The 72,089-nt window shown below is 43.5% G+C and overlaps 1 protein-coding gene and 1 pseudogene across 1 annotated transcript; both read left to right on the forward strand.

Moving 5' to 3' along the window:
* Nucleotides 1-22,986: 22,986 nt before the first annotated feature.
* Nucleotides 22,987-27,495, forward strand: LOC121169496 (annotated as a pseudogene).
* Nucleotides 27,496-49,725: 22,230 nt separating this feature from the next.
* Nucleotides 49,726-50,786, forward strand: LOC121169027 (RNA polymerase II subunit A C-terminal domain phosphatase SSU72-like). Its single transcript, XM_040999453.1, has one exon. It carries the CDS (start codon nucleotides 49,836-49,838, stop codon nucleotides 50,409-50,411), a length of 576 nt encoding a protein of 191 aa, XP_040855387.1. The 5' UTR covers nucleotides 49,726-49,835; the 3' UTR covers nucleotides 50,412-50,786.
* The last annotated feature ends 21,303 nt before the right edge of the window (nucleotides 50,787-72,089 follow it).

Raw genomic sequence — 72,089 nt, forward strand, 5'->3', positions numbered from 1 at the left:
TTCAAAACATGTGTGAAAAATTGAATTAAATGATTAAGATTATTAATCAGGATAAACTCTCTCCACTTGAAGACACCTTTGTGATATTAGCCATTTTGATCCATCCCTAGAGAACTGAAGGCCCAGTGAACTTAACATGCCAGTTCAGTCTTTCTGACATTGTTAACTGAAGAAAAATGGGTTGCTTTTAAAGATTTTTTTAAAGATAAGTACATAAAGTAAGAACAAGTAAAACCAACACCATAAGCTGGATTCCTATTGATTTCCATCAAAACTCTAATAAAATTGCCCTTGTCATGGTGGTAGTTTCAAAAAAATAAAAAACAAAAAAACAACAAGAAAAAAAAAAAAACACCTGGTGAAGTTTTACTGCATGTCTTCCTACTAATTCCTTAGCTAACATCATCAAAAACTCTTTCTTTATCAGCAGATATTATCTTCTTTGATCCTCCAGAAAGTGAAGCAGCAAAATGTCTAACATTCTAAAAAAGAAACTGCTGTCATGACTTGCTTGTAACCCGTGTGCTTCTGCTTTGACCATTTCCCCTTCTTGGTAACCATTGCTTTGTGCGTAGTCTTCAGAATTACACAAGCAACGCTGTGTTTCATCTTCAGTGAAAGACTTTAGGATCCTGGCCAAAGTTTAAAATTTCCGTTGAAATCTCTCCTCTCATCTGCAGCTAATTCAATTGAGTGCAACACTTTTGGCACCCATTAAGCAGAAAAGTGGTTCAACTTTCATTTCTTGGTTACAAATGTAAGCTGAACTGGGTGAAATGTCTATGGTGTTGGTTAATACTTCTGTTGTAAATTGCTGATAGTCTACAATCAAAGCAGGAATAAGATGAATTTTTTTCCTCAAAAATCAGTGTGAGTGATCTGCGACTCAAACTTCATCTTCACCATTAACCTCCCTTTTAAAACGACTTACGCATTTACAAACTGCTGCATTCATTGGACTATTATTACTACAAAGTTTTCATACAGTCTTAATGGTTTCACCATTCCTTCACCCAAATTTCATCCTTGGGAGAAATTCCAGGCTCCGGGATAGATACTGCCTCTCATTTCTGCTTCCCTGTGCTTTGCTTCCAGCCGCTCTGCACGGCCAGAATCCCCAGGCTTCACCAAGAAGACTACATACAGATGCTTCTGGAATTATGACAGGAATACATCCCAGTAAACCCACTGTAAGTTTACACTATCATAAAATGAAAATGCATTAAATACTCTTCACCTAACAAACATGCCAGCTCAGCATCTCAGCACACTCTGTAAATTGAGTCTGTGTCCGCTTGTGATTCATGTGGCACTGTACTAGGAGCTGTGGCTCCTGCCACTGCCCACCCTCATGCGAGAGGACTGTATTACATTTCACTAGGCCCAGAAAACAATCCAAATTGAAAATTTAAGCACAATTTCTACAGAATGCACGTCATGTTCACACCATCATAAAGTTGAAAAATCTAAAGTCAAACCATCCATCACACATCAGAGACCATCTGTACTTGAAATTTGCTAAGAGAACAGATTTTCAATTTTCTCATCAAAAAAAGAAGAAAAACTGGCTACATATTATGAAAGTCCATTTACACAACAGCCTAGAAAAAGAAAAATATATGGATAGACTAGATGCCAGCAGCATTAGAATTAGAAAACATTTAACTATGAATAAGCTCTGCAAAGGAACCTAGGGGTAAGTTGCAGGGAACTGTTCTGTAGTTGGTTGTGGTGGTAGCAGGATAATTCTATTTTCCACAGAACTTTACACAAAAAAGGACAAATTTTACTGTATATGAATTTTAATTTAATTTTAAGTATATTGTTTTAAAACCCAGACTTAAGGAATGTACCAACCACCTACAAAATGGCAACCTATTTTTGAATCCTGATTTCAACAAATTACAAAAAGTTGGGCATTGTGGTGCAGCAGGCTGGGTCACCACGCTTGATTATCACACTCCATATCAGAGTGGTAGTCTGAGTCCTGTCCACTCTGCTTCTGATCCAGCTTCTTGCTAATGTGCCTGGAAGGCAGCAGGTAAGAATCCAAGCACTTCGGTTCCTACTCCCCATATAGGAGATCAGAGTTCAGGATCTGGTTTGTGGCTCCTGTTTTTTTCTTGGCTTAGCCCTGAATGCTGCAGATATTCGTGGAGTGAACCTGCAGGAGGAAGACATATGTACTTTCTGTCTCAGCCTCTCTGTCAACTAGATATTTCAACTAGATATTTACATATAAATTTATATGTATAAGCATATATACATAAAATAAGCCAACAATGTGCAAATAAGCCCAATAAAACTGTTATCATATGACAGATATGGTTGAGGTTTAAAAATAGGTTTCCTGGGCCTGGCAGCGTGGCCTAGTGGCTAAAGTCCTCGCCTTGAATGCACCAGGATCCCATGTGGGTGCTGGTTCTAATCCCGGCAGCTCCACTTCCCATCCAGCTCCTTGCTTGTGGCCTGGGAAAGCAGTCGAGGACGGCCCAAAGCTTTGGGACCCTGCACCGGTATGGGATACCCGGAAGAAGTTCCTGGATCCTGGCTTCGGATCGGCATAGCCTAGGCTGTTGCAGTCACTTGGGGAGTGAATCATCAGACGGAAGATCTTCCTCTCTGTCTCTCCTCCTCTCTGTATATCTGACTTTCCAATAAATAAATAAATCTTTAAAAATAAATAAAAATAGGTTTTCTTTTCTATATCTTTTAAACCATATTTAATATTTGTTTATTTGAAAGATAAATAGCTTCCATACAGATTGGGTTTGCTCCCCAAAGGCCAATGCCACACAAATTTCCCTCAGGTATTCTCAGTTTTAGTTCCCAGTCTCATGTTTCATTCTTCAATCAATTTTCTATTACCTTTGTATTTGCTGTGGGGTAAGAGGCTATTGTTTGGGCCTGGAGCAATGGCTCAGTGGCTAAATCCTCACTTTGCATGCACTGGGATCCCATATTGGCACTGTTTTATGTCCTGGCTGCTTCACTCCCTATCCAGTTCCCTACTTGTGGCCTGGGAAAGCAGCAGAAGATGGCCCAAAGCCTTGGGACCCTGTACGTGGGAGATCCAGAAGAAGCTCCTGGCTTCAGCTCAGCTCAGCTCCAACCATTGTGGCCACTTAGGGAGTGAACCAGTGGACAGAAGATCTTCCTCTTTTTCTCTCTGTAAATCTGCCTATCCAATAAAAACAAATCTTAAAAAAGAAAAAAAAAGCTTACCCTTCCCCCCAGATACAGGAGAAAGAAAAAGAAAATTTGGAAACAAAGGTCTCACCCACTTTCCCCTAACCCTCAATCCTTCCCACCATGATCAACTTTCTAAGTATCATCAAAAATAAAAATATTTTTTTAAAAAAGAAAAAAGAGCCTAATGTTTCATTGTTTTATATGTGAATAGCCAACCACTGCAACACCATTCACTGAAGCAACTGTTCCTCCCCCATTGTATGTTCATGACATTAGTAAAAACCCAACTTGACATAAACACATGGATTTATTTCCAGATACTGTATTCTCTTCTGTTGGTCTGCACATCTACATTCACTATCAGTACCATGTGGTATGTGTTACTAGATTTCTATGTCCTCAAATCAGGTGCCATGATGCTTTGAACTGTGTTCTTTTGGCTCAATATTGCTTTAGAAATTCAGAATCTTCTGTGGTTCTACATAGATTTCAGAAATTTCTTCCTCTTTCTGTGAAAAACGTCATCAGGATCATCACAAGGATTGCATTGTTTCTATAGAATTCTTTGGATAGTATCAACATCTTGACAATATTAACTCTTCCAATCCATAGATTGGAAGATGCAAGATATCTTTTCATTTCTGAATGTCTACTTCAGTCTCATACATTAATTTTTATAATAATTCTAACAAACATTAGTTAATAGCTTTTCTAATGCTGAAGCACCAAAGCTATTTATAAATACAACCTACTTAATGCTCTTAACAATGAAACCAATTTAGTGGGAAGTGTTTTTTTCAGATTTCATCCATATAGATGCATAAATAAGATTGGGATATTGTTTCTTCTATTTTGCTTTGTCAGATTTTCCTAAAAGGATTATGTTAACGTTATAGACATAGATTAAGAATATTTTAAACTTGTATTGAAGCCTGAAAACTGCTTATTTATGACATAAGTTACCTATTCAAGAAGTTTGGGAGGATTAGCTGAAACCTAAAACAATCTTTCAGTTCTTACAAACATTCATAATTTCAATTTCATTGCTTTTCAGTTTCTTCAGTGTTACTGTATTATTGAATTTTACCTAGAGTTAATGAGACAATATTGGTTTCCATGCATCCTTATGAAGTTGTCATTTCCTTCAAATTTTCAAATTGTTAGATCTTCTTTAAAATTTCATACTTACTAGTGCTAGCATAGTGGTGTAACACACTAATCCTCCACCCGTGGCACCCCCATCCCATAATGGCACCAGTTCATATTGCAGCTGCTTATAACATGGGAAGGCAAAAGAGGATGGCTTACAACCTTCATATATAAGAGAACCAAAGGAAACTCATATGAGAGAACCATATAGGAGAACCAGACGAAACTCCTGATTCCTCATTTCAGACTGGTTCATCTCGGGCTATTGTGGCCATTGATTGGGGTAGTGAACCAGCAGACTGAAGATCCTCTCTCTGTGTTTTTCTCTCTCTTTGTAAATCTTTTTTAAAAAAATTCTCATACTATCCACATTTATTTCCCAGTGCCAATTCCTAATCTTAATGGCTTTATTTTTTATTATTTTTCTATCTCCAGGCTTTGTGTTTTCAAACTGATTTACAAATTTGTCTTTTGAAGGTCCATTTACATTACAGTTACCAGGATCATTGTTCAAACTACATGAGCTAAGTGCTTTATTCAATCAAATTCTTTTTCTGATTGAATCATTCATAACTAAGAATGTGTTTATGGGTTTAGCCTCATTTTTCCTAGAAACTTTTTATGCTGACTCCAGATTATTTTTACCAGATTATTTTTATCCATCCTCTGATTTACATTTCAAATGCCTACAACTGGCAAAGTTGGACTGGGCTAATTCCAAGAAATGACAGCTAAATCCAGATCTTCCACATGAATGGCAGGAATCCATGTACTTGAACCATCACCACTGCCTCCCAGGATGTGCATTAGAGAATCTGGGGACATGTGTGCAAGTCATGTATCTATCCAATACAGGCACACAATCAAGAATGCAGGCATTTTAACCACCACAAACAAAAAGCTAACATTAACACTTCCTGATTTCAAATTAGATACAAAACTGCAATATTCTAAACAGTATGTTACTAGCCTAGAAACAGACACACTGATCATTAGGACAAAACAAAGAGTCAAAAAATAAAACTAGGCAGATATAGCCTATGAATCTTTATCATGGCACCAAGAATACACAATAGGGACAGGAAAGTCACTTCAATAAAGGATGCTAAGAAAATCAGATATCTATATGCAAGAGAATAAGAGTAAGCCTCATTTTAACCCAGACATGAAAATTAGTTCACAATAGGTAAAACACTTACATGTAAAGCCTGAAACTGTAAATCTCCTAGGAGAAAAAGATAAGAAAAAAAGCTATTTGACATTGTTCTTGTCTATGATTTTTTATATAAACCCAAAAGCATAGATTGCAAAAACAAAAATAAACTACTGAGACATTGAAATGAAAATAGCTAGTGCACAGCAAAGAAAACAATAAAACAAAAAGATAGTCTACAGATTGGCAGAAAATATTTGAAACATATTATTTATAAAGGATTGATATCAAAAGCATAAGAATTCACACAGCTCTCTAGTAATCATAATCCAACAAGAAATTGGCAAGGACATGAATAGGCATTGTTTCCAGAGAAGAGACAGGTAGCCAACAGGTATATGAAAACTTGGTCAACATATTAATCATTAAGGAAATTTAAATCACAGCAACAACGAGCTATCGTTTCACAACTGTTAGTAACTATTGTCAAAAAGACAAAGAAGAAAGAATGTCAGTAAGAATGTTGTACACCATTGATGGAGATTTAAAACAGTACAGAAAGTATGAACTGCATAGAATTTCTTCAAAATAGTAAAGATATAGCTATCATACAATCTACAGTCTCACTACTGAGAAGTTATCTAAAGGGAATTAAATCAGGAGCTAAGAGATTCTGTACTAAAGGAGATTCTCCACTGTAGCATTATAAAATCATAGAATGTCTAATGTAGCATTATTCACTAATGAAATGAAAGTAATATATTAGTATACAGAAAAGAGCTAAATATCTGTAAACACACAAATGAATAAAGAAATGTAATATGTGTATTGTGAAATAGAAGCTGCTACCTAGGACACTGACATTCCATTTTAGATTGTCTATTCCGTTCCAGGCTATTCTGCTTCTAATCTGGGTCCCTGTTAACGCACCTAGGAAAGCAACAGAAGATGGCCAAGTACTTAGGCCTCTACAACCCACGTGGGAGACCAGACCTGGCTTAGCCTCTACTAGCCATTTAGGAAGTGAACCAATGAATGGAAGATTCAATCTCCCTTCTCTCCCTCTCTCTCTGTGATTCCGACTAATAAATAAATCTTTAAAAAAAAATGCCAATCCTGCCATTTGCAACACAGATGAACATGAAGGACATTACACTAACTGAAGTAATTCAGATACACAAAGATAAGTACTGCATGATTTACCTTTATAAATGGACTCTAAACACATAAACACTCACAGAAGCAGCGAAAGAAAACAGTTTCCAGAGCTGGGGCTGGGGGTGGGAGAAATGAGGGATTTGGGGAAAATAGTACTAATTTTCAGTCATAAAATCAATTAAATGCTAATAATCTAATGTGTAACATCAAGACTAGTTAATAGTAGGGTTTTGTAATACAGTTAGTAGTATTTTACATATATATAAAGAGAAAGGTAAGTATGCCAGGTGATGAACGTGTTAATTAGCTTGAGTATGATAACCTTTCCTTAATATATACATATATCAAATCTCTCAAATATAAATTATGCTGTATACCTTAAATATATACATTTTTATTTGTCAATTATATCTCCATGAAGCTGAGAAAATAATTTCCTAGATCGATATCAGATACAATTAAAAGAAAATGAGTAATATGCCCAATTTATATATCTTATATATAAAAATATCAGCTATGTGTGTACATATGAGCTTATAACACTAAAGATTATCTATGGAGCAACAAAAAACTATTTAGAAGGATCCTGACAAAACTGATCAACATAGTCAAATGTAGGAAAGGAAGATGGCATCAGATATGAGGGCTCTGCCAAAACAACATAGAAATCATTTACATTTAATGTTTGAATCTTGTATTACTTATGTGACTAAAAGGCAAATTTTTTTATTAAAACAATAATACACTGGCCAATAAATATTTTTATAACTTTTTTCATCAACACAATAATGCATTTCCTTATAAAATTAATCTGCTTTAATTAATTAACTAATTAATGATGAATGTCTGCAACAGCAAAGAATGCACAGGCATTTCAATAACTTGCTAAGGGAATAGAAATTCAAAGCAATATTTCTCTATATCACTCAAAAAAGTCATACAATTGACCTGTCAATTACTCTAAGTAAAAGAGTATAAATGTGTACAAAGGTTTATGGACCTAAATATTCATTGCAGTATTATTTATAAAAATCTAATTTACAAACTACCAAATGTCTAAGATGGTAGATTTTAAATAAATTACAGAACATTCATAAGACGGAGCCATACACAACCATTACCAAAAAAAAATGTTTCTAAAGAGTGTAGAAGGACATATAAAAACATTCACGATGAGAAATGAGTTATGAGATATGATGGATATTACAATTTTATTTTAGAGAAAAAGACTAGAATATCAACACTAGTTGTCTTTACAATTATACATCACTTTTATTCTATTTGCTCTCTTTTCCAAATTCTCTACAATGACATGGAATAACTCCTCAATGAGGATCAAACATGTTAGTGCTAAAAATCAAGCTCACCTTGGTTTCTTGTTACCATAACAATAAAAAGCCTTGAAAACGTATATATTCTTTGATCCAACAATTTAACAAAAAAAAAGCGTGTCAATGAAAATTTAAGGTCTATTTATCTAATCAAAGATGACTTAAAATGAGTAGTACACAAGATTGATTGGTATAGCATAATACATAACAGGAAAACAAAGTCTGACAATCCAGCTGTAATTAAATTGTGCTTTATTCTCTTGATACATAACAAGAAATCCTTTCCAGCCTTGATATAGGAAATGTTTAATTACAGAAAACAATCTTTTCATACTAAGTGAAAAACTATCTTGTGATCAATATACAGAGAACAAAACCATCATTGTAAACAACACAGTTCACATTTCATAAAGTCAGGCAGCTGACAACTTAGAAATGTAAAATGCTGGGCCCAGTACAGTAGCCTAGTGGCTAAAAGTCCTTACCTTGCATGCCTCAGAATTCCATATGGGCACAGGTTCATGTCCCAGATGCTCCACTTCCCATCCAGCTCCCTGCTTGTGGCCTGGGGAAGTTGTCCAGGTTGTCCTAAAGCTGTGGGACTTCGCACCCACATGGAAACCCAGAAGAAGCTCCTGGCTCCTGGTTTCAGATGGGCTCAGCTTCGGCCATTGCAGCCACTTGGGGAACGAACCAGCGTACAAAAAGATCTTTCTCTCCATATCTGCTTCTCTCTGTATATCTGCCTTTCCAATTAAAATAAATAAATAAAATTTTTAAAAAGAAATGTAGAATGTTTGCTAATTGAAATCATAATAGATTGAGAACAACAGAAAAATTCCATCTTACTTTGAGATCTGCCTGGCATAAACAAAGACCACAGTGCCTGTTGTCTCTTAAGGCTGTTATAACAAAATACCTAAAATGAGGTGATTTACAAAGGTCAGAAATGTATCTCTTCTAGAGCTGCAGTCTAGAAAATGAAGAACTAGATGATGGAACAGGCATGTTCAGCATTTGCTGAGGGCCGGGTCTCTGCTTCCAAACTGGTGGCTCCATCCTTGTGTCTGCATGTGGGGAACACACAAAGATGAGCCCACTTCCTGACGCCCTTTTATAAGGGCCCCAATCACATCCCTGAAGGGGCTGACAGGACGACTTAATCACTTCCTCTAGTCCTCATCTCCTAATACTGTGACATTCAGTTTCAACAACATTAAATGAAATACATTTAGACCCTAACATCTGTCAAATCAGATTCTCCTTCATTCTTTCCCCCATCCCACCCCCATCTCTATGTGTTATTCCTTAGAATCAACTGCAGTTGGAAAGTTCTTATCTATTCTTTCAAAGGAAAAACATTTAATACAGAGGGAGCCATTCATCAGAGCATAAGGATTTCATACCAAACTGGAAAAGACTCAGGGTCAGCATTTAGTCTAGTGGTTAACATCTAATACAGGATGCTCACATCCCATATTGGGTGCCTAGGTTTCAGCATCAGCTCTCCTCCCAGCTTCAGCTTCCTGCTAATGTGCACCCTGGGAGGCAGCAGTAAAGGTTCAAGGAGTTGGTTTCCCCCCAGCTAAGAGAATGACCTAGATTGAATTCCAAGCTCCCAGCTGCAGTGGCTCATCCCTGGCCACTGCAGGCATTTGGGAGTGAACCAGTGAATGGAAGTTCTCTACTGTCTTTCTCCTTCTCCCCCTTATACTTTCTAAAAACAAAACCAGATTGAAAAATAAAATTCATTCTTTCAGCAAATAACTAACAAAGGAAATATCGAATTAAATTCAGCAACAGAAAGTAGAGTAAAAAAGTAGTAGTAGGGTAAAAAAGACAGCACAGCAAGAAAAGAGCTGGATATTTGCATTTAGATCAATGATGGATGGAGATAAAGATGAAATTCATGCAGAGGCTGACCTGTTTAAATTCCAAATTTCAACAGGATGAGGACTGTCAGAAACCTGATGAGGCTGGCACCTTGTCATCTAAGGATGGTTTTCCAAGGAATGTTGTTGAATTTCTGGATTTTCCTCATGCTTCAGTGGCAGGCAGGATCGGTAACTCCATGAGATGATGCATGTAATGGTAATTATAGTATGTAAAGGGCCTCAGATGTCATCTACTGGAACTGTAGAACCTCAGAGTACTTGTAAACAAAGCTGAAGATGAAATCCTGAAGCATAACAAGACACATGAGAGAAAATGGTGTCACAAAGGACAAAAAACTTCCATAGTGGTCAACCTTGTCAAAACTACAGAAGTAGGTTTTAGATTAAAAATAGTTCATTGGAATAAGGACAACAAAACTACTTTGCAATGTATAATAAAAGCTCACATCTGTAAAATTTAAGCAATTGCATTCATAAATCTACTGAAATGGTACAACACATTTAAAATCAGAAAAACATGCTACATGTTGTTTTATGGTTATCCTATCTTCTTTTAACCAAAAATCTATCCAAAAAATAAATATGAATTGTCAACTCTTTTTAGAGGCTTGAAACTATTTGTATTTTTAAGCCTCATTTTTTTCTGAAGGTCAAACAAATAAAAATCAGGCACTGACAAGGTTGAATTGTCCCATCTTGTAAGCAAACCTCTGCCTGGAATTTTACTTTGGCAAGCTAGAAGGTCTTTTCTTTCTTTCTTTCTTTCTCTCTTTCTTTGCAAGCCTTAGTCCCCTTTCTAGAGAAGAGAGGGTCACCCTGGGTATGTTCCTCCCATGGTCATTTATTTTCTCTCAAGCCAACTACATACTTTGCTGTCAGAGAGCTCCGTATTTCCTTCCAAAAGAATTATAAACACATTTTAGGGGTAATGCAGATGTTGCTTCGTGTGAATGCAGATGTTACATTAAATCAATGTGCTTGTAATAATTACAACTTTAATCTTTTACTCCTATAGTCTGAATTATAATCACAAAGGGTTACTTTATTCCTTTATCATATTATTTCTACTTGTGCTGTTAACTTTACTATATCTCACCAGATGCTAAGATTTGGACTGATAGATCTTTTTATAATAAAAGGAGGACAACTCTTTAATCTCTGGCTAACAGACTTTAATGTCTGCCTTACAAAGATATTATATGTGGTATTATGTTATTAAACATATAAATTAGCCCTTACTCCTCATACTCTTATGTCTATTCTCCCCAAAAAGATCAAGCTCCAGTCCTTCAATGACTTAATGTTTTTGCATGACATCAAATGTCAATCTTGATCTAACCATGCAGCCTTTATCTTCTTCATTCATTTCATCCCAGCCTCTACTGCACTGGCATCTTATGCCCCTCTACAATTAAGCTGCTTAACTAAACATCTGAAAACGTCATTTTCTCTCACTCCTCCAACTTTACACAGTTTTCTCTACCACAATGTTCTTTGCTCAGGCTTTCAAACTGAGTAACTCTGTTTTTATTAAATGTAAATAAAGGAATCATTTTCCCAGAAATCTCAAAATCTCAATATCCTTCTGTCCATCTCAGCTTGAGTTATGGGATTTACCTTACACCTCCATGGCCCCATGTACTCACATTGCATGCATCATCCCCTATGAGAATAATTTATCCAGAGCTATTAAAATAGACTTTACAGAACTTTTTCAATGTACTGATGGGTTTTGACACATGTGTATGTGTGTGGGTGATCGCCTTCCCAGTCAAGATGTGAAATATTGCCATTACTGAAGAAAATTCTCTCATGCTCATATCCTTTTGTAGCCAGTCTCACTCACACAGACACTATTCTTATTTCTACAAATACAAATTAGTGTTGTTTATTCTAGAACTTTATATAAATGAAATCATAGCATATGTGCCTTCTTGGGGTTGATTTCCTTCACTAAACATGGTGCTTTTAATACATCATGTCATTGCATGCATTTGTAGTTCATTCCTTATTTTTGCGGATGGGGAATTACACCATATGGATACACCATATTTTGATTGTTCATTTACTTGTTCAAGGAAATTTCAGCTGCTTCCAGTTTGGGCCTATTATGGGAAAAAATTCCATCAATATTTGCATATAAACCTTTGTGTGCATACATTTTTTAATTTAACTCAAGTAAATAACTAGGACTAGAATTGGGTTTTTTTGTTTGTTTTTTGCTTTTTTTGTTTGTTTGTTTGTTTTTGTTTTTGTAAGAGGCTTCCAGAGTGGTCATTCTGATGTGTCATTTCAAGCCATCTCCTGGAATTTCTGCATCCCATATCAGAATGCCACCTTTGTGTTAACAGACACTCAGGGAGGCAGCAGGTAGAATTTAAGTTCATGCCACCCACATGAGAGACTTGGATGGAGTTCCAGGATACTGACTTTGGCCTGTTCCAGCCGAACTGAGGCAGTCATTTGGGAAGTTAACCAATGAATGAAACATGCTATCTATCCATCTATCTTTCTGCCACTCAACTTTTCAAATAAATCATTCCACCTAAAAAACAAAATTACATTTCCAACATTTTACAAAATGATTGAGCCATTGTAAATTTTCACAAACAGTGTATGAATGTTCTAACTGCTCTAAATTCCAAGTAACACTCACTAGAATCAGAATTTTAATTTTTGCTATCCTAGTGGGACTAGAAACAGTGCCCCATAGGTTGTTGGCATCACAAGCAGCATATTAGCCCACTATACCACAATGCCAGCCCCGATTTTCAACTTTAGTTTTTCCAAGAGCCATGTTTTCTTTTATAATTGTCCACAGTCATAATCTATCTCAACTCAAATGTAGACACTCAAACCACTGTACCCTGGGACTAAATTATCTTTCTAGTGTCAAGTTTACCTAGAAGAGGGAAGACCTGTAGATACAATTCTATAATACCCCAATTTAGAGTAGCTTTTGGTCTGAAAAATTGCACGAACAAGCTGTAGTAAAGTCATAATAAAAATGGGTCCCATTGCAATACAATGTTAAGGGGGAGTGAGTTTTAAACACAGAACTGATGATAAAGACCAAACTGCACTTATTCACTACGTGATTTTTTATGTTACTTACTTCCTTTGGGTGTCAGATCTCTCCTCTTTAATGAATATAAATAATTAGGTGATACATATAAACAGTTTGGCATAATGCCCAACTCTTTAGTAACTGAGTATTGGCCAACTGCTGAATATTAGTAGTAATAACAGCAGCAGTCACACAATAGTAATAGAATCTGGACTGGAGCATGGATCAGGACCATGGACCACCTATACCAGAATGCTTTGGCACTGAAAATTCTAATCCCAAAGTCTGAGCTCTGGCCTCACAAATCAGAACTTTAAGAAATGGAATTCAGAAGCAATCTCCACAGGTGGTAAGTCTTCAGTTTGCAAGTAACTGTGACATTACTTTAAGGACCATAGTCCTTGAATTTCTAACATCATCAAGCTGAACCCGCCAAACACATGACTGTTGGCTTAAGGATGGCAAGTTTAAAGTTGCTATTCCCAGAGAGATTCATAAGCATGGAGGGAATTAATACATACTTGGTTTTCTCCACCTGCTATCGAGTAAAACTTTAAGAAGTAATGAAGTAGGGCTGAGGTTAGGCAGAAAGGCAGGACAAAAAAAATCACTTTTCTGGTTTTGCGGCATGCAAAGGAAGACAATGCTTCATTTCTTCAATAGACACTTGTATACCACCGAGCATATGTCAAGCGTTGAGCCCAGGAAGTGAGCAAACAAATGCTTTCCCTCTTCACTCTGTCTAGTGTTGTTCTAACTGATGAAGACAGGCATTGAATAGACAAACATGTAATTATCAAGGTGCATTAACTTTATTTCATTTACCCAAGAATTAGCACTATTTTTTCCTAATATCAGCTCTAGCATTAACTCACTAAGCAAACCATTTCTGCCTTCCATATGGAGAATGGGCCAGTCTTGCCCTTGGTACCAAAAGACTTCCCTCATAACATCAGTTGTATCTTATGTCTCTGATTTATATATTTGTCAATTTCCCCTTCACACAGAGGAGCATATCTCTCAATCTGTAATAAACCAGTATCAACTGAAGACCTTCTATATAGCATGGACTATGCAAGGCACTGAATATGAACAGAACACTGAAGAACAAAATCTACCTCTTTTTTTTAATTACTTCTAACTTTATGACAGTTGTTCTATTTTTTTTTTTAATTGGAAAGGCAGATATACAGAGAGGAAGATCTTCCATCTGATGATTCATTCCCCAAGTGAGCGCAACGGCCGATGCTATGCCGGTCCGAAGCCAGGAGCCTCTTCCGGGTCTTCCACACGGATGCAGGGTCTCAAAGCTTTGGGCCGTCCTTGACTGCTTTCCCGGGCCACAGGCAGCGAGCTGGAAAGGAAGCGGGGCTGCCGGGATTAGAACCGGCGCCCATATGGGATCCCGGGGCGTGCAAGGTGAGGACCTTAACCACTTGCGCCACTGCGCCGGGGCCAAAATCTACCTCTTTGTAACTTGTAGTGATAAGTGTAGTAAGTGGGTCACGTAATTACATGAACAAAGACGTGACTATCAAATGTGATGAATTCTAGAAAGAAAATGAAACAGACCATAAGAAACATCGAAGACTGACATAATTCAGCGTGGGTGATCAAATGATTTCTCTGAAGAAGCATTGCTTGAGCTGAGATTTAAAAAATGAGCTGGAACTGGCTAAGAAAAGAGAGAAGAGCATCATAGGCGGAGGATGCAGAAGGTGTAGCAGGAATATCAGGCAACTCTTCACTGTGTAGCCTTCTGTAAGCACAAAGCAATGTTTAGCTACAGGTAACTGTATCATACATCTGCTACAGATTGAACATTGTATTCACCTCCCCAAATACATATTTTGAAATCCCCACCCTCAATGAGAAGGGTTAAAAGATGGAGCCTTTACAAGATGAGGGCAGGCCCTCATCAATGGGATTAGTGTCCTTACATAAGATCCACTAGAGAGCTCTCTTGCTCCTTCTACCATATGAAGACATAGTTAGAAGGTATCATCTACAAATCTGGAAGTGGGATCTTATCAAACATTGAACATTGCTTTGATCTTGAGCTTCTCAGCCTCCAGAACTACAAGAAATAAATTTCTGTTATTTATAAATCTCCCAGTTAGTGCTACTCCTTTATAGCAGCACAGACTAACACAATATCCTAATGTAAGTTTCTTCAAACTGAGATGATAATAGACATATGGGTATCTGCTAACTTTGGGAAGACACTCCAATCCAGAAGACCTTAACTGTTCCAACTAGAAATGGAAACCTGTCCCATATGAACATCTCAATAGAGTTCTACTTGATAGTGCTTAAACTGAAACCACCCAACTACAAATTGATTTTATTTCCTCTTAATTGTTGGGCTGACAAACTTTTTAAAAAGATTTTGTTATATGAAAGGCAGAATGAGAGAGAAAGAGAATGAATATGACTCTTCCATCCACTGGTTCACTCCCCAAAAGGCCTCAATGGTCAGAGCTGGCTCAGGCTAATGCCAGGAGACCAGAATTTCTGCCAGGTCTACCATGTAGGTGGCTGGGGCCCAAGTACTTGGGCCATCTTCTGCTGCTTTCCCAAGTGCATTAACGAGGTGCTAAATTAGAAGCAAAGCAACTGGGATTTGACCCAGCATTCCAATATAGGACATCAGTTTCACAAGCAACAGTTTAACCCACAGCTCCATAACACCAACCCCTTTAGTCCATGATTTCTCCCTGAAAAGCACATGCCCTCTAATTCACAACAGAAATCTTGATATTGGGATTAGCATTGTGGTGCAGTGGCTTAAGTTACAACCTTCAATGTCAGCATCCCATGTAAGTACTAGATCGTGTCTCAATTATTCTATTTTCAATCCAGCTCCCTGCTAATGCACCTGGGAAAGTACTAAAAGATAGTCCAAGGTATTTGACCCCTGCATCCATGTGGAAGATCCAGATGAATGTCTTGGTATTGTGGCCAATGGGGTGAATCAGTGGATGGAAGATTTCTCTTCCTCTGTCTCTCCTCCCTTCTCTATTTGTAACTTTGCCTTTCAAAACATTCTTTCAATAAAAAAAGAAATTACAATGCTATCATATATTTTGCTCTATTAAAACTAAAAAATAGAATTTTGAATGCTTTTAGCAAAAATATATGCTAAATATTTGAGGAGCCAGATATATTTATAGTGACCCTGACTGAAAAACGAATTTATGTACCTAAACATCACATAGTATCCAGTAAATATCTCTACCATTTATGTGTCTGCTAAAATTTTAGTTTAACTTTTTTTTTTAAATTTCCCATTGGCACAAACAATATTTTCCAGCTGACTCTAACATTTTGCCATCACTGGGATAAGGTTCTTAGTGCCTTGGCAATATTATCTCACATGTGAGGGTCAGAAGTTGCATGTAACCCTAAAATCAGTCTAACGCCAGAGTTCCACAGGTTTGCACAGTAGGCCTACTAGATAGGCCTAATTTCATGCCTAGGGCCCTTAACAAATGCACAGATGCCAACTCTTCATTTAACACATCTAACATCCCATAAGAAGGCCATCTTCTTCCAGTGATTGCTAGATATTAAAGCTAAAATTTGAAGATGATATCACTTTAGGTGATAGAGCATTTTTATAGATCTTTGTAGATTTCTTATTTTATTGCTTTATGGTACAATTTACTAGGCACTGGAGTTTCCCTTCCCCCTCCCCAAGTTCCCTGCCCTCCTGTCTGTTCTCCCCTCCTGTCTTACAATGGATGTCTTTTGTGAATTTCACAAGTCCATCATGCTGCCACTGAGGTGTCTCCCAACAATGTAGGAGATTATCAGTCATTTCGTTGTGAGTCCATCCTTGTAGTCCATGCATGAAGACTGACTTCTCTCTATTTCCACCTATGAACATAATTTCTGCTACATTTCCATAATGCATCCCCTTTAGTACAGTCCACCACGGGGAGAAAATAGAAAAATAGAGAACCTTTATCCATATGAAGTAAGTGAATATATAACAAAGGTATCAATATGACGCTCAGGTGGTGAAAAAGAGTGTCCAGTCTTTTCACATGTGTCAAGGCACTAGTGAAGATACAGGAGCTAAATTTTCTCAAAATTTTCTCAAAACCACATAGATAATAAATAGCAGGCATTCTGATTTCAGATCTTGATTTCTTAAACTGTTAATGCAGGTCCCTTGTAGTATATGAGACATTTGTATGAGTGCACTGATGTAGTAAATTCAGAGGGTAAGTTGAAATGCAACCACATGAGAAATGTAAAGGGAAGAAAACACAGGAACTCATTTTTATGAGAAATGGTAATGCAATGATATTCAGAGACTCAAACTTTAAGTTCCCTATAAACCTGGGCTCAAATTCCAGTTGTGCACTAATTTGGTTTTACAATCTGAGTAGTTTATGAAATCTCTTTTTGCTTCAGTTTCCCTGACTATAAAATAGGTAGCACTAGAGTATATAAGTAACTGATGGTTGAGAGGATTAAAAATGCAAATAAAGCCTTTAGTTCAGTGTCTAGTTCAATCATATTATATTTGAAAACAGAGAAAACGAACTCCCATCCTCTGGCTCACTCCCCAGATGCCTGCAACAACCTGAACGGGGTCAGCACAAAACCATGTAGGTCTCCGACATGGTGGCAGAAACACGGTCACCTGAGCCATCACTGCTGCCCCCAGGGCTGCACAGGCAGGAAGCTGGAGTCAGAAATCAGAGCAGGGTATCAAATGGAGGCATTCTAATATGAGACATAAAAGTCTTTTTTTATAAATATTTTTTAAATTTTTTTAAGGATTTATTTATTTTTATTGAAAAGGCAGATATACAGAGAGGAGGAGAGATAGAGAGGAAAGTCTTCTGCCTGATGGTTCCCCAAGCAATTGCAATGGCTGGAGCTGAGCCAACCCAAAGCCAGGAGCCAAGAGCTTCTTCTGGGTCTCCCACATGGATGCAGGGTAACAAGGCTTTGGACTGTCCTTGACTGCTTTCCCAGGGCACAGGCAGGGAGCTGGATGGGAAGCAGGGCTGCTGGGATTAAAACCAGCACCCATAGGGGATCCCGGTGCGTTCAAGGCAAGGACTTTAACCACTACACTATTGTGCAGGGCTCTATAAATATTTATTTTTATTTGAAAGGCAGATTTTACAAAGAGGAGAGACAGAGAAACTATAAACAGAGAGCTGGATCAGAAGTGGAGCAGTTGTGACATGAACTGGTGCCCATATGAGATGTTGGCACTGCAGATAGAGGAGTAGTCAGCTAGGTCACCACAATGGCCCAAGGACATGGGAGTCTTAGCATCTTAACCACTAGGGCAACTGTCTGATTATTATACAATGATACATTAAAAATTCATGCAAAATAAAATTAAAAGATAAGTTCATTTGGTACAAAAATTGAAATCTGTAATAATTTCCCAACGCTACAGTAAAAACAGAAATAGTAAATTATTTCAACATCTCAAGATATCTATAATATTCAGTTAGTATTGATATACCTAAAAATTCAGATTTAAATGAAAATTAATTCATCCTCAATTTAGACCAAATCAAACTAATCAAGTGATTTAATTAGAATAGGAACATGTTCATTTATAAGCAAATAAAAGCAGTATATGTCACTTCAGAAAATAAAAATATGACAGATTAAAATTAAGAAACATATTTAATCAATTTGTTCAGGAGTCACCATTATTCTGTAAGGCTGATAATTAGACATCAGAGACTAGCAAGGGGCCACCTCCTCCAGGGGTGAGCCCAAGGACACTGCTCCCCCAGGGTCCACCCAAAACTCCCCATTTTATTGTTTAGCCTGGGGTTAAAGTATACTAATGACATGGGAAATCAACCAAACCAGAAAAAAAAAATCTAGTTTGTAGCCACATGTGCAGAAAGCCCAAAGTCATGCAACTTCCAGATATCGGTCACGGTCACATCAACAGTCACCATCCCTCAGACTTTAGGGACAAAAGCCGCAAACCTAGAAGAAAAGGGATCATGCATTCTGTCTACTGAACTCCTCCTTCCTTAGAACATACTTTGACTGCTTTATCTCCCTCCACGTCTGTGCATTATAATTCATTACTTCATCAGTGAAAAATTGAGGCAAGTCAGCCACCGCCAGCGATAACTACTTAAAAGTCTATCTTCTCTTCCCCAAAGTCCATAAAGTCCTGATGACCAACACATGAGCACACATAAATCCCACCCGAACCCAGAGGATGGCTCCTCGCCTAAAAAAATCATCATAAACAAGATAATCTACTACGTCTAGGCAAGTGTTGTTGCGTTATAACTTTCACCAACCTTAACCCTGACTTTGGCAATTTAACTAAAGCCTGGGCTGATGGAAAAGGTTAGTTTGAGGTTTTTTTTTTTTAAGTTGTGTGTGTGTGTGTGTGTGTGTGTGTGTGTGTGTGTGTGTGTGTGTGTGTGTGTGTGTGTGTTTGACCATGCTATATCCAACAAGGAAAACTTGGGGAGAAATACAACTAAACAGAGAAGCCATGGGTTTTTCAGCTTCTTTTGTTTTCAGATTCTCCAGAAAAATCATCCAATCCCCGACACATGAGACAGTAAGGCAGCATGTGTGAGGCAGGCAGCCAAAGCAGACAAGAGGAGCTACAGACAGAAAAGGGGTGGGGAGCAGGCCACAAGCAGAGCCTGCCATCTCTTAGGAGCAAATGCAAGCATGATCAGGAGAAATAGTGACTCATGGCAAAATGAGCAAAATTGGAAGCTCTGCAAGGTCAAGCAAGAAGTCAGCTTCAGGAACCTGTGGGGAGCGGGCAGAAAATGGAGGCTAACGGGACACAGATAGAGGCTGAAAACCAAAAGCAGAACAGGAACAAATTACAGACAGGGAATGCAGTTACATTGCGTCAGAATCAAGTGGACTTTGGCAGCTAAGGCTGCTCTCTGTTCCAGCTTCAGCTGTTCTCCTTCCCCTCCTACCACGTGAATCTGCCCTAGGGGCTCACAGCACAGGCAATGGAAACAGCTGGCTAAGTGCAGAGTGTGGGGGTGAGGAGCTGCAAACAGTTCCAGCCAAAAAAAAAAAAGCAACTGTTAAATATACCTTGACAATACGATACTAGATGTTCTACCATCGCCTACACCTACAATGCACCATGATACACTTAAATTGCAGAATGTTGGACTTGGGTCTGTTGCTGGAGGACTATGCTATTGTAATAATGTGGGGGTGGGATGATGAGAATAGTGGGGTGGGGTGAGAATACTGGCTGGGGGGGGGAGAATGGGGAGAGAGGAAAGCGAGGTGGAGGTGGGAATCCCCATACTTATAAAACCATGCCATGCCAAATAACTTTTTAAACAAAGAAATTAGAAATGTGCTAGATGTCTGAATATGAATGAGCTATTTGGGTATTTAAATACCCAAAAGAAAAAAAAAATCACTCAATACAAGAACTTGAAAAGATCTAACAAATCAAGCACACACTTCAGTAAATAAGTTAATAAACCATATAAGCTAAACATGCGTGACATTTTCAATGCCTGCCCCAGCCTAGAAACCTCCCAATCATCTCTCACTCTTTTGAAAAGGCAAAGAGCTATTTAACAGTCCTTCAGTGTTCCAAGCAGCAAACAGGCCCTCAACTATTAAGGGCAAAGCTGCCAGTAGCCAGACATACCTGGGAACAGATGAAAGGTTTCGTTTGTTCACCTTCAACGTTACCCTAGTTCCCACTCGGGACCTCTGAGCACATTACTGGAAATTTTTAAAACACAGTTACTGGTGTGAAGAGGTTTCGAAAAACACACAAAGCACACATTCAACAAGAAAGCCCACCTGAAAATCCTGCGAGGGCACAACTTAATTGGAACATGACGGCATGCCTGGTCTTTTTACGAAGACCAAAGAAAGTTCAAAGACTCAGAAACTGTCTTGAAAATGACAGACATGTTATGGCAAATTAGGTTTCATTTTGTGTGCCAAATACAGCTGATTGGCTGCTGCCTCCTGGAACCCTGCATACGGGATCGAATCACTGTGGTGATGTTCGCCCTGTTCCAGGGAAGCAAAGGGGAAGACACTCACCATCCTTGGCAAGGCTGGCTGACTTCCAATCTCAGTACATCTGCACATCCTACTGTCTGTCCTGCAGGTTATAAACTGGCAGCTCGTGGGTGGGGTCCGCACTGCAATGTGCTTTCTTTGGCCCTCATCATATGTTTAAAAATTAATGGCCAGTGTCTGAAAATGGGAAAATTCCAATTTTTGAAAAAGATCGGCTATTTCTCTTAAAAATGGAAAATTTTTTTCATTTGCCAAACCTCCACTGTCATACAAAGAATATCTATGCAAACCAGGCCCAATATGCAAACCAGGCCCAACTCAAGATGCCTCCAGGACTGTATCTTCTGTTCACGGCTCCTCCTACTTTACTTCATCTTGCTCATACTTGCTACTGTTTACAACTGCTACTTTAAGTAGAATGAGCTAACAGGGCTCCCTCAGCAAGGTGAGAAAAGTTGCCTAGAAGCAAAATAATTGTTGAATCACAAGCTTCACAGATCAAAACTGCTTCAACCCTCACTTAACCCCAAAAAACAAATTTAAATAGTTGTGCTTCTGCCGTCTTTGCTACACACCGCCACATTATGCTCCCTCCAGAATCAACGCATTTTACCACTGAATAACCCATTTCAGACCTCTCCTTTCCTCTCCAATGCATGGGTCAGGGGGTCTTCTCTGCTCCCTTCCAGTCCTTCCTAGGCTGATGTGTCCTGCCCAATTATGCTGCAGCCTAGCACGTTCCCGGAGAGGAACATGGTGTGTGTCTAGGAAAGGAAGTTTGCCACTACTATTAAATCAGCCAGTACAGCCTTAAATAAGAGGGAACTACACTGTTCTCTGAGCTATTCCTTGCAACACAGGTGAGCCTCAGAGGCCCACAGTAAGTGCAACTACAGATCACACACTGACAATCCAGTTCAGTGACTCAAGCCTTCTAAATGCTCTAGCTTATCATTTCAGCATTACCTTGGGGGTAAACAAGTTCCCTAAACTGATTTATGTGGTACTAACACAAATGATTTTCAGAGCCATTGCTATCTCCAAAAACGAAAAAGAAAGAAAGAGAGAGAGAGAAAGAACGAAAGAAAGAAAGAAAGAAAGAAAGAAAGAAAGAAAGAAAGAAAGAAAGAAAGAAAGAAAGAAAGAAAGAAAACAGAAAAAGAGAAGAAAAGGAAGGAAAGTATTCTGCTGCCATAATGGTGACATCATCATCTGTTTTTGCAAACCACACCAATGCTTTTGTCCAGTTCTGAAAGCCAGTCCATTCACATTCACTCACCTGACTACCCTTCACGAGCTTTAATTAGACCACACTGGCTTGACAAGTTCTTTTATTCTGATGATTTAATCCCCTTGTGAACTAAACAGTTGCATCTTAGCAAAACTTTGCTGTTGACGTATCTTCATATTAGTAGTTTAACTTTGTAAAGAAAACAATTACTCTACCCATGTGTGTCTGTAATTTCCTCACCTCTAAAATAAATTTACTAAGGGAGATTACTCTTCCTAGTGATCACAGAAGTTCTCTTTTTGCACTTTCATACCACGTCTCTTCCAAAACTTACCTTTTACACTCTATTCAGATATTGTACAGCCTCGTGAGTCTTTAAAATTCTAAAATGTTAACAATTTGATTGACAGAATAAACTGAAATATGAATAAGAAAATGAGTACTGAAAATCCTCCATTGTGTATCTTCCCATCTAACAAAAATCATTTCTCTTCAGGCATAAATAACTGAACTAGCTTCCCAAGTCATCTGGCCCTCAGGCTTACTCACACAGAGGTAAGTCTTCAAGCTCCAGTTTCTAAAACTGTCTCAGTACACTGACTGCACTGCGTCAATGGAGAGAAGACATGCTATTGTTTTGCACTCTTCCTTTTCTAATGCCGGGGACTGTCCAGGACTTCAGATCAGATGCCTATCTGATCAGAAAATTATGATAAATAGAAGGCTATCCACACAGCTATACTTTCCATGCCACCTGTTGCTCTGGACAAATGGTCTATCACAGTGTTCACCTGGCATATTTGAAGTATGACACGACAAGCTATTTCCTGAGTGTGGATGATCAACTGCAAGTGAGTGTGACAAATACTTCATAAACTCTGTATTTTTCCTGGTAATGATTAGGAACATCAAACCTACATTGGCCATCTTTATCATGATAAGATGCCTGACTGGGTAAGAAAATTTACACTATTTTGAAAATAAATTGAGTAGTTTAGTAACTATAAACATTGGCTCCCAAAATTAAGTCATCTCCCACAGAATCAGTCTGGACCAGAATATGGTCAAATGGAGCAGTGAACAGCTCATGATGTCAGACACCAAAGCTGGAGAATCTGCATAAAGCATTGGGCAAAAGAAATGTTTCCCCCCCCATTACTAAGGCAGCAGCTTCCAAAGAGACATGCAGAGGACCTGTTACTTTCCTACTATCCTAAGAAGGAGGCTAGGAACACTCTGAGAGGATAGTGCCAGAGGAAAGAAAAATGGAGATGGAACTTGACGTCAGCCACCTACCAAATATCTGCACAGGATAAAATGCTTCCAGAGAAAAACAAATGCCAATGTTATCTTAGGGACTCTGAGTCTAAGGTAATACCTTCTCTGCACCCTGCTATCTCACTCCCATCAAGCACATTCAATTCAAACTAAACAGTTGAACAAGAAGGCCAATCTAAGCGACAGATGAAGCCCCTGCCATCTATATCCTGTAGAAATATGATTAATGTCATGCAGATGTGAAGAAAGGCTTAGAAAGCTGCATCTGTAACAAGTATTCTCAGGTGACCCAAATACAGAAGGTACACAGACCATGTTTTAAGTAGTACTGCCCCAAATATAATAAAACCCTCATCAACATAGAATTCCAGAGCTGAAACCTCTCAAAAAATCATCAAGTCACTTCCAGAAATTACAGTCAAATTAAAATGGCACCATGTATCCTTCAAAAGTAACAAATTGCCTATCACTGAAAGTACATAAAAAAAATTCAAAGGTACTCTAATCCACTGTTGATGGGATGTAAACATGTTGGAGATTCCTCAGAGATGTGAAAATAGATCTACCATATGTCTTATCCATCCCACTCCCAGGAATTTACTCAAATGAAATGAAATCAGCATATCAAAGTGTCATCTGCACCCTAGGCTTATTGCAGCTGAATTCACAATACCTTAGATATAGAATCAGCCCAGATGTTCATCAACTGACAACTGGATACAAGAAGATATAGTACACAAACACTATGTAATATTACTTGGCCATAGAAATTAATGAAATGCTGTCTTTTGCAACAAAATGTATGCGACTGGAAACCATTATTCCTAGGGAAACAAGCTGGGCTCCAAAGAACAAATAGCTTATGTTTTTTCTCATATGTGGCATATATATCAAAACAAATGTATAGGAATAAAACAGACACCATGTGATAAACTGTCTTTAGCCCTTATTTATACTCCATGGAACTGTGGTATTCATACTTTTTATTTGTTAAATATTATGGTTAGTGGTAAATTAAGCCTGTTCTTAAGACTCTATTAAAACCATGTCTTTATAAAAATTAAAGCATTAAAACAAAGAAAGAAGGACTGAAAAATGGAGAGAGTAAATACGTAAGTATGATTATCTTTTTAGAACTGTACCTATGAGGCTCAGCACAATGGCTTCATTGGCTAATCCTCTACCTCCAACCACCACATCCCAATTGGGGTGCCAATTATTGTCCCAGTTGCTCCACTTCCCATCCAGCTCCCTGCTCGTGGCCTAGGAAAGCAGTAAAGGATAGCCCAAAGCATTGGGACCCTGCACCCATGTGGTAGACCCGGAAGAAACTCCTGGCTCCTGGCTTCAGATCTGCTCACATCCAGCCATTGTGGCCACTTGTGGAGTGAACCAACAGATGGAAGACATTTCTTCCTATCTCTCCTTCTCTCTGTAAATCTGCCTAACAAAACAATTTTTTTAAGATTTATTTATTTATTGGAAAGTCAGATATAAAGAGAGGAAGAGAGAGAGAGGTGAAGATCTTCCATCTGATGATTCACTCCCCAAGTGAGCACAACAGCCGATGCTGTGCCGATCCAAAGCCAGGAGCCAGGAACTTCTTTCCGGGTATCCCACATGGGTGCAGGGTCCCAAGGCATTGAGCTGTCCTCGACTGCTTTCCCAGGCCACAAGCAGGGAGCTGGATGGGAAGTGGAGCTGCCAGGATTAGAACCAGTGCCCATATGGGATCCCGGGACATTCAAGGTGAGGATTTTAGCCACTAGGCCACACTGCCTGGCCCGAAACAAATAATATTTAAAAAAAAGAATTGTACCTATGAAATATATGAAATCTGTTCTCTTTATACAAATAAAAAATTAAATTTTTCCAATAGTTTTAATACCGGTTAGTAAGAATATTGTAGAATTTCAAACACCACAGAAAAACTGGACTAGGCAATCTTTAAGACAATTTCAAGTTCTAGATTAGATTATAAGTGAGAATAGAAATAAATCCTATTTTATGGTGACAATTATTTTATCTTGTATATTTTTTCAATACGTATATGTCTATACACAAAGACTATCCCGAAATCAAGGAAATATATCACTAATACTGTATCAAAATTATCCCTAACCATTTAGGGATAATTAGATTAGGAAACTAAAGTAATATAGGGTCAACATTGTCACATAATGGGTTAGGCAGTTGCCTATGTCACTAGCATCCCATATAGGCAATAGTTCATATTCCAGTGCTCCATTTCCAATCCAGCTCCTAGCTAATGGCCTAGAAAGCAACAGAAAATGGCCAAAAGCCTTGGGACCCTGCCACCACAGGGGAAATCTAGATGAAGCTCCAAGCTCTTGGCTTTGGCCTGTCTCAGCCCAGCTTTGGCAGTCATCTGAGAAGTGAACCAGTGGTTGGAAGATCTCTTTAGATCTCTTTCTTTAGATCTCTCTCTCTCTCTCTATGTGTGTGTATCTTTGCCTTTCAAATCATTCAAATAAATAAATAAAATTTAGAACAACAACAACAATAATAATAAGGCTCTATCCAGATTTTGAATCTAGGTCTCTTTGTTTCCTTGGTTGCTTTCATCAATTAAAATAACTATAGTTTCCTGTTGGTGCATATCAAATGTATCATGTATCTTTTTGGACCCTCAGTGAGACAAAGAAGAGCAGAGGCTGCCAGTGCTGCTAGCTGCACATGATACAGACTCCTACCTACCCCTCACAGAGGCCTCAGCACCCTCATTAGCTATATGAAATGGTGAAATAAACCATTCAGGAAAACCTGAAAAAGATTTACAGAAAATGGGCCTTGAAGCACCACCCTGATCAGAATCCAAATGGAGAGTAAAGGTCAAACAAATTTCTAAAGCTTAGAAAGTTGTTTCTGATCCTGACAAAGAGGAATTCTAGGACAAAGGAGGAGAACAAGCAATTAAGGGAGGGGGTAGTGCCAGTTTTAGTTCTGGCTCCCCCATGGACATCTTTTCTATGTTTTTTGGAGAAGGAGGGGGCAGGACGCAGAGAGAACTGAGGCACAATTAGTGCACATCAGCTCTCCTTAACCTTAGAAGACGCCCATAGTGGTGCAATGAGGAAACCAGCTCCGCAGAGCAGTGTGATTTGTGACAAATGTGAAAGCCGAGGCAGTAAGAAAGGGGTCTGCTGTCCCAACTGCCCACGTACTGGAATGCAAATAAGAATCCATCAGATAGGACCGGAAATGGCTCAGCAAATTCAATCTGCATGCATGGGATGTCAGGACCACAGAGAACTCATCAGGCCTAAAGAGAGATGTAAAAGCCTCAACTGAAAGAAAATGGTTTGGGACAAAAAATTCCAAAAGCTCATATGGACAAAGGCATGAAAGATAACATTCCATGGTGAAGGGAACCAAGAACGAGGACTGTATCCAGAAGTGTTAGACCAGAAGGACCATGCTGTTTTTTCTGGACAAGAAGAACTTTTTATGGGTATTGACATACACTTGGTTGAAGCATTATATGATTTTTTCTTTTTCTTTCTTTCTTTTTTTTTTTCCGTTTGATGGTGTTCACATAGTTTATCAACGTGGGAACATGATGTGGTTTTCAAAAGTCAATCTCCATGCTTGACAACCAAGCCATAATCAACACCTTTCACCCAGGTCAGATTGTCAAGCATGGAGATACCAAGTGCGGGCCAAATGGAAGTATGCCAATTTTTCCTAGACCTTCTGAAAAGCATCACCTAATCATTGAACTTAAGGAGAAATACCTGAGAGTAGCTTTCTCTCTCCTGATAAACTGTCTTTGCTGGAAAAACTTCTCCCTGAGAGAAAGGAAGTTGAAAAGATTAATGAAATAGATTAGACTAATGCACTTCGAACCAAATCAGAAAAAGCAGCACTATCATAACGGAGAAGCAGATGAGGATGATGAACATCATCCCAGGTTCTTGGCATCAAGAATCTTACTGGGACCAGTGGATAAGTCACTGCTGCCGTTTTATCTGAAGCAGTAGATTAATGAGTGCAGTATTATAAACCACAATATGCTCACTACTCGATATTGCTTTAATATTCAACTATACTAACGCTTTAAAAGTTAAATGAACAGTAAATGCAAATATAAAACCCTAAAAAGCTGTATGATGTTATCTTGTATTCTCTCTTGTTTTCTACTTTCAAGACTTTGTGGCAGAAATATGGCTAAGCCAACTACTACGGAACTAGATGAATACCTTTTATGGCTGTTTTATACCTTATGTGTATGAATTTGCCATATGTCTATTCCATAATTCTCTTCTAGAGGGAAATTAAAGATATTTCCAATATGCTGTCATTATAGAGAAATAACTGGCATGATTTTCTTACCTACTATTATACTAAAGCTTTTGTATCTATTTACTGTATTATCAGAAGTTCCATGAGTCAAATTATGTTTTTTTTTTTTTTTTTTTTTTAAAGATTTATTTTTATTATTTTTTCATTGGAAAGGCGGATATACAGAGAGGAGAGACAGAGAGGAAGATCTTCCGTCCGATGATTCACTCCCCAAGTGACCGCAACGGGCCGATGCTATGCCGATCCGAAGCCAGGAGCCTCTTCCGGGTCTCCCACGCGGGTGCAGGTTCCCAAAGCTTTGGGCCGTCCTCCACTGCTTTCCCAGGCCACAGGCAGGGAGCTGGAAGGGAAGCGGGGCTGCCGGGATTAGAACCGGCGCCCATATGGGATCCCGGGCGTGCAAGGCGAGGACCTTTAACCACTTGCGCCACCGCGCCGGGCCCCGAAATTATGTTTTTATAAAATCGTTTTACTAAAAGGTTTTTAAAAATAGCACTTGCACCAGCAATGTATGAAAACCATTTCTGCAGATCTCTGCCAGCAGTAAACGTTAACTCAGTTTTAATATTTTCCAAACTGTAAGCTCAAAAGTATTATTATTATTTTGCATTTCTTGGATAACTAAAGTAGTTTAGCATCTTTGCACTGATTTATGGACCATTTGGATTTCCTGTTCCATTATTTGCTTATCCATGTCCTTTTCTGTTTTATGAATTGTGCTTTATAGTTTTTATCACTTGAAGTACTTACATTAAATCAGTCATTAGTCATTTTTATTGGTAACATCTTTTCCAAAGCAATGATTTTATAATTTTTTCAATTCAAATATTCCTACCTACTTCTGGATCTTTTTTGCAAAAAAAAAAAAATGACTGAGACTACTTAACCTAACAAACACATCTACTCACCATCCCCAATCCTATCCAAAGATTTCAAACATAGCCCTAGTTATTCACACGTGTACATGAACACACACACACACACACACACGGAACAGATTTTTGATGTTTGCCCTCCCTGAATGTAAAAGAAAGACCCCGAAAAGAACCTTGAGCAGAAGCCAAGACAAAAGAGAGGCCTTGGAAAGGAACAATGAAGCCTCGAGCCCAGAAGCAGATGCCTGGAGCCTCAGCACACAGGATGCAGAAGCCAGAAGACAGCGCAGCAGACCAGAACAGCGACGGGAATCCAGACACTCACAGGAAAGGCCTGACTCCAAACACTCTGGTTTTGATCTCCCCTGTTCCTTTCTTTGTGATACATGAAAGCAGGTGGTAAAATACTGTCCAAGCAATTTTCTTTTAGCAAACTTGTTTCCCCTGAATGTTATAAGGTTCTTAGTTATTGAATCTTGGGTGCCATGCAATATGCCCCTATAGTCAACAAAGAAATGTCTCCAACTTGGACATATTTCTTCTTCTTCCTTTCTTCTGTGGCCTTATGCTGCATCCATTTATTTTACATGCCATGATCACCATACAAACTCATTCACTCAGAAAATCCATCATTTTTTCCCAATCTACAACTTGGAGCTTAACTCCCCCCAAACAGGAAATAACCCATATGTTATTCAACAATACAATGAATAACTGAATTATGATACAGTAAAACAATGACAATCTTGCAAGTGAACTATAGCTACATATTTTTTTTTAAATGAATCAAAGTGATGAAACTATGGCTAAAATAAGCCAGATACAAAAACATGTATAAAATTAATACTCAACTCAAATGTTAAAAATTTTGCAAAGTATGAGGAAGAAAGGAAGGGAGAGGAAAGGAAGATGGTAGACAGAGAGGGAGGAAAGGGGGAAAAAAGAAATTCCATTTTCAGATATAGAAATAATACTGAAATATGTTCTGATAGATCATGAAAGTAATATTCTAAAAAAACTAGGAGCAGGCATTTAACACAGCAGTTAGGATGCTACTTGAAATACCCATATCCCATATCTGAGTGCCTGGTTCGAGTCCTGGCTCCACTTCCATTTCCAGCTTGCTGTTAATGGGAGGCAATACATGATAGCTCAAGTACTTGGGTCCTGGCCACCAACATGGGAGACCTGGATTAAGTACTAGGCTCCAAGTACTTGGGCTTGACTCAGCCCAAGTAATTGCGAACATTTGGTAGGTAAACCAGCAGACCCCTCTCTCAAATAATGAAAATAATTTTTATCAAGACCAAAAAACGATTTGATGCAAGCTAAAATAACGGCAAACGTCTTGAGAAACAAAACTACAGTCTGGGAGCCTATGAAGAGAGTCTAACGGAAGAGGCTACCATTTGCAAGGCAGAGAAAGCTATGAGAAATTAGAGAAAATGAGATTTAGAGACAGACTTCCAGCAGCCATGGCTGATCCAATGTAACGGAGGGTGTTCATCAGGTTTTCATCATTACAGTGAAATAACTGAGAATTTCACAGTTATGAAAAGGTTTATTTTGGCACACAGCTTTGGAGCTTCCAAGATTGGGCAAGCCCACCGATTTGGCTGTCTGGTGTAGCTGGAGGGTGGTACTAAAGGAGCAGGCATGGAGGAATAATCAAACAGCAAGCCAACAGAGACCAATGGCTTGATTTAACCATTTAAAATTTTTTTGTTTTATTTTTACTGTCATTTAAATAATTGAGAGGGATGCATGCCCATGGGGGCCTACAATGAGGGTGAGGAAGTATGGCGGAAGTATCAGGTATGGAGGAAGTATCATGGGACACATGTTTCAGTCTTTTTTTTTTTTCTGTCCTGTGCCTGCAGTGGAAGAGAGCGAGGAAATCACTCCTTGCTATCAAACTACATCAGCACCTGAGGATGGGGCCCGGTCCTTTGGTGACACCCTAGAAACCCCCAGGTGGGCAAGAGTGTTCCCAGAGTGTTACTTGAGTGGTTTTGATAGCCCTGAGAAGTTGCTGGTTTCATCATTCAAGGTTGAGAAAATCTTTCCAAGGTCAGTTGGTTGACAGTCCACCTTAATGCAGCCATAGACTCAGGAACATGCTGCTAGCTTGGCCAGGAGAATTGTCCAACCTGTTTTGCTTTCCATCCTCTGACGAGGCACTCGATGTCCTCTGCTGGCCTACATTAGCTGGCCTCCATGTCCCCCATGTGCATCTAGGCATGCTGTTCATGGCACAGGCATCAGCAACTGAAGAGGTCCAGTCCCAATACTTGCATCCTAAAGTTGGATCACAAATCCTGTGACTTTCCAGGGTGGCCAGGGTCTGAGTCCAGCAGTCTAGTTTGGAAATCCCCCAAGAAACTTGGCCTGGGGTGAATTCAAACTTGACTCCTGTGTGTACCAGCTAGTGCAGAGTCAGGTGTGGTCTGTCACCTGTACCAGCCAACATACATACCGTTGGATACAGCTGCCTGGTCAGTTCTGCCTTGAGTTTTTATAACCAGCCCCCTCAGAAGGATTACCAATATTAGGTAATCCCCTAAACCTACCTCTTAAACACTGTATTGAATTAAGTCTCCACTTGGTTAGTACTATTAACTGTTTCTTTGGGAGTTAAATGCCTTCATGAGTTTGGCAGTCAAATCATGTTCAAATAATGGTAGGTAGCAAGAGTAGAAAAGCAATGATATACAAGTATTTATCACTTATATAACTATTTTTTCTGTGCATTTTAATGAGCATAAAATATCTAGGTTTATAGGGTATGGTATTATAATCTGATACACATATACAATATGTAATGATCAAATTAGGATTACTAATACTTCCTCTCTTTTTTTCAAATATCATTTGTAGTATGTGTTGGGAACCTTCAAACTCTTCTCCTCTAGTTATTTTGTGGTTTTTATTAATTTGAAAGAGAGGAAAGAGAGAGAAATTCTCTCCCATCTGCTGGTATACTTCCTGTCTTCAACATTTGAGGCTTGGCAAGGCAGAAACCATGAGCCAGGAACTCATTGTAAGCTTCCTGCATAAATAATAGTAATCCAAGTACTTGAATCATCCCCTCCTCCCAGGGTGCACATTAAGAGCAAACTAGATCAGGAGTGGAGACAGAACTTGAACCCTGACACTTGGACATGGGATGTAGGCTTCTTAAATGGAATCCTAACTGCTGCACAAAATGCCCACCCTTATAGACTCTAGTTACCCTATTGTGCTATAGAACATTAACACTAATGCCCCCCCTTACCTAACAGTATTTTGGGCCCTGTTGTCCAACTTCTATTCCTCCTTCTCCTGTGCGTTCCCAGCCTCTACAGATCTGTTATCTCCCACCTTTCTCTGTGAACAATCTTTTTAGCTTCTACAATATGACCAGTGTATTTTTTGTAGATAAAGATTTTTATCTCTTTAATGTGTTTCTTTTAATTTGGGAGCTTACATGAAATGCCTATACATTTTATGGTGTATAGTGTGATACTTCAAGAGACATACACTGCATAGACCAATCATACCAAGCAAATGGCCAACTGCTTCATATAATACATTTTAATGTCTGATACGCTCCTCTTCTGCTTTGATAATGAGAGAGATTAGGAAACAGGAGAGCAAAGATATAGAGTGAGTAGGAGTGTGAGGGATAGAAATACCACAGGCTTACAAAGTGAATCACTCATGAAGACATTCCACATGTGTTATCAGTTAGAGAAAGCCTGGAACACAACACCCAAATGAAATAATTCAGGCAATTGGTGTGTATCGAAACCCATCCATTAGGGCAAGAATCCTGGGAGTGATGGTAGTTGCAGCAATTGCTAAACTCTTGCTGTTACCCACAGTGGTGTGAGGGGGAAAGCGTTTGCAAAGCAGCATTTATAGAACACTTCCTTTATCGTGGGACACCTCACTTCGTTCTCTCAACAGTTTCAGAGACCCAACAAGTAGTAGATGGCACAGACACAACTTGTACCCACACTCTCTGCTTTTAAAGCCCATGCTCCTGCCACCAAGCCAGCATCTCTTGCCTTTAATGTGAACACTCCAACTACCTGGGGAGGTGGAGGAACTCACCACTTCTCTGCTCCCAGAGGTTCTGATTCCGGCTTCTAGCTGCAGGCAGATGGGAGTGGGGGAGGAGAGTTGGACATAAATATCTTTTTAATTACATTCACAGAAAAATTCACCAGATACACAATTGTGTGAATCTATGCCTCATTCTTCCTTATGACATCCAGTATTTTAATTGTATGGACATACAGTTTAACCATTCACCAGTCAGTGCACATTTGGGTAGTTTCCAGTTTAAAGCAAATATGAACAAAGATACTAAGAACATTTCTTATATATGCCTTTTTGAAGGGTGGAGGCCCTTATTTTTCATCTTTAAATCATGCAATTTCAAGGAGAGCAACAGCTCCCTCAAGGGGATGAAAGCAGCCTCTTAACAAAGCACAAAAATCAGATCTTAGATATTCCAGATCTGTGACCCTCCAAACATCAGGGTGCAAAAGGCCATAATACATAAATAATACAACCAAATACACAATTTATCTATGATATTAAATTTTCATGGATGGGTGACCATAGTAAAGAAAATTATGTCTAAAAAGGCTCCAGATACTAGGGGCCAGTGAGGGGTGCAGGTGTAGGATAATAAAGTAAGACTGCTGGATAAACACTGTTTTGCACCTAGAAGTGAGAGTACAGCATGGGGTATGTCCAACTTTAACACAATGCCACCCAAGAATTTTCCAGAGTGGTTCTATTTTTAAAAGTACTAGAGGTGATCGCCATGCATGTGCAGGATTGAGAACCACAGAGCTCCGCAATGTTGCTCACAGTAGGACGAAAATGCAGTATCGCCAGCGCTGAATTCCCAAGGCCCTGCCTCCTGCCTCCTACCTTCCTTGGTCACCACCACTGCCCTCAACCAGCAACCTCTCTTCCAGGCTTTGGAATGAATTCTGTCAGGAAGCACACACTTGTTTAGTGCTACAAGTTAAGCCATTACCTGTAATACCAGCATCCCATTGGAGTACAAGCTCCAGTCCTGGCCAGCTCCCTACTACTGCACCTGGGAAGGTAGCAGAAGATGGCCCAAATGTATGTCACCCACTTAGGAGACCTGGATGGAATTCCAGGCTCTAGGCTTCTGCCTGGCCCAGCCCTGCCATTGCAGACTGCAGCCATCTGGGAAATAAAAAAAAAAAAAAACGGATGGAAGATTCTCTCTCTCTCCTCTCTCCCCTCTCTCCTCTCCTCTCCTCTTTCTCCTCTCTCCTCTTTCCCTACCTTCTTCCCTACCCTCCTCCCTCCCCTTTTCATCCTTCTCCCGCTCCCTGTGTTTCTGTGTGTGTGTGTCTCCCATCTCTGTCTCTAACTTTGTTTCAAATAATTATAATCTTTTTTTTTTTCTTAAAAAGGGGGCCAAAAAAAGTTTTAGGTGATTTCATCAGTAAATCACTATCAGGGGAGCCCAGCTACAAGTTCTTTGATTCTGTGCCTCATTGATTAGCAGTTGCCCAAGGCTCCTTATTGTTTTTCTCTGCCTACCCTATGGGACACAGATTGCTAAAGCTTCCCACACCCTTAGTCAGCCTGACAACACTTGCTATCTATCGTTTTCTGTTCTGAATACCAGACTCCTAGAAGCTTAGCCAAGGAGATGGCAATTTCCTAAAGTGATGGTTTTTATCAATGCAAAATTTCTTTATTTATTTAAGAGGTAAAGACACAGAGATGTCTCTCATCCATTGATTCACTCTCAAATACACAACAGCTGTGCTGGGCCAGACTAAAGTCAGAAGTCCGAACTAAACACAGGTCCTCCTGCCCCTCCACCCCTCAAGGAGGCAGGGAGTCAAGTACTTGAGCCACCATCTGCTGCTTCACAGGATGCGTGTTCACGGGAAGCTGCAATCAGGGGAGAGGCACTCTGAAATGGAGTGTTTGTAATGGAATATGTTGACGTGATATTTTTAAATCTTGAGCTACACAAAAAGCAATCAAAGCAGTTAAGGATAGTTGCTTTGGGAGGGTGGGAGAGTGCAGGACGGTACAATTTGTTAATCCTCTACCTGCAAGCATTGGCATTCCATGGGGGTGCTGGTTCACGTCCTGGCTGCTTCACTTCCCATCGAGCTCCCTGCTTGTGTCCTGAGAAAGCAGTGCAAGATGGTCCAAAGCCTTGGGTTCCTGCACCTGTGTGGGAGACCTGTGTGGGAGACCTAGCTTCAGATTGGCTCAGCTCTAGCCATTGTAGACTTCTTGGGAGTGAACCAATCAATAGAAGATCTTTCTCTCTATCTCTCCTTCTCTAAGTAAATCTGCCTTTCTGATAAAAATTAATAAGTTTCATTTTATTTCCAACAAAATAAATTTTTATTCTATTTTTACTGTCATTTAAATAATTGAGAGGGATGCATGCCCATGGGGGCCTACAATGAGGGTGAGGAAGCTCAGGTATGGAGGAAGTATCATGGGACACATGTTTCAGTCTTTTTTTTTTTTTTCTGTCCTGTGCCTGCAGTGGAAGAGAGCGAGGAAATCACTCCTTGCTATCAAACTACATCAGCACCTGAGGATGGGGCACGGTCCTTTGGTGACACCCTAGAAACCCCCAGGTGGGCAAGAGTGTTCCCAGAGTGTTACTTGAGTGGTTTTGATAGCCCTGAGAAGTTGCTGGTTTCATCATTCAAGGTTGAGAAAATCTTTCCAAGGTCAGTTGGTTGACAGTCCACCTTAATGCAGCCGTAGACTCAGGAACATGCTGCTAGCTTGGCCAGGAGAATTGTCCAACCTGTTTTGCTTTCCATCCTCTGACGAGGCACTCGATGTCCTCTGCTGGCCTACATTAGCTGGCCTCCATGTCCCCCATGTGCATCTAGGCATGCTGTTCATGGCACAGGCATCAGCAACTGAAGAGGTCCAGTCCCAATACTTGCATTCTAAAGTTGGATCACAAATCCTGTGACTTTCCAGGGTGGCCAGGGTCTGAGTCCAGCAGTCTAGTTTGGAAATCCCCCAAGAAACTTGGCCTGGGGTGAATTCAAACTTGACTCCTGTGTGTACCAGCTAGTGCAGAGTCAGGTGTGGTCTGTCACTGTACCAACCAACATACATACCGTTGGATATAGCTGCCTGGTCAGTTTCATGCCAGCCCCACATCAGCCCCATTTCTCACAAAATCAATGGGTGCTGGAGCCCAACCCAGCCCAGCCAGCCCACTAAAAACTCTATTTTCACATATGCCAGAAGGTGCCACACATGGCTTAATCAGTTGATCCCCAACAACTCCTACCAGGTTCACCCTAAGCCCCAGTTTTTCCACATACCAGTGTCTGCTACAGCCTAGTCCATATTCTATCCAGCTCTGAAGCACACTCATGGGTGCTCAGGCTTAGCTCAGCCTGACCCAGGCACGCATGCCAACAGGTACTGGCATCTTCTCTAGCCTGGCCTGCCCCTAGCCCTGGTTCCTGTGCTCACCATGGAGGAACAGCCTAGCAGAGGAATGCCCAGTTTCCTTGTCATGGGTGCTCCTAGGCCCAGATCTTGCACCTGCCAGGGAATACTGCAGTCCAGCCTGACATGACTGATATCCAGTCCTGGCATTCACTAGCTGGTACTGTGGCTTAGCCCAGTTAGCCCACCCCAGTGCCAGCTCTCACATTCAATAGTGGAAGTAAAAGCCCAGCAAGAGAGTCCCTGTAGTTCCCCTAACAGGGCCTCTCCCTGGCCGGAGTCTTGCACATGCCAGCAGATACTGTGGCCCAATCTGAGATGGCCTGCCTCCTGTGTCTGCATTCGTCAATAGGTGCTACAACCTGGCTTAGCCTGAACCAGCCTCAGACCCAGCAGCTCTCACAGCTGGGTGCAGCAATCTAGTCCAGCGTGACCCACCCTCAGCCCTCATAGTAACTGGGAGGTGTTGTGACCCAAACTGCCTGGCCTGTGCCCTTCCTGGCTCTCACTCATGCCAGTATATGCTGAGAAAGGACCAGCCTAGCTCACCCACAGGCCCAGATCACACATACACTGATAGGTGCTGCAGCCCAGCCTGGCCTGGCCTTCCCCCAGCCCCAGATCTCATGCTCACCAGAAGCTGCCAACTAATAGGGTTCCCCAAGTTCCCTGCCAAGCCTACTTCCAGCCCCAGATGCTGCTCTCAAACTCACCAGTGGGAGATGCAACCTAAGAGGAGAATCCCCAGAGTTCCTCTACCAGGCCCATTCCCAGCCCCAGTTCTTGCATATACTGGCAGGTACTTTGACCCAATCTGGCATGGCCTGCCTGCAGTCTCAGGTCTTGCAGCCCAGTCCAGCTGGGATGGCCCACATTTTGTCCAGGCTCTGGTACATGCCAGTGTGTGTTGCGGCCTGGCCCAGCCCTGCCTGACCCCAGACCTGGCCCACACAAATGCTGACCAGTGCCGCAGGCTTGTCTGGCCTAGCCCACCCCCAGCTCCTCTTGTGCTCCCCAACAGGAGTTGCAGCCTAGTAGGGGAGTTCCCCAAGTTTCCCTAAAAGGCCTACTTGCAGCCCTGGATTTCACACGTTTGTGGGTACAGCAATCCTGCTTGGCATGGTCAACCTTCAGTCCTGGTGTTTGCATGTGCCGGTGGGTACTCCAGCCTGGCCCTGCCAGGCCAGGTTCCTGGCTTGGCCTGTCACCACCCCCAGCTCTCCACACAAACCAGCTGCAGTCCCACAGAAGTGAGTCCACAAGCCCCTTTCAGAATCTGCCCCCAATCTGGTTCTCTTGCGTTCTGGCCCAGCCGGACCTGGCCCACCCCCGGAACTGACACTCATGGGCAAGTACTGTGGCCTAGCCCAGCCAGGCATGCCCCCAGCCCCAGGTTTCGTGAGTGCTAATGAGCAGTGACTGATGCTATTAAGCCCAGCCCAGATCTCCTACTTGGACAGGTGTCTTGGCTTGATCCAAACATGCCCTCTGGTTTCCCCCCTCTAAACTACTCCATCTCAGTTCCTTCACCTACCTGCAAGTACAGTGGCCTGGTCTGTGGAAGCCCCCAGAAGTCATGCTTCCCCTGCTAAACATGACTTCACCTACTCCCACGCATAGGTCCTCGGCCTCCCCTAACACTTCCCCCCACTCCACCCCTGGTCTGGGGGCTGGGGTGGCATGGCCCACACAGCATTCCCCACCTTCCCCCTATATCTTTTTAAAAAGAAAGAAGGGAAGGGAAGGGAATGAAGAAGGAAAGAAATAGACAATTATACTGCCATACTGGTATAGTTAACACAAATTTGACATTAACCAGTTCCAGAATGCCTGCTTTTCTCCCAGCAGTAGTATAACACTTGCCTAGATACTAGGCAACCTAGGCAGTTGCCTACAGCTGAGGGAAAATAAATATGTCCCTATCAGTCAATGGGAGACTCACTCTGGAACCCTCCCTGTGATGCTAGAAATGAGGCTTAACTCTGTACTTTTTTCTGCCATCACAGCTGGAATTACTTCTATCACTTGAATCTAGGTCTGTCCCCCAACATCTGCAGGATTCCAGGTATCTCAGGGTCTAGCCTCATCTAATGTCTTTATTTCCCAAGGAGTTTCATCAGTACAAGGAACACCTTGTTAAATCTCTGAGACTGAATTTTAACTTATATTTTTATTTTTGAGGTTGATGAATGTTTTTTTTTTCAGCCCTCCCATGTTCCTTATTTTCTAGGAATGGCTATAGTTAGAGATAAAAATCACGTAACAATTGTAAAGGGTCTACTTCAAGAAAGTGTTCACTTTGCTTTCCTGTTACAGTTTTTAGCTTACTAAACTCATGTAGCTACTGAAACAGAATTTTGAAGGAAGCAACTGGAAAAAAACACTTTCCTTCACTGCTGGCTGCCTCACTAAATTCAGGTTCCACCACCTACAACAATAACTGTATATTTATGTGTGTGTGTGTGTGTGTGTGTGTGTGTGTGTGTGTGTGTCTCCAGTTGTGAAAGGGTGGGAAAAGGAGCCTGTGTCTAGCTCAGGTACTTCCACTGCTGGAAGCCTACACAGTACTTCTACTGCTTCTACACAGTACTTCCACTGCTGGAAGCCTAGCAGGACTCCAGCTATAGCACAGTCATTTGGTCTAATCGCAGTCATTTGGTGACTAACCAACATGTGAAAGGATCTTAACACTCTGAGCTGCCATTATGTCCTCAAACATTAATCCTCTCAGTCATATCTAGATTTCCAAAGCCTCTGGACCAAGTAGAAGGACAGTAATTCCCTGGAAAGAAAGGATTGGTTCCAAGACTCAAAGATGGAAAAAACATCTTTTCTTTGAAAAAGTTGCATTCATTTTTGAGTAAAAGTGAATCGTGATCTCCCCCTAGTGTCCAAAAAGAGAGTAGCTGACAGACTGCCAGAATATCTGAGTATAAAAAATGTACATACTTATCCTTAACAACTAAATACACACATACATATGTGCCTTTCTTTGTTTTTGTCAATATCACGGCACTGCTTTATAGTAGAATCAGAAAACAAATTCTGTATGCCATTATTCAAATATGAGCTGAATCCACATTAAATTTTTTATTAAGCTAAGCATTGGGAACCCCATAAAGCATTAAATTATTGGCAATGAACAAGTCCATATTTGGTTAAGCTGCCGCCTGTGGCACTAGCATTCCATGTAAAATGCCAGCTCTTCCACTTCCAATGCAGCTCCCTGCTAAGACACCTGGGAAAGCAGCAGAGCACAGTCCATATGCTTGGCTACCTGTGATTCACATGGGAGACCCAAAGGAAATTCCTGGTTCCTGGCTTCAGCATGGCCCAGCTCCAAACATTGTAGCCATTTAAGGACTGAGTCAGCAGATGAAAGACCTCTGTGTGTATGTGTGTCTCCTTCTCTATATAACTCTGCCGTACAAATAAAATAAAATAAATCTTTTTTAAAAATCCAGGAAGGTGGGCTCCCAGGCAACAGGGCTCGAGCCAGGTGGCCTGGGCCCCGTGGCTGGCCATGGGCTTGGAATCAGGTGGGTCAGTTTGTCTCCGGACAGAGCTCAGTCTGGAGGTTCGGTCCTGACAGCCTACCATGTGCTCAGAACCAGGTGGATCGGTTTGTCCCAAGGGCGGGGCTTGGATCTAAAGGCCTGAGCCAATCAGCCTGCCAGATGCTCAGAGCCAGAAGGGGCTGGCTAGCCCTGGGAATGAGCTCCCAGGAAGCAGGGCTCAGGCCATTGACACCCAGGCCACCTGGTGGTAAGATCTTGAAGGGGAAACGTAAGGACCTTTAAGGTTCAAACTGAAACACCAGCCCTAGAGGGATAGCAGACCTGGGGGAGTTAATAATGACCAATACTGAATACCACTCACTGGTGCAAGGGCTGGGGGCCAACCTGACAGGGCTGGATCACAGTACTTGCCAATGAGAGTTGAAACAGGAGACAGGTATTGCTAGGCTGGACCATGGCACTAACTACACAAGAGAACTGGGTCTGGGAGCAGATTCTGTGGGGGATGTGTGGGCCCACTCCTGTGATCTGCAATTTCAACTGGTTTGCTTGGAGCTGGGGGTGGTAACAGGCTGAAGCTCGGCATGACCATGGAAAACGCTGACAACTGATACTCCTGGGTACAGGTGTTGGGTACAGGCCAGGTTGGTCCAGACTGCAGCACCCGCAGATACACCCAAGAACGGTGTGGGGCAGGCCAGGCCACAACATCCACCACTCATACATATGCAGGACAGAGGGGGTAGCCAATGAACAATAAAGGCCTAGCACCCACCGGCACATATGAAATCTGGGTCTAGGAGTGGGTCTGGAACTGGGTCTGGTGGAAGAACTAGGGAAACTCCCTGATAGGCCATTACTCCTAATTGTGAACATGTGTTTTAGGCCTGGATGTTGGTCAGACCAGGCATGGTAGCTCCACCTGTCCGCATGCATGTGGGGTGGTTTTGGAAGAGGGTGGACCACGCAGAGCCAGGCCAACCTTCGCTCACTGGCAACTGCAAGAGCCAGGCTGGAATGCGGGACATGCCCAACTAGGCTATCATATCTGCTGGTTCGCATGAGTCAGAGATGGGAGCAGACTGGGCAGAGCCAGGCTTGCCAGCAAGAGTTGGAACTGGGAGCAGGCTGGGTCAGGCCAGATTGTAGCATTCAATGGCAAAGGTGAAAACAGGAGATGGGCTATGCAGAGCTAAGTCAGAGTAACCACTGGCATGTGCAAGGCCTATGGCTGGGAACAGGCCTGGTTGGGAACCTTAAAGGATGACCTGGCTGGTTGTGGTTCCCACTGGTGAGCACAGGAACCAGAAAGGGGGTGGTAGTCTGGGCTGCAGTGTCCCTCAGCAAGGATGCGGACAGGCTCTGGAGCATTCCGGACTGGGCTAGACTCCAGCATGCACTGGTGAGCCAGAGTGGGTGTAAGAGAGGTTGAGCTAGCTTTCTGTTCCCACTGGACATGAGAGCTATGTCTGGTTATGGACAAGGTGTGGCTGGGCTGTAACACCCAATAATTAAGAACCGGGATGAGTATGGGCCAATTGGGCAGGGCTGTTCCTGCCAGGACAGGAGGTGGACTAAGTCAGCCCAAACCTAGAACCCACTGGTATGCGCAAGATCTGCCACTGAGAGGAGACCCAATAGAGGAGCTTGGGGAACTCCTTTGTTGGGGCACAGTCCCTACAGGTGAGCATGGGAACCAAAGCAAGGAGCAGTCCAGAGAAGACAAGGTTACAGTACCTGCCAGCATACATGTGGCTCAGGTATAGGGGTGGGCCAGGCTGAACCAATTCATAACACCCACTGGCAGATCTGAGAACCAGGATGGGGTGCAGGACAGGTTTGGTGGGGCCATATCACCAGCCAGTTCACATCAACACCGGGACTGGGGACTGAATACCCTCAGTTGGGTGGCAGCTCCAACCAGTATGAGCTAGAGTTGGGGCAGACCGGGTCAGGCCAGGCTACAGTGCCCACCAGCAAAGGCTGAGGTAAGACAGGCCATGCCAGATTGGGCTGCAACACCCACCAGCATATGAGATCAGGACGGGGTGGGGGGGTGAAACCTGGTAGGGGAGTAGGGGGGACTCTGTTGCTAGGCCACCACTCATGCTGGTGAGTATGAGAGCTAGAACTGGTGGCAGACCAGGCTGGGCAGAGCTAAAATACCTGTTGGCCTACATGTGAGCTGGGTTAAGGAAAGAGCCAGACTGGGGTAGCCAATTGCATCAAGTACAGGCAGGAGTCAGAATAAGGGCAGGTGGGTTGGGCTTTGCCACAGCATCAGCTAGAAAGTGCTGGGACTGGGGGCAAATCCTATCAAACTAGATCACAGAACCACCTGGAGAGTGTGAGATCTGGGGCAGGGAGTGGATCCAGTGGGGAGATTGTGGGCTCCTCTCTGATGGGCTGCAACTCCCACTGATGAGCATGAGAACTAGGACTTGGGGGTGGGCCTGGCAGGACAGGCAACACCCACTGGCATGAGTGTGTGTGTACACACTCGGAGTAGGCACTGTGGGGCAGTATCACAAACCTCCTGCTGCAATACAGACATCCCATATGGGCACTGGCTGCTCTACTTCCAATCCAAATTTCTGCTAATACACCTGGAAAAACAAGGAAATATGGTCTAAGAATTTGGCCCCCTTCACCCACATGGGAGACCCAGAAAAGCCTGGTTCCTGGCTTCATCCTGGCCCTGTACCAGCCATTACAGTGATTTGGGTAGTTAGCCAGAAGATGGAAGATTTTATCTGTCTCTGCTCACCTCTCTGGAACTCTGCTTTTCAAATAAAAGAGTAAATCTTGGGGTCGGTGAATGGCATAGTAGATTAAGTCTCCACCTCTACCATGGGCATCACATATGGGCACTAGTCCATGTCCCAACTGCTTCACTTCCAATCAAGCTCTCTGTTTATGGCCTGTGAAAGCAACAGAAAGCTGTCTCAAGTCCTTGGGACCCAATTGCACATGGGAGACCTGGAAGAAGCTGCTGGCTCTTGGTTGCTAGCTGCTGGCTCCTGGCCTTGGATCGACACAGCTCTAGCCATTGACTATCTGGGGAGTGACCAGCAGATGTAAGATTTTTTTGTCTATAACTCTGCCTTTCAAGTAAAAAAATAATAATAATAGGGCCCAGCACAGTAGCCTAGTGGCTAAAGTCCTCGCCTTGCACGTGCCGGAATACCATAGGGGAGCCAGTTCTAATCCCAGCAGCCCTGCTTCCCATCCAGCTCCCTGCTTGTGGCCTGGGAAAATAGTCAAGGGCAACCCAAAGCCTTAAGACCCTGCACCACATAGGAGAACCAGAGGAGGCTCTGGGCTCCTGGCTCAAGATTGGTGCAGCTCCAACCATCGCAGCCTCTTGGGGAGTAAATCATCGGATGGAAGATATTCCTCTCTGTCTCTCCTCCTCTCTGTATATCTGATGTTTCAATAAAAATAAAGCAAATCTTTAAAAATAATAATAATAAAACTATTGTGGTTCAACATCAGAAAAATCTATTAATATATCTCATTAATAGTATAAAGTTTCATAGCCACTTGATCCTGCAACTAATACAGAAAAACCATTTTTAAAAATCCAGCCTCTTCGTTCTGGGTGGAGGAAGGAGGTGACAAGGTTCCTGCACAGTTCTCTAGTTCTACTTTCGCCCTGTCAGTCCACCAGGGATTCAGCTGGGAGAGTCGGTCAGTTGCTAAAGTGACTTCAGGAGAGGTACGTAGCAGCCCCTGGCCCTTGTCCACACATGATTTTATTTTTTTTTAAAGACTGATTTATTTATTTGAAAATCAGAGCTATAGAGAAAGAAGAAGAGGTGGAGATGAAGAGATCTTCCATCCACTGGTTCACTCCTCAGATGACTACAACAGCCAGGTGTTCACAGAGACCATGGCCAGGAGCCAGGAGCTAGGAGCCAGAAGCTTCTCCCCAGTCTGCAACATGGGTGGCGGAGGCCCAGGCACTTGGGCTATCTTCCACTGTGTTTCCCAGGCCATTAGCAGGGAGCTGGATGCGAAGTGGAACAGCCAGAATTTGAACTGGCTCCCTTATGATATGTCGGCATCACAGGCGACAACTTTATGCACTGCAACACGAGCCCTGCTTTACCCACTCATGGGACACAGCTGCACCAGGCGCCGCCTGAGCACTGGGTGCATTGTAGGTGTGTGAGATACATCTGTGATCCAAAGACGCAAGGCCATTGCCCTCATTTGTTTATATTCTACCAACCAATGCATGTCTGTCCCAGCATATCAGGAGAAGGGTGGGCACACTTCCCATAAAAGGCAGGCAGGGTACCCCTCAGACTTTGCAGCTACTAACTCCACTGCTGAGATGGGAAAGTGGCCCAGATAGCACACAGATGAAAGGAGGTGGCCACAGCCTGATGACCTGCCACGGAGTATGTTATACATGGGGGACACTGAAAAATGCATCACTAGGGGATCTCATTGTGGCAAGAACATCATGTGTGTTGACACAAACCAGGACAGTCCAGCCTAGTGCATGCCTAGGCTAGCACAAGGGACTTCAGAAAGTTCGTGGAAAATTAGATTTAAAATTAGGTGTCCTGTGGTTCCAAAAAAAAAGAAGAAGAAAGAAAGAAAGAAAGAAAGAAAGAAAGAAAGAAAGAAAGAAAGAAAGAAAGAAAGAAAGAAAGAAAGAAAGAAAGAAGCCAAACCCATGTCTCTCATAAAGTTCACCTACATACATTATGAACAATGCTGCATGAATTGCAACCCATCTTTGCACCAAAATAAGCCTGCCTTTTAATCCCATCAAAACAAAAAAGAATCAGCCTCTTTCCACGATAAACTTTCAGCAAACTAAGAATAGAGGGAATTTCTTCATCACAGAGGATTCTTACAAAATATTCACAGTTAACATCACACTTGATGATGAATGACTGCGGAATAGCATGTAAAGCCACCACCTGTGATACAAGCATCCCGTATGGGGATTGGTTCAAGTCCCAGCTGCCCCACTTTTGATCTAGCTCCCTTCTTATGACCTGGGAAAGCAGCAGAAGATGGTGAACAGCTAGGGTCCTAGTAGGAGACCTAGAAGATGCTCCTTCTGGCTTCAGACTGGTCCAGCCATGGCTGTCAGAGCCATTTGAAGAGTGAACCAGCAGATAGAAGACGGATATTTTTCCCCACCCTTCTTCTCCATGTTTCACACTCTACCTTTCAAATAAATAATCGTATGGGGAAAAACAAATTGTAAGCTTCCTCCCTAAGAATAAGACCCATTTTCACTACGGCTACTCAACATTATGCTGATAATTCAAGTCAAATCAAATAGAAAACAAATAAAATGAACTCACATTCTAAATAAATAAAACTTTCTCTATGGATAGACGACTCTATCTTATGCATAAGAAATTCCAAGGTATTCTCAAGAGGCTACTAGAGTGAATAAAGCACTTCAACAAAGTCATAAGGTGTAAGAGCAACAAAATAAAGCAGTCACATTTCCATATTTCATCAATAAACAAACCAAAAATGAAACTAAAAAATTCCAAGATTGGCATTACAAATCACCACATGTAATACTGGCATCCCATATCAGAGCAACTGTTCAACTCCCAGCCACTCTGCTTCTCTTCCAGCTCCCTCCTAATGGTCCTGGAAAAGCAGCGGAGGGTGGTAAAACTGTTTAGACCTCTGAACCCATGTGTACACTAGCTTGTGTCCCCACTGCTACACTTCCTTTCCAGCTCCCTGCTTATGCCCTGGGAGAACAGTGGAGGATGGCTCAAAGCCTTGGAACCCTGCACCCACGTGGGACACCCAGAAGAAGATCCTGGTTCCTGGCTTCAGATTATGCCCAGTTCTGGCAGTTGTGGCCACATAGGGAATAAAACAGTGGGTAGAAGATTTTTCTCTGTCTCTCTGTAAATCTGCCTTTCCAATAAAAAATAAATACGTCTTTAAAAAAAGACTGTAAAAAATTAAAAGCCTAAATAAGTAAAATACATCCTGTACTTACAAACAGGAAGAAGACTTAACACTGTTATAGTCCAACACTACCATGGTGAAATTCAATGAAATCTATCAAAATACCTTGGGCCCACTTTACACAAACAGAAAAGCCAATCTGCAAATTCATATGGATAAACACTGCATGATCTAATATATTTGAGGAATCCAAAGCAGCAAAATTAAGCAGCAGAAAGTTGAGCTACAATTTCCAGGTACTGATGCAAAAAAAAAAAAAAAAAAAAAAAGCAGAGGCAACAGTTAAATCAAAATAGTTTCACTGTGCAAGATAAATGGATTGTAGAGAATTGCTATAATACAGAATATGTATAGCTGACAAAACTGTGTTGTACAATTAAAATGTAAAAGTAGGGTATACTATAGGAATCAAGATGGCAGATTAGGGTAAGGACACGTTTAAACAGATGAAGAAATATTCGACAATGTAAAGCAGAGAGGGTACATTCCAGGAAATAGGAGAGCACAAAACAACAGCAGAGGGGCACCTGGAGACTGACAGATGGGGGAAAGAGTGGACACAACAGTGCAGTGTTGCATGACCCATAAACCAGCAGCATCCAGCCAAGGAGAGCTGAATTGCACCAGCAACAAGAACATAAACAAGATGGGAAGGGTTGTTCACCAGGAGCTCAGGAGGTGAACCCAGACAAAGAATTTCTCATTCTGCTAGTCTGTTTGATTTGACCAGAAGCAGAGACAGAGCCACAGGTCTTAGACTGGTGGTTCAGGAACAGGGTAGATTTCTCAGCCCAGTCTGCCCCCTAGAGCTGAATTGAGCACCATTTTGTGTATGAAGACAAAGGTTAAGAGACAGTACTAGGCATGCACTAATTTGGGAGTGAATTCATTTCTAACTCAGTGAACTGCAAAAATGTGGCATCCTACAGGTTCTACCCAAAATAGATCTGGGTAGCCCTAAGACCTGATGGCAAGCAGATCAGGAACTCAAGTAGTGCCACATCAGGCGCCATTTTGTACAGTGTGACAAAGGTTTAAGACTGAAGTGAGCTGTGCATGCATTGAGCTGGAAGCTAACTCACTGAGCTCAGTGTATTGCACTAGTCCCACAGGAAAATAATACTGTCTCAGGTATCATACAGATCAAAATAGGTTCGTGTGGCCCTCAGACCTAACGGCCCACAGGTTTCAGCAAGATGAGCACCAACAACAACCTGGCTATGTAGGACTCCTAGTGTCTCCCTAATCCTGGGATTTGCTCAAGCCAAAAGTGGGAGAAAGGTTGTACAGACAATGGTGCAGCTGCAGCACAGTACTAAAGGAGGTGGAGAGTGGTGAGCCTGGAGCTGTGGCTATGGAGACCACGGTGGAAGTGTAATGTAAGAACCCAGACTTGGGCCCGGCACGGTGGCGCCTTGCACGCCCGGGATCCCATATGGGCGCAGGTTCTAATCCCGGCAGCCCCGCTTCCCTTCCAGCTCCCTGCCTGTGGCCCGGGAAAGCAGTCGAGGACGGCCCAAAGCTTTGGGACCCTGCACCCGTGTGTGAGACCAGGAAGAGGCTCCTGGCTTCGGACCTGCATAGTATCGGCCCGTTGCGCTCACTTGGGGAGTGAATCATCGGACGGAAGATCTTCCTCTCTCTCTCTCCTCTCTGTATATCCGCCTTTCCAATAAAAAAATAATAAAAATACATCTTTAAAAAAAAAAAAAAAGAACCCAGACCTGGGGCCCTGCGCAGTGGCCTAGGGGATAAAGTCCTTGCCTTGCACAAGTCAGGATCCCATATGGACATCAGTTCTAATCCTGGTAGCTCCATTTCCATCCAACTCCCTGTTTGTGGCCTGGGAAAGCAGCAGAAGACAGCCCAAAGCCTTGGGACCCTGCACCCATGTAGAAAACCTGGAGGAAGTTCCTGGCTCCTGGCTTCGGATCAGCGCAGCACTGGACATTGTGGTCACTTAAGGAGTGAATCAATGGACGGAAGATCTTCCTCTCTGTCTCTCCTCCCCTCTGTATATCTGACTTTGCAATAAAAAGAAAATCTTTTTAAAATGTATTTAATGAAGTAATAAGGGAAAATTTTTCTAATCTAGAGAAAAATTGGGAAACAACATCCAAGAGGGGTATAGAATTCCCAACAGGGTTGACCAAAAGTAAGCCTCACTAAGACACATGATAATCAAGCTCTCTTCAAATGAACATAAGGAAAAGATCCTTAAATGTGCACGTGAAAAAAAGCAACTGACATATAAAGGAATGGCAATCAGACTCATAAGAAACCTCTCACAGGAAACTCTACAGGCCAGAAGAGAATGGAGTGACATAATCCAGATTCTAAAAGAAAGAAATTGTCACATCAGAATAACGTACCCAGCAAAGCTTTCCTTTGTCTTTGAAAATGAAATAAGATTTTTCCACAATAAAGAAAAGTGAAAAGAACATGCCTCTTCCAAACCTGCCCTACATATGATACTTCCAGATGTTCTCTTGACAGAGAAGAGGAATAGCACCCAGCAAAACCAAAGGCCAATGTTAAGACCATTCCAGTAAAATAACAACAGAAGACTAAATCAATGAACAACCCATTGCTAAAATGACAGGGCCAAATCACCACCCATTCATATTAACCCTGAATGTAAACACCTTAAACCCATCAATCAAACCTCATAGCTTAGTGGATTGGATTAAAAAACATCCATTTGTTGCCGACAGGAGACATATCTCAACAACAAAGATCAGTTGAAAGTATTATCTCATGGATTTTGATTTTTTTTTTGTTAGTTTCATCTCTTCAACACACTTTCTTCTGATTAAATTCTTCACTGTCTCATAGATCATACAGTAGCAACATTTTCTTCAAGAAGGTTCTTGATTTTCTTTTTCATTTCTTCAAAGATACACTAGTCACTCAGTAGCATGTTATTTAACTTCCTGGTGTTAATTTCTTTTTTTTCTTCCTGTTGTTGATTTTGTTTTGTGGCTTTTCATTTAAGGGGATGTATAGTAACTATGTAATGGAGACTATCATATTCAGATGTGAGGATACAATGCAGTATACATCTCTATTTCCAGACAAAGATGGACTTACAATGAAAGTGGTTACTATATCTTAACAATAGGATGCTGGACTCTCTGCCATTGTCCATGCCCGCAGTGATGGACATATGACTGTGAATGGGGAACTATACTGTAGTAATAATATAGGGGAACTCAGTGGCTGAGGACAGGAGAGTAAGGGGAGGGGGGAGAAATCCCAGGGCCTAGGAAATTGTATCACAAAATGATGATAAATATTTTTTTAAAGAATTACTATGTCTACTTAAAATAAGAAAAATCTATGGAACTCCAATGATGTTTAAGGATACTCAGAGGAAAATCACCATGTCTTTATTTTTTGCAGTGAACCACACAGAAGAAACCTTAACCTCAAGGACATTTTGTTCAATGAAGTTAGGCAGGCATAGAAAGACAAGTACTGCATGATCTCACTTATCTGACAGAGCTCAAAAGGCCCAACTCACCAAAGAAGCAGAGAGCAGATTGGTGTTTACCAAAAGCTACAAAGACCACAAATTTTCAGTTAGCAGTAAATTCAGGAAAGCTATTAACATTTTGGTGCCTACACTTAATAACACAGGGTACATTTGAAGTGTTTTCCCCACAAAGTTATAGTGCGAGAACATGTTTTCCATCTGAGGCAGAGCGACAGAAAACAAATATGTTTAAGCTTCTGTTTTACCATTCCGCACAGTATATTTCAATAAGAACATCATCCAAAGGTACATGGCCACTTGGGGGGGGAGCAAAATACTTAAAAGGGAAGTAAATTTTTATATGTATGACTGACTTTTTTCAAAAAGGGGGAAAAAAAATCCCGCCCGCGGAAAGCCTGTTCCGCCCACACTCACCCTGCAGGTACTTGCCGTCAGCAATTCGGGGAGCGCGCCTGAAGCGAGGGGCGGACCCAGGACGCCGAGGGGCGGGAATGGCGGGAATGCCCGCCCCCGGGCCGTCACGCAGACGCCAGCGCCGTGCGTCCGTACGCGCTACGTCAGCGCCGCTTCTGCGAGGCCGCCATCAGGTCCCTGGGCTGCCGTTCGGGTCCCGCGGAAGCGTTTCGGCCGTGTAGGATTCTCGGAATAGGAGCCCAGCTGGCGCTGGGGCCGGCGCCATGCCACTGCGGGTGGCAGTGGTGTGCTCGAGTAACCAGAACCGGAGCATGGAGGCGCACAACATCCTCAGCAAACGGGGCTTCAACGTCCGGTCCTTTGGAACGGGAACTCACGTGAAGCTTCCAGGACCCGCACCCGACAAGCCAAACGTTTACGATTTCAAAACCACTTACGATCAGATGTACAACGATCTTCTGCGGAAAGACAAAGAACTCTATACACAGAATGGCATTTTACATATGTTGGACAGAAACAGGAGAATCAAGCCCCGGCCAGAAAGGTTCCAGAGCTGCAAAGATCTATTCGATCTGATCCTCACCTGCGAAGAGAGGGTCTACGACCAGGTGGTGGAAGATCTCAACTCGAGAGAACAGGAGACCTGCCAGCCGGTGCACGTGGTCAACGTGGACATCCAGGACAACCCCGAGGAGGCCACCCTGGGAGCGTTCCTCATCTGTGAGCTCTGCCAGTGCATTCAGCACACCGAGGACATGGAGAACGAGATCGAGGAGCTGCTGCAGGAGTTCGAGGAGAAGAGCGGCAGGGCCTTCCTGCACACCGTGTGCTTCTATTGAGACGCCCACCTGCCACCTGCCCTCTGAAGCCGTCTTCCCAGCTCTCCTTTGTTAATACGTTTTTCTTTCCTGGTACTTGGTGGTTCCTTTTAGGTATTCTGGTGGTGGACTGGGAGTATTTTCCATAGCAGTTTTAAATAGGTAATAGAAACCTAGAGATAAATGCCAGATAGAAAGCATTTTAGCCTTTCTGTCCCCCCTGTTGCTTCTGAGTGGGATACAGATGGGGATTTAACTGAAAAGCAAAACAGTTCATCGTGTGTTTTCCCCCCAACATGTGTATCTTTAGTTATTCCCAGCTTTCCTTTTCCTTCTCTAAATGGCTGGACTGTACACATCCCTGAATAAAGCAATGTGCTGTGTCTTACTAGAAAACTACCTGGAATTGTCAGTACTACTGAAACAGATGCTACTGTTTCAAAAAAAAAAAAAAAAAACTTTTAACCAGGGATACAACTATAATTCAGTAATATGCTAAACTATTCTCTAGCCAGTAACTTTGATTTATCCATTCCACAACAGATATTTTAAAATATTGAATCCATAAATATATACATGTTTTGTCCGTTAAAAATAAAAAGCACATAGTTTATGTTGCTTAACTTCTGTTTGTTCTTCCAGATGAGTTTTTAATCTTCTACACCCTGCTCTGTGTCCCTGAGATGGTTTTGTAACATGTCAACCCCATTAGGCTTATCTACAATCTACAGAATTTCTACGCTGAGCTACAAAATGGAGTCTGTGGTGAGAATTGAAAAGAAGGGGAACTAGCTATGTTCTAGCTCTCTTATAACATACATACACCTCGTTGTTCAGTCAAATGTCAATCCAACTGCTGTTGTAAGTCCAATCAGTTTCTGTTGAGTAAATCATAAGAAACATTCTTTTGGGCAGACACTGGAGCTGTGCATGTTAAGCTACCACTTAGGATGCCAGCATCCCATGTCAGTGCACCAGTTAATTTGTGGCTATTCCGCTTCTGGTTCATACCAATGCACCTGGGAGGTAAAAGATGCTGGTCCAAATACTTGGGTCCCTGGTGCAGATGTGGGAAGCCAGGATGGAGTGCCTGGCTTCTGGCTTTGGCTTTGCCACCCTAGACTGCAGGCATTTGGGGAGTGAACCAGTGGATGGAAGATCTCTCTTCTAGATCTCCCTCTGTGTGTGTAAGTCTCTCTCTGTCACTGTCTCTTTCAAATCTTTCTGTTAAAGAAACAAAGTTATCTTAGGTGAGCATGGCTTTATCAGATAGAAGGCTTCTTAATAAGTCTGAACTCTTCATGAAAGAGCCAAAATTCCAAACAGCAAAAGCAAAAAAAAAAAAACTAGGTATGTTTACATTTGGAGAGTTTCATGTTGCGCATTAGCTGACTTGTGACTGGCGTGAAGCAATGATCCCGGGATGGCTCTTCTCTTTCCCTGTCCCTTCCTTCGGTTCCTTCAGGTCAGGTTTGAGCTGTGAGTTGTTCTGCTTTTTTTTCTGACCACCTCTTACCTCTTGCCCTGTAGACTTTAGCCTGTATTCTTTTAGCACTTCTTTTTAGTGACTTAAAACAGTGGCAAAGAGAAAGAAAAGAGATCTACTCTCCATTGGTTCGCACACGGCAAGGGCTGAGCCAGGGCAAAGCGAGGAGCCTAGGCCTCCATTCAGATCTCTAAATACTTGATCCATCATATGCTATCTCCCAGGATGCATCAGCAGGAAGCTGTGTTCAAACAGAATAGCTGACACTTGAACAGGCACCCCCAACTTGGGATGTGAGCACTGCCACATCACTTAATGACTTTGGATTTTAGAAGCTATTGCCCACAATTCATGGGGTAAGAAATTTCCTTGGTTTTTTTATGTATGTGTGTGTGTGTGTGTGTGTGTGTGTGTGTGTGTGTGTGTGATGTAATCATCTATAGGCTCTGCTTCTATGCTTGAGCTCGGAGTGAATACTTTCCTTGAGATGCTACTTATTTTTCCTCTTTTTTTTTTTTAAGATTTATTTTTATTACAAAGTCAGATATACAGAGAAAAGGAGAGACAGAAAGATCTTCGATCCACCAGTTTATTCCCCAAGTAGCCACAGCGGCTAGAGCTGAGCTGATCCGAAGCCAGGAGTCAGGAGCCTCTCCCAGGTCTCCCAACATGGATGCAGGGTCCCAAGGCTTTGGGCCATCCTCTCCTGCTTTCCCAGGCCACAGGTAGGGAGCTGGATGGGAAGTGGAGTAGCCAGGATACGAACCAGCGCCCACATGGGATCCCAACAAACACGATTTAGCCAGTAAGCTATTGTGCTAGGCCCGAATTTCAGCTTTGTTTTAATGTTTTCATTTATCTGAAAAGCAGAACAGGAAAGAGAAATCTTTCATCTGCTGGGACCCAGGCATTTGAACCATCATCTGCCTCTGGGGATGCACAGTAGCAGGAAGCTAGATAAGTGGAGGCTGGGGCCCCGGTGCGATAGCCTAGGGCTAAAATCCTTGCCCTGTAGGCACCGTGATCCCATATTGGGATCCCCTATGGGCACAGGTTCTAAATGAATATATCTCTCATTTTACTTGTGATGAGAAATTGCAAAATAAGGATGAACTAATACTTTCTCCCCAATTTATGGAAAACATTTTTTAAGTTACTAAAATCTTTGTTTCATGAGAAAATGTGAAAGTAAACATTACCACATACTGTTCATGAGCACATAAATTAATGAAGCCTTTGTGATGAAAATTATAACAGTATTTATAAAAATAGTTATACCCTTTAACCATGCAATTATTTTGATTTATGGAGAACTTTCACAAGTAAACAAGACGTGTACAATTTAGTCCATAATATCATTACTAATAAAGATTTATTCATTTTTATTGTACAGGCAGATTTTACAGAGAGGGAGAGACAGAAAGCTCTTCCATCTGCTGGTTTACTTTCCAAGCGGCCACAATGGCCAAACCTGAGCCCAACCAAAGCTGGGAGCTTATTCTGGTCTCCCACGTGCATGCAGGGTCCCAAGGCCTTGTGCCATCCTCGACTGCTTTCCTAGGACACAGGCAGGGAGCTCAAAAGTAAATGGAGCAGCCAGGACATGAACCAGTGCCCACATGGGATTCCGCCACTTGAAAGGCCAGGATTTTATCAACTGAGCTAATGTATCATGCCCCAACTTATATGCATTTCAAAAGATATTTAACGTTTGGATAAATGTTAATAGATCCGTACATTGAAATGGAATTCAAAGGGAATCCCTCATTCTGGATTTCTGTACAATACTGGTGCATGTCTAAATATTACTCTGTTTGCGTATCTTCTAAAGACACAAATAGGGACTGCCACAGTGGCTCAGTAGTTAATCCTCTGCCTGCGAGTGCTAGCATCCCATAGGGGCACTGGTTTACGTCCCAGCTGCTTCAGTTCTGATCCAGCCCCCTGTTGATGCTCTGGGAAAGCAGCAGAGGATGGCTTAAGTTCCCAGGACCCATATGGGAGACTTGGAAGAATCTCTTGGCTGCTGGCTTCAGATTAGCTCAACTCTGGCCATTTCTGCCATTTGGGGAGTAAAGCAGTGAAGTTCTCTCTGTAGATCTGTCTTTCAAATAAAAATAAATCTGTTTTCAAAAACACACAAAAAGGGGGTGGAATTGAGACACAGTATATGCAACTACCATTCTGGGAGCACCTGGTTCCAGTGCCAGCTACTGCGCTTCTGATCCAGCTTCCTGCATGAGAGACAGCAGATGATGGACCAAGTACTTGTGTTCCTGTCATCTGTGTGGGAGAGCTGGGTGGAGTTTCTGCTTCCCAGCCCCGGCTATTACGAGCTTTTGGAGAAAGAACTGAAAGGTAAGATTCCTTTCTCTCTCTTCCCCTCTTTCCATGTCACTCTGCCATTCAAATAAATCAATCAAAACTTTAAAAATTAGCTACATGTGAATACAATTTTTACAAAAATTCTCCAGATGAATAGGAAAGATAATTATTCATTAGCTGTTCCTTTGGAACAACTGGTTATAACAAGGGTGGATACAATATCAGTAAAACTTGGAAAGGTGACAGCTAAAAGATGTTACAGACTCAACAGAATACTACTCCAGCACATGAAACACTGTCCTCTGATGCTCAGGAATTTCTGGTTCCTGGTACCTCTGGAAGTTAGGGGTGATGCTGATGTTTAAAACACAAATAGGCAGGACCCAGTTTAGTGACACAATTGATTTGCTAACCCTCCAAGTGCCAGGATCCCATATGGGCACTGGTTCATGTCCCTGCTGCTGCACTTCCCATCCAGCTCCCTGTTTGTGGCTGGGAAAGCAGTCGAGGATGGCCCAAAGCCTGCACCCACGTGGGAGACCCAGAATAAGCTCCTGGCTCTTGGTTTTGGGTAGGCTCAGCTCCAGCCATTGCAGCCATTTAGGGAGTGAGCCAGCAGACTGAAGATCTTTGTCTCTCCTCACCATAAAGTTTGCCTTTCCAATAAATTAATAAGGCTTTAAAAAAAATTAGGCAAAAATATACCCAAGATTAGGAATAAAACCACCAGGTTTCCTGCCAGGCAGTTTCTCTCACATGAAAGCAAGCTCCTGGAGTGAATATCCAACATAAGAAAACGGAATCTCTACATGGGGGTAAGGGAGCTCGTAGGATACCGGACGGCAGAAGAGCATTAGTGAACAAAGAGAGGTTGAAAAGAAAGGCGTGTACCAAATAAATATTGAGGCCATCTTCACGAATCTCATTCCCCACTCTTTTCAGGGTGCTTAATAATATTTAGGGACAACTGCAGTAAGCAGTGGTGCAACAGATCAACTTGTGGCTTGAAGGTGTCAACGTCAACAGTGCCAGTTGGAGTCTCAACTCCTCCACTTCCTAGCTAGCCTCCTCGTGATACATCCTGGGAGGCAACAGGTGATGGCCCAAGTACTCTTGTGGGAAATCTGGGTGGGGTTCCTTGCTTCTGGTTTAATCCTGGGCCAGCGCTGGCTATAGTGAAAGGAAGATCATTCAATCCATTGATCTAGTCTCTCTTGATTTCAAACAGATTAGAAATAAACATTTTAGGGCCCAGAGCATTAGCCTAGCAGCTAAAGTCCTAGCCTTGCACGAGTCTGGATCCCATGTGGGCATGAGTTCTAATCCCAGTGGCCCTGCTTCCCATCCAGCTCCCTGCTTATAGCCTGGGACCATTGTGGCCACTTAGGCAGTGATTGAGCGAACAGAAGATCTTCTCTGTCTCTCCTATCTATAGGCCTCACTTTCCAATAAAAATAAATAATAACTCTTAAAAAAATCTTGGAGCTCCTCCAGGTAGGATGGGCTGTCCCAGTGGCTTGCTCCTGCCAGCCACACTCACACTCCCATAAAAAAAAAATAAACATTTAAGAATAATTTGGAAAATTGGACATGGCGCAGTAGCCTAGCAGCTAAAGTCCTCACGTTGAATGCGCTGGGATCCCATATGGGCGCCGGTTCTAATCCCGGCAGCCCTGCTTCCCATCCAGTTCCCTGCTTGTGGCCCAGGAAAGCAGTCGAGGACGGCCCAAAGCCTTGGGACCCTGCATCCTGGTGGGTAGGAGGCTTGAAAAAAGTTCCTGAGTCCTGGTTTCTGAGCAGCTCAGTTCCGGCCATTGTGGCCACTTGGGGAGTGAATCAGGAGACGAAAGATCTCTGTCCTCCTCTCTATATGTCTCACTTTCCAATAAAAATAAATAATAACTCTTTTTTTTTTTAAATTTATTGGAAAGGCGGATATACAGAGAGGAGAGACAGAGAGGAAGATCTTCCGTCCGATGATTCACTCCCCAAGTGAGCACAACGGGCCGATACTATGCCGATCCGAAGCCAGGAGCCTCTTCCGGGTCTCCCACACGCGGGTGCAGGTTCCCAAAGCTTTGGGCCGCCCTCGACTGCTTTCCCAGGCCACAGGCAGGGAGCTGGAAAAGAAGCGGGGCTGCTGGGATAGAACCTGCGCCCATATGGGATCCCGGGCGTGCAAGGCGAGAACCTTTAACCACTTGCGCCACCGCGCCGGGCCCAAAATAAATAATAACTCTTAAAATCTTTGAGCTCCTACTCCAGGTAGGATGGGCAGTTCCAGTTGCTGGCTCCTACCAGCCACATTCCCACTTCCGTAAAAAATAAATAAATAAATGTTTAAGAATAATAATTTAGAAAATGGGCCCAGCGTGGTGGCCTAGTGGCTGAAGTCCTCGCCTTGAATGCACCAGGATCTCATATGGTCACCAGTTCTAATCCCGGCGGCCCCACTTCCCATCCAGCTCCCTGCTTGTGGCCTGGGAAAGCAGTGAAGGACGGCCCAAAGCCTTGGGACCCTGCACCCGTGTGGGAGACCCAGAAGAAGCCCTGGTTCTTGGCTTCAGATCAGCTCAGCTCCGGCTATTGCAGCCACTGGGGGAGTGAACAGCAGATAAAAGATCTTTCTGTCCCTCTTCTCTGTGAATCTACCTTTCCAAGAAAAATAAATAAGTCTTTTAAAAAAGAAGAAGAAGAAAGAAAAGAAAATACCATCCACTTCAAATCAAGTGACACAAACTCCCATAGGCCAGGTGACTCCAGAGGGGATGGACAAAAATATAGCTCTGGGGAAAAGCAAAATCAGAGGTGTTATTGCAGCTAAGGGCAAGGAAAAGCCTATGGCAAAAACGGTGACCTCTCTGCCATTAGCATGCCTGTCTGAGAAAGATAAACGCAGCAAATTGGCTGGCATCAAAAGACAGCGGCTACACTTACAGATCGTTTAAGGTGCAAAGAGACCACACTTCGCACTGAGAATTCCACAGTGCAGTTAGCACAGTCAAAAAGCTCCACATTGGATTTGCAAAGCCAGTTTGTTTGACTTAAATTCAGCAGTATGAACAGCAGGCACCTCAGATCCCTCCCCGACCCCCTAACCTCCCTGACCCAGGGACCCAGGCCGTGTGATGCTGGAGTGAGCAGCCATGCGGCCCCACTGCTTTGCAGTGAGATTGGAAGACTGCACCAATTTCTGCCTGCCCTACCCATGCACCCCTACACACCTGGCAGTTGCACAGTGCACCAGAGTGTGTGTGAGCCCAGCCACGTGGGATCAGTTCCCTGGACCCTGCCCGGTTCCCCAACTCCTTCATGGCACCGTCATCTTCATAGGCTTTGCTGGTAGAGCTTAGAAGGGACACTTGGTTCCAGTGACTATGTAGGGCTCACTGATTTTCAGTAATCTCTTCTCTAGCTCCTGCTGTTCTAACTCTCCTACTTCGGTCAGGAATTCATCCTTGCCCAAATCTTCTGCAAAGCTTACAGATTTAGAAAGAGCTGTGGGGTCTGGTGCAATAACCTAGTGGTTAAAGTCCTCACCTTGAACGTGCCGGGATCCCATATGGGCGCTGGTTCTAATCCCGGCAGCTCCACTTCCCATCCAGCTCCCTGCCTGTGGCCCGGGAAAGCAGCAGAGGATGGTTTTATCGATGTCATACGTGGTCAAGAGCAGCCCTTTGCGGCCTTACTGGCAGGCCCCACAATCCTGAGCCCTTGGGCCTTCTCCAGGGCCTGCTGCTGGAACTCAGTGGTGGACTGCATACCTTTCTGCTTCTCGGATCTGTCCTTGCAGTGCAAGGCAGTGCCGAGCCAAGCTTCTTGGCAGCCACCAGCTCCTGCTCAAAATTCTGGCTTGACAAGACAGTAAGTACAAGCGATACTGATTCACGGACTAATTGATGTTGTAGTGCAGAATCCTGCAACACCTTTTATTTATCTAGTTATCAGTTGATGAACCTTTGACCTGATTTGTACTTCTGGGATTTTTTTTTTTAACCAACATTGTGACTAATGCTGCTGTAACTACTGCTGTACAAACCCTTGGCGGACACCATTTATTTATCTTGGGTCTATGTATAGGAGTCAAAGTGCTAGGCCATATGGAAGTTTGGTGACCCTTTTCAAAGAAACGCAAGACTTTCAAAAGGCAGATATACCCTCTACCTACCCACCAGCAGCATGTGTGGGTTCTCATTCTTTCCATATCCTTGGCCACACTTTGTTCTTTTGAGATGTATTTATGTTTTCCAAGTCAGAGTTCCAGAGAAATAAAGAGAGACAGACTCAGATCTGTGCTTGCAAGAGCCAAAGCAGGTATAGGATGGACTGGGCTAGGTCTCGGCCCCCACTGAACCATGTGAGAACTGAGTCTGGACATGGAGCAGGTCTGGCTGGGCTGTAGCACCCAACAGGAAGAGCTGGGATGGTGTGGCTGATAGTTGCGTAAGGCTGCTGTGCCTGCCAGGACAGGAGGTGAGCCAAGGACCCACCAATGTGTGCTAGAACTGATAGAGGAGCTTGGGGAGTTCTTGGGTCAGGATGCAGTCCCTGCAGGTGAGTGCAAGAACCAAGGCTGGGAACCACCCAGAGCAGGCCAAGTTGCAATACCCACTGGCATACATATGGATCAGGTCTGGGGATGGGCCAGGCTGGACCAGTTCACAGCACCCAAGGGCAGATGTGAGAACTAGCATGGGATGTAGGATAGGCTGGGCTGGGTGCTGCAACACCAGCCAGCTCACAATAAGGCTGGAGCTGGGAGAAGTCCAGGCTGGGTTAGGCTGTAGTCCCCAACAGCACGAGCTGGAACTGTGGGACAGGCTGGGCCAGACCAGGCTACAGCATCCATTGTCAAATGCTAAGATGAGGCAGGCTGTGCCAGACTGGGCCATAGTACCCACAGCACATGTAAGACCCAGGGTGGGGGTAAGCGGGCAAACCTAGTAATAAGACTGGTGTGGTTCCCCTCCTGGGCCACTGCCCCCACTGATGAATGTGAGAGCTGGGACTGGGGGCAGATCGAGCTGGGCAGGGCTGCAACACCCATTGGCCTGCATGTGAGCTGTGTTAGGAGGAGAGCCATGCTGGGCTAAACAACCATATCCACTGGTGCATGCATGAGCCAGAGTAAGTGCAGGTTGGTCAAGGTTTGCCACAGCATCAGCTGGCAAGTGCTGGGACTGGGGGCAAGTCCTGTCAAGCTAGACCACAAAACCACCTGGAAAGTATAAGATCTGAAGCTGGGAGTGGGCCCAGTAGGGAAACTGTGGGCACTCCTCTGATAGGCTGCAGTTCCCACTGGTGAGCATGTAAACCAGGGCTGGGGGCAAGACTAGCCAGACAGGCAGTAGCACCTGCCAGTTTAAGTGTGGGCTGAGTCGTGGGGTCAGTTTGGCTGAGCTAGGCTGCAGTACCCATTTGTGTTTATGCTGAATGGTATGCGGGACAGACCAGGCCAGTCTGGTTGCATGCAAAGGAATCAGTGCTAGGGGCAAGCCTGGTGGGGGTTATTGGGGAGTCTCTCCAACTGTGCTGTTGTTCCCGCAAGTGTATTTGAAGGCCAAGTGTGTGGCAGGCAGGGTTGGGCTGGGCTGTGTCACCCATCAGTTTGCATAAGAGATGGGACTGGAGACAGAATTGGCCCAATAATTGCAACCACCAATGTGTATGTAAGCTGATGTGGGTGACACACTGAGCCAAACCCCACATTGACTGGTCTGCACAGGAATCAGGTCTGAGGTCACCTCTGGTGAAGTTTCTTTGGGGACCCCCCCACAAGTGGACCACTGAAAAACTCAAACCACAGAGAAAATCACAGGATCTGTGATCTGACCATGGAGCGTAAGTGTCAGAACTGGGCCTCCTTAGTTGCTGGAGCCTGTGTGGTGGACGGCATGCCAGATGCATATGGGGGACATGGCAGTTCATTGAGGCCTGCAGAGGTCCTCTAGTACCATTGTAGAGGGTGGAGAGCAGAACAGATTGGATAGCTCTCCCAGCTAGGCTTTGACAGCAAGTATCTGGGCAAATGGAAAGTCTAAGGTAGACTATGTCAGCCAGTGGGCCTCGGAAAGATTTCCTCATCCCTGGAGCAATGAAATCAACAGCATTTCACAGCTATCGAAACCACTTGAGCAGAACCCTGGGAGCATGCTCCACATCGGGGACTGGGATGACATCGGGTAGCCATCCCCCAGCCGTGGGTACTGGGGCAGTTGGAATGCTTTTTGTGGCTTCTCCCCTTCTCCCCCATCCCCACCTTTCCCGAGATGCAGGAAGAAGAGAAGGAAAACTGGAAACAATGGTCTCAGTCACATTTCCCCATTCCTCAACCCTTTCTGCTCCAATCAGTGGTCCACGTGTGCATGCATCGTTCTTGGCTATGTAAACATCATCAAAAAATCAAATATTTAAAATAAATTAATTCAAAGTAAAAAAAAAAATGACACCTGCATCTCATATTAAGCCAGTTTGAGTCCTGGATACTGCATTTATGATTCTGCTTCCTGCTAATACATGTAGAAAAGGAGTGGAATGTGGCCGAAATTCCTGGCACCCCTGCCACCCACTGGGAGACCCAGATGCAGTTCCTAGCTCCTGACTTCAGCATGGCCTAGTTCCTGCTGTTCCTGCTGTTGCAAACATTTGGGGAGTAAATAAGTGACTGGAAAACCTCTCTCTTTGCCTCTCTCTTTCTCAGTCCCTCTCTGCCGCCCCCCACTTCAAGGCCATTTTTAAAGACTTTTGATCTATTTTAATTTTTAACACAAGATGTATTTAAGGCATGTAATATAATGTTTTAATATACATTACTATAGTCAATCAAATTAAAATAGCCATCTCCTGCCTTAGTTACTTTGTATGTGTGGGTGTGTGTACACCTGAAAACTATGTTCCTTGCATGTTTCCACTACAATACAGTATTACTAACTTTAGTTATTGTACTATACATGATTCGTGCTGTATAACTTCAATATTGTAGCTTGGACCAACGTCCTCAGATGTCTCCAACATTTCTATCCCAAATAACTATCATTCTGCTTTTTGCTTCCATGTATTTCAAAAATTTTAAGGATTTATTTATTTTTATTGGAAACTTAGATTTACAGAAAGAAGGAGGAACAGAAAGATCTTCCATCCACTGGTTCACTCCCCAAGCAACAATAATTCAAAGCCAGGAGCTTCTTCCCATGTGGCTGCAGGGTCCCAAGGTTTTGGGCCATCCTCGACTTCTTTCCCCGGCCACAAGCAGGAAGCTGGATGGGAAGCGGGGCTGCCAAGATTAGAACCGGTGACCATATGGGGTCCTGGCACATGCAAGGCGATCATGCCAGGCTCTGAATTTCAGTTTTTAAGGAGTCAACATATGAAATCATGCAATATGTGTCTTACTTATTTCATCTTGAATATCTCCAGATTCATACATGTTACAAATGGCAAGATTATCTTTTTAAAAATATCTCTAAATTTTAAAATGTTTAACAGACAAAGATTGTACATATTTATGAGGTACCATGTGATATTTCAATACATGTGTGTATTGCTTTTTTAATTATTCATTTGAAAGACTAAAAAAGACAGATTTTCCATCCACTAGTTCACTCCTCTATGCACACAACAGTCAGGGCTGGGCCAGGCCAAAGTCAGCAGCCCAAACCTCAGTTTGGGTCTCTCACATGCGTGGCATGGACAGAACCGCTTGAGCTCTGCTTCCTCTCTGCCACTGGGGATGACATTAGTAGGAAGCTGGCTGAGAAGTGAAGCGTTAGGATTCACACCAACCACTCTTGCATGGTATATGAGTGTCCCAAGTGGCAACTGGATCGCTGTACCAAAGTCCTGACCTTACCAAGGTAAATACGGCTGTCTCCACAAACATTGAATGTGCACTTGTGGTGAAAACATTCTTTTGGTTTTTGGTGTTTAGGGGATTTTTAATAGGAAAAATCTATAGTTCATTAGCATTATAGTCATCCTGGTGTGCAACAGAATCCCGAACTTCTTACACCTAGATAGCTAAAACTTAGTTACCTGTTAATCCATTTCCCCTTCCATCTCATCCCCCCTTCGTCCCCAGCCACAGAAAATTACCATTGTACTTGTAACTTGAGATTACCTTTTGTTTAGACTGCAAATATCAGTAAGATCATAAAATGCTTAACATAATGTCCTTCAGCTCCACCAATGTTGTTGTGAATAATATGATCTCATCCTTTTTTAAAGCATTCCATTATGTATATGCACTGTATTTTCCTGTTTTAGCTTTTTAACACAAAGAGAACAGATTTCATATGTTTTAAATACAGCTCTTATTTTCTGTTTGTTAGTGTTTATTTTCATCTACCTGAGAGAGAGAGAGAGACAGAGAGATCAATCTTCATTCCCTGCTTCACTGCCCAAATGCTCACAATAGCTAGGACTGGAGCAGGACGAAGTCGGGAGCGGGTAACCCTGAACTTCATCCAAGTCTCTCATGTGAGTAGCAAGGATCCAAGTACTTGAGCCATCATCTGCTGCCTCCTACAAAGCAGGAAGCTGGATCAAAGCTGAAGGCAGAACTCCAGCCCAAGCACTCTAAGTTATGCAAGCATCACAAGAGATGGTTTCATTTGCTATGCCACCATGCCTGCGGTTAGCTGATTGCTTCTAATGTCACTAGACACCGTGTAGAAAGAAAAGGATAAGCAGTGACAGGAGTTGTGGTGCAGTGGGTTAAGCCACCACTCGGAAGATCTACATCCTATATCCAAGTGCCAGTTTGAGTCCCAATCCAGCTTCCCTGGGGAGTTGTAGATCAATGATCCAAGTGTTTGAGTGTCTGCCACCAACGCGAAGAGAGACTTAGATGGAGGTCTGGCTCCTGGCTTCAGCATGCACCAGCGCCAGTTGTTGAGGCCATTTGCAGTGAAAGAGCAGATAGAACATCTCTCTCCTCCTCCTCCCCCAGAGAATCAAAATAAGTAACCCAAATTGTGCTCGACATTTATCCTATGCACCAAAATTGTGCACGAAAGTTATCCTATGGTGATGATAATGTAATAAATTAATAATGTTATGACATGAGTGGTTTTGTCCACCTCCAAATGAAACTTAATCTCTGATGTCATAGTATGAAGAAGTGAAGCACTTTTGGGGTGGGTTATTAGGTGATGAGCGCTCTGCTTGCATGAATTAGACTAGTGCCTTTATAAAAGAAGCTAGACAGAGTGCTTCTGCCCCTTCTGCCCCTTTCCCCACAGAAAGGCAGCGCATGTGAAAGCAGGGAGCAAACCCTCATCAGATATCATGTCTTCAACGTCTTGATCTCAGACATCGCACACTCCAAAACTTAGATCACTAATGTGTGTTATTTATAAATTGACCAGCCTACAGTATTTTCGGTCAGCAATCAGAATGGAATTAGCTTAGATCCGCTTTTTAATGTATTAAAACCAGAGATGCTTGTCCTTATCAACTATCACCACTAGAGGGAGACATTTGCCTAGATGCTCACTTGAATTTTAACTGCCTGAAGATTTTTTTTTTTAATTAATTACATTTCATTATGTGACACAGTGTTATAGGCACTGGGATTCCTCCCACCCCTCCCCGAACCCTCTCCCCATGGTGGATTTCTCCACCTTGTTGCATTACCACAGTTCAAATAACTGCCTGAAGATTTTTGCAAGAAAGCCTTTTATGAAGAAGAATTATGATGGCAGGATAGAGTGAGGACACATTTAAACAGATGGAGAAACATTAGCCAGGGTGAAGCAGAGAGAGCACATTCCAGGAAATAGGAGAGGACAGACCAACAGCAGAAGGGCACCTGGAGACTGACACAGGAAAGCAGCGGAGATAACTGTATAGTGCTGCAGTGGCCCATATGCTAGTGGCATTCAGCAAGCAGTGATCTGAACTCCACTGGCAGCCGGAACTGCACCGGCAGCCAGGTGGGAAGGGGAGTTCGCCAGGAGCTCAGGAGGTGAACCCAGATAAAGAACTGCCCAACCTACTGGTCTGTTTAATTTGACCAGGAGCAGAGTCAGAGCAGCAGATCCCAAACAGGTAGTGCGGGAACAGGGTGGATTCCACACGAGAGCCAAATCGAGCACCATCTTGTGTAGGGAGGCAATGGCAATAAACAGTACTGCACATGCACTAAGCTGTGAGCAAACTCATTTCTGCCTCAGTGAACTGCAGCAATGTGGCATCCTACAGATTCCACCCAAGATAGGTCCGGGTAGTCCCCAGACCTAATGGCCAGTAGATCAAGAACTCTAGTAATGGCACATCAGGCACAATTTTGTACAGTATGGCAAAGGCTTTGACACTGCAGGGACAACAGAGCTGCCATGCGCTCACTGTTCCTGGGAATTCTACGAACCAGAACTGGAAGAAACATGCAGACAACGGTGCAACAACAGTGTGGGATCACAAGAGCTGGAGAGTGGTGAGGCCGGAGCTGGGGCTATGGAGACCATGGTGGAAATCTAACAGAACCCAGATTTGAAACTTGCTGGAGGGAATAGCACAAGTGACTGCAAACAAGAGCTGTGTACCAACCACAATAGGTCAAATTGAATCGTAGACCTGTGGGTGACACAGCTTAGAAACCTGCCCCAAGGAGAAAACTGCTAACCAGAAGTACAATGACCAAGAGCAAAAGAAGAGACAGAGGCACAATGAATATTACTGAAGACTCCCCTGCAAAGGAGCAAAAGCCTTTGCCAACTTCAGAGTTAACTGAAAAATACATCGACACCATGTGGGGGCAAAGCGTGATGGTGTAGCGGTTAAAGTCCTCGCCTTGAACACGCTGGATCCCATATGGTCGCTGGTTCTAATCCCGGCAGCCCCTCTTCCCATCCAGCTTGTAGGCCAGGGAGAATTCTCGGGAATCCAGGCCAAACTCTAATCAAATGACGAAGCAATCACTCAGGTTCGGAGGGGTGTTTCATGAGCCTGGGACACGGTAGAGGATTCAGGGAAACCTCGCCAATCCTTTTTGAAAATTTGTCAAGGCAATCATGAGGCTTACACAGATGTCATTGCTCAATTGACTGAAGCTATCTCCCGTGCCATTTCACAAACAGATATGCAAGAAATGCTTTTGCAAATTTTTGTTTATGAAAATGGTAATACGGACTGCCAAAAAGCCTTATGCCCTAAAAAAAAAAGTGTAAGAGCGGGAAAGAAGCAAACACTCCTATTTGGTATGCAGGCATCTCAAGCAGTGACTTAACACTACCAAAGACCCACCCTTAGCACCTGATTCTCATCAGGAAAAACCAAGTCATGCATAAGAATAAATACATGGAGTTCAGATTTATTCATTGATCTTTACTTTATTTCAAACGTTATAGAAAGTGATTATCCTGGAGTAGGAGATCCCCTCCCCCCCCAGCAAAGGTGGTAATGGAAGGGGAGACTCTGAGCAAAGTAATAGTGGGAATGGTTTGCAAGTTACTCCAGGGAAAAATGTTGGAGAAGAAAGGTTTCCTGATGGAGGAAATGCTGCTAGAGGTGGTATGGGGGATGGGCCTTTACCTGCCTAGGAACACAGTGAAGCGAGTGGCAGACTTTATGATCAACCTGTGCATTTATGTTCCTGTAACATAAATAAACAAATGTTTAAATTATGATAATAAAATATACAACACAAAATACTGTACACACTAGCATTGGGAAACATTTAAACAAACAAAGACATTCTTTATACAAGTAAACGTGGTTATGATTGCTAATTCATCTGAACTATGGAGTGCCCGGATACATGTTTTGTAATGATTATGTGTGCATGTATGTTTGGGGTATACACGTACACATGTGTATCTCAAGTTTCTCTGTTTTCTTCGCTTCCCTCTCTTATCCCCTTGTCATGTAATACAGGATGAACTGAATTGATACCACAGTATTTCACTATTAGCTTTAGCTTATTTTTTAAATAAAATATTTGTTTTCATTTGAAAGACAGATTTAGAGAGAGAAGGAGAAACAGAGAGAAAGATCCTCCAACAGCTGGTTCACTCCCCAAATAGCCAAGATGGCTGGAGTTGAGCTGATCCAAAGCCAAGAGTCAAGAGTCTCTTCCGGGTCTCCCACATGGGTGCAGGGTCCCAAGGACTTCAGCCATCCTCGACTGCTTTCCAGGCCGTAAGCAGGGAGCTGGTTGGGAACTGGAGCTGCTGGAACATGAACCAGCACCCAGATAGGATGCTGGCACATGAAGGTGGAGGATTAGCCTGTTAAGCCAGGTGTGGGATATCAAAGGGAATAATAAAGATGACCCTTAGGACCTATGCAGTGGCCTAGTGGCTAAAGTCCTCGCCTTGAACACACCAGGATCCGATATGTGCGCTGGTTCTAATCCCAGCAGCTCCACTTCCCATCCAGCTCCCTGCTTGTGGCCTGGGAAAGCAGTCGAGGATGGCCCAAAGCCCAAAGCTTTGGGACCCTGCACCTGTGTGGGAGACCTGGAGGAAGTTCCTGGCTCCTGGCTTCGGATCGGCACAGCACTGGCCATTGCGGTCACTTGGCTAGTGAATCATCGGTCAAAAGACCTTCCTCTCTGTATATCTGACTTTGCAATAAAAAAAAGTAAATCTTGGGCCCGGCACGAAGGTGGCACAGTGGTTAAGGTCCTCGCCTTGCACGCCCGGGATCCCATGTGGGCGCCGGTTCTAATCCCGGTGCCCCCCCCCCCACTTCCCATCCAGCTCCCTGCCTGTGGCCCGGGAAAGCAGTCGAGGACGACCCAAAGCTTTGGGACCCTGCACCCGCATGGGAGACCAGGAAGAGGCTCCTGGCTTCGGACCGGCATAGCATTGGCGTTGTGCTCACTTGGGGAGTGAATCATCGGACGGAAGATCTTCCTCTCTGTCTCTCCTCTCTGTATATCTGCCTTTCCAATAAAAATAAAATAAATCTTAAAAAAAATCTTTTTTTAAAGGGGGGTATTATATATATATATATGTATATATACATATAAAGATGACCCAAAGACTTTATTTCCTCTTCTGTGGAAGAAGTTAGTGATCTTCAGTTGTGCACAAAATATTTGTATCATTCAGGCAGAATAATGCAACCACATTATTCATACAAACTTTTGAAATTGTCTTTACAGAGTATGATTGAAAGAATTACAGGTATGGGGTGCCAAGTTGACAAAAAGTACACTTGTGATGCTTAGCTTGACATCAAACTGACTGGGCCACAGAACACGGAGATACTTTGTCCAACATTGTTCTGAGTGTTTCTGTGAGGGTGCTTTTGGAGAAAATGAACATTGAAATAGTTACATTGAATAAGACAGATTGTCCTCACTAATGTGAGTTGAAGTGCATAATAAAACAGAATGTCTGACTCTCTTCCTGGTAAGAGACAATTGTGAGTCACTGACGGCCTTCGAACTGGAACTGAAGTTTTTCCCATGTCTCTGCAACAGGTCTGAAGCATTCGGTTGTTTACTTATTTATTTAGATATAAATATATATATTAGTTTATTATATACACAGACACAAACACATATATTTCTTCCATCCTCTGGTTCATGCCAAATGGCACAATGGCTGGATGGCATTCAGTCAATGAGAAGCCAGAAGCCAGGAGCTTCCTCTGGGACTCCCATGTGGGTGCAGGGTCCCAAGGACCTGGGCCATCCTCTGCTGCTTTCCCAGGCCATTGGCAGAGAGCTGCACTGAAAGTGAAACACCTGTGACACAGTTGGATGCCCATATGTGATGCCAGAGGTTTACCCCACTACACCAAGGCGCTAGCTAGCCCCCTGTTTTACACACTTTTGATGTAAACATTCATCAGTGATTGCAGAAATCACACCTTGACACATCCACATTATGAAATACTTTGTCTCAGGCTGGTGTCCCTCGGGTTCACAGGGCAAAGCCACTTAGCCCCGGTGGAGCTGGGTTTGCGGCCACAGTGAGTCAGGACTGAGTCTATTCAGGGAGCAGGGACGGAAAACAAGCTTTGAGAAGTTTCTGTGCGAGGGAATGCCAGGACTCTGCCAAGTGGACATGGAGGAGCCCAGACGACCCAGCTGAGACTCTCGGTTCAGGGCTGCGGCTTAGGACTCCACCTGGGAAGGAGGAGGCTGCTCTAGGCACTTTGATTTGGAGCCAGGCGGGGCATCGAGCCCAGCCTCGCAGAAACTGCCGGCAGCTGGGGTTCTGTGTTTTCCAGGGCAGACCTGCAGGGCTACAAGGCAGCTGCTGGAACAGGAGGAAGCTCCCCAGGAGCCCATTTTGTCTCCTCCCAGTACTGTGTAAGGCCTTCCCAGCTCTGGTCTACCAGCCAGGAGTGGGTGAGAAGAAAGGGGTGTGAGTTTGGGAACAGCCAGTGATGTCATAACGGGGGTGGTCTGAGTGCTGGGAGTGGGAGGGATGAGGAGGAGGGGCTTAGTAAGTGGTGAAAGGTCAGTAGGTACTGGGGAGTTGGGGGAGGGGCAGGACAGTCTGCGGAGTTGGGGGAGGGGCAGGACAGTCTGCGGAGTTGGGGGAGGGGCAGGACAGTCTGCGGAGTTGGGGGAGGGGCAGGACATTGTGAGTGGATGGCGGACAGTGGCCAGTTGTCCTGTGCTGGGCTTGAGGCGGAGACTGGGGTGGGAGCTGTCTTTCAAACGGGTTTCCTTTTGGGGGTACCACTGAGAGACCTGGGGGGTGGCGGCTGCAGTTGCCCCCGAAATGCTTCTGCATTTGTGGTTTCTGAAGCGAGATCCGCAGGACTAGAAGCAGGGCCCAGAGGCGCCACACGTGTCCGGACCGCGCATTGTCTGGGGAACAGGAGCCTGCAGGTTCCCTGGGGACCTAGGAGCTTACTGGCCTGGGAAAGGCTAGGGATTTACTCTTCTCCCCGCCCCCACAGTCCTTGGGAAGGAGGGCTGGGCGGCTACACCTCTGCCTTCTCCCCGGAGCCGTGTCTGCACGGGCGCCCTCACAGGTGAGCCCACTTTCCTGCTTGCCCACAGGTGTCTCCGTGCTGCCGGCTACATCCCTCCTCTTCCTCCTCCCCGGAGCCGTGTCTGCACGGGCGCCGTCACAGGTGAGCCCACGTTCCTGCTAGCCCACAGGTGTCTCCGTGCTGGGCCCCGCGTTTGGCGGAGGAGCGCGTGCCGTGGAGCGCGTGCCGTGGAGCGGGAGGGAGGCCGGGAGCGGCCAGGGCTCCGGGCCGGCGGGGCAGCGCTGCGAGTCCGTCCCTCCGGCCGCCGCCCAGGCCGTGTGGCCGCCCCTGGATGGCCGCGGAGGCCCCGCTGCCCGGAGCAGCCCTGGGCCTGAAGGGGGAGCAGCCCTGGGCCTGAAGGGGGAGCAGCCCTGGGCCTGAAGGAGGAGCTCCCTGGAGGCTGCTGGCCGCGAGGGAAGCCTCGGGTCAGCCCGGGCCCCGCCGGTCGCCGAGCGCAGACTTCCTTTCTACCCGCGTGGTCAGGCGAGTGCCCGCCGGGCGTCCTCCAAGTTATTTCCCCTCCCGTCGTGTTTGGCCTCCGGGGGCCCGCGACCCTGGGGAAGGGAAACCGCGGGGTTCGCGTCTGCAGTTCCCGGGCCCACCTCTTCCCGCCCCTTGGAGCAGCTGCGACCGTTTTGGACATCCCTCCCCTCTCCTGGGGACCCGGATTCTCAGCTTCCCTTCCCCCGCTTTTCGAGCCTTACTGCTTCCGGGGCACAGTGGTAGACCGGCTGTGAGGGAGGAGCGCTGGGACCGGGTGGTGCGGTCAGCGGCAGGGGCAGGATGGAGGTGTTTGTGTTGCTCACGCTGGCGCGCGGCCTTAGCCAGGTAGGTTTTCTGGCCTCGCCTTGTGTATCCTTTCTCTGCTTTTCTCGCGGGCACGGGAGCGCGCGGTGACCGGGGTGGGCGTCGGGCAGCTAGTGTTTGGAGGGCGACCCATCGCGGTGGCGACCGCTGCTTGGCCGGCCCGGGAGTCCGGTGTTCTCAGAGGGACCTGGGAGGAGGGTGGTTGAGGTTTTACCCTGTGGCATCCTTGCCCCGTTTCCAAGCACATCCATGGGCATTCCATGTCAGTGGCCTGGGGGCTGGTAGGGAAGGGCAGAGGGTTGCCGGCATATCCTGTACCCCACTTATGCGGGGTCTGCACCTCCTGCTGCCCCCAGGCGCTGGGATCTCCTGAATTTAGCCCCAGGCAAGGATCCTTTCCTTTCATAGACCTTTGCCTCTCAGGGTAGAACAGCTGCAGCTCTGGCCGAACATTAAGGATGCCCCAGGTTCGGGCCCCCACATTTTCAAGGAGCTCTCGCTTCTTTCAGTTTTCTTTTTTAAAAATTATTGATCAGACTTGGGTCTCGTTTTGTGGGATGCTTAACTTTTCCCTTGTGGCCAAGCGTCGCGCTCTAGCAAGTATGGGGAGAGCCCTTGGCCTTCGCTGTTTGTTGGTGGGGTTCTCCCCTGTGCTTCGCCGGAAAGAAACGTTTGAGATTCTGTATTGTGCAAGCATTAAGCCTGCTGAAGAGAAGAGAGTGTACGATGGTCTTGCACGGAGTAGTGTAAAAAACAAAACCAGGTTCTGTCCAGTCCTGCCTCATGTCCTGTGTCCTAGGGACACGATTTGTGCTCTCATCCTAAAGCATCCACATGTAGGTGATGTTGATTATCTTGACTGGAGTAGAATAACCTTTGTGTACACTCCGTTTGGCAACCCGCTTTGGTGATGGGATGTTGAGAAGCATTCTTAAGTACGGAGGTATCGCTGCCTGCAGTCTTTGATAATGAAAATAAAATATCACTAATCATAGAAATAGGAAGCAGAGCCATTTTTGTAAATAGATTGCTTTACACATATTGGGGGGTGTTAGAATGCGATTTTTTTTTCTGTTGATGTAATCTAAAAGTGAGCTGCTCAACTTCTGATGTTGGGGAGACTGCGGAATTAAGAATCAGAGAAAGGGAAAGCTAATTAAACCTAAAAGGAATTCAAAGAACAAATGTGGACCCAGTAACATGGAATAATTGTGCTTCTTTAATTGGTAATTTTTAATGAGTTAGTCAAACATTTTGGGTCAAATTTTACTTAAATAAGAGGTCAGCAGTCTATGGGGATCTGAAAGGAAGCACAGCTGAATTCAACACGAAAAAGGTTTCCCCTCCCCACCCCCGGGAAACCTATTTGCAAATACCCGAGTAACAAATCACACCAAATAACAAATACAGGCCTTTTGTTACACGGAATTGTGAAGAACTGGAGACTTGCTTCTGTGAAAACAAGTCTGTAGTACCATAGTGTGTGTGTCTTAGGTATTAAGGAATATCCATTGAATTATGGCGGGTAAGAAATTGTGGGTGCATGTGAGGGAGAGGGAGAATATAAGTCAGAGGGTCCAGGAGCAACTGAGATGTCCAACTTGTACGGCTAAGCCCCCACATTACATTACGTTCCCCAAACATACATGTAACTGAAAGGGAAAATGCTGGGACCTGCTCTCAGCTCAGCGCTCAGCACGCAGGTGAAGACACCTGCAGCCCGCACGCACCTGCCTGCGCCCTGCCACAGCGGAACCTGGGGGGAAAGCATGACTGCTCAGGTCATCGGGTTCCTGTCCCCAGCCCCCCTGGGATTCCAGGATTGAGTTTTTGGTCCTTTGGCACTGCCGGGCCTGTTGCTGGCCTTTAGGGAGTCTCTCAAAGCGTTGGGAGTGTTTTTCCACTCTTTGTGTCTCTCTGCCTCTCAAATAAAGTAAAGCTAAGAAAAAAAAAAATTGCAATGCCAGGAGCCTACAGATTAAATTTTAAAGTACTGTAGAAAGAAATTAAAAAGGCTCTTTGAATATGTTTTTGAAGCTCCGTTTCTACACTGAATGAGGAATAAAAACATCTATATTAAAATGAAAATATCATTGGAATCACTGATTTTTTTTCCCCTGTTGAGGTACAAAATGTTTAGAAAT

Source organism: Ochotona curzoniae, unplaced genomic scaffold (assembly GCF_017591425.1).
Source record: "Ochotona curzoniae isolate NIBS_2020 unplaced genomic scaffold, NIBS_Ocur_1.0 scaffold_1852, whole genome shotgun sequence".
Classification (NCBI taxonomy): domain Eukaryota; kingdom Metazoa; phylum Chordata; class Mammalia; order Lagomorpha; family Ochotonidae; genus Ochotona; species Ochotona curzoniae.

Bases quoted from the DNA above. Each gene is read 5' to 3' on its own strand.
- LOC121169027 (XM_040999453.1), top strand. From the start codon at position 49,836: ATGCCACTGCGGGTGGCAGTGGTGTGCTCGAGTAACCAGAACCGGAGC.